Genomic DNA, 68,876 nt, shown 5'->3' with positions numbered 1-68,876 from the left:
TTCAGAGCAGAAAGTTAGGGAAAAAAATCTTCAAACTAGTTTGCAAAATAAAAAAAAATAAATAAGAAGACAAATGCGAAAAAAAAATCTGCAAAATTCTGTAAAATCTTGATTTTTTTTATAAATTTTACCGACAGGAAGCAACTTTCTGTATTTTTTAGTACATCCTCCAGGCACATTTTTAATTTTAATTTATACATTTAGAGTGACTGTATCCCCTATACTGGAAGTTGTGATTATCTTATCTTTTCAGGACTTTTGTATTCTGATCACTTGAAAATTATAAAATTATAGAGCCTGTTTTCTACTTGTTTCCTGCGTACAAACCAAGCAGGTACACTGGGTAAAACATTGAAACTATGGTATGGTTGTCAAGACAGGAAGTTTTATTTGCCTTTTAAGATCAAGGTGAACAGATGCAGGCAATATCAGGTTCATTTTTTTCACAGCATTTTATTGCAATGATGAATGCAAGAATGGGTGAACAAGTAGAAACACGTCAATAATGATAAAACAACATATCAAGTCATTATGTATTATTTTGCTTTTAAAAGGGCAGTTTCAATTCTTTGTTCTCAAAAAACAGCCTAAAAAAACAACAGCAACACATTTTTTAACATTCAACAATACACTACGTAGCATGCCATCAATCCAACAAATCCCAACACAAAAAACACACAAAAGGGTTGAACTTTGAAAGTTTCTCGATAGCAAATACTGAATAAATCTGCATGAATAATCGTTTGTGTGTAGCAAATGCTGAATGACAATTATCTGAAGAATTTTTCCACCACAAAAAAGAGCATGATTTAAACAAATCTTAAGGGACTTATGTAGCAAATTTCAAAGAAATTGGACAAGCCCTTTCAGAGAATACAGATTTTTTGACCATGAATGGCATAAATTGCCCTAAAAAGACAAATATTGAAATTTCACCACATCTATACAAATCGAATCAATTTCGACATGTTGCTACCAGAGAAATATATGTTTTGATCAAAAAAGGGCAAAAATTGCTCTAAAAACACAAATATGCAAATTTCACTATATTTTGCAAACAGCTTCTCAGCTTGTCAAAATCAATTGTAAATCATGAGATATGCATGATGTTTGGTGGGGTGAATGTAGGCATTTCACCACACAGTAGAAAGGGAAGCCAGGAAACCAAAATAGTCAATTTTCAAAACTATAGGAAGCTACTGAGGAGCAAGAAGACCATGTTTCAGAGGAAGATGTGTAATCTGAAAAAAATGCTCCCTAAGTGCCACCAAATAAAACCATTTTAATCTCTATTTTTCAAAAGCTCCAACGGCAGGAGGGGGGCACCCCCCTTCTGACCTCCCCCCGCAATTATACTCCCAAAGTGCCACCAAATAACACCGTTTTCATCTCTGTTTTTCAAAAGCTCAAACGGTAGGAGGGGGACACCCCCCTCCTGACCCCCCCCCCCCACGCAAAAACACTCCCAAAGTGCCACCAAATAGCACCATTTTAATCTCTACTTTCAAACGCTCCAACAGCAGGAGGGGGGACACCCCCCTCCTGACCTCTCCCCTCCCCGGTGACCGCTTGCGCGGCCGCTTGTGGTGCTTTGCACCACATCTTTGCCCTCTTATCTTCAGACAGCGATGAACTAAAAAAAAATTATAAATCTGAAAATTTACTCTGAAAAAAAAAATTTGCACAGCTAATCTCAATTGGGAAAAAAATTTGTTAGAAATTTACAAGAGTAAAAAAAAAATTTTTCACAATTTCATTGTGACCACCCCTCCTAAGGTCTAATGGTCCATCCCTTACTGTTGTGCAAACTCAGCAGTGTTACTAAGGGATGGACCATTAGACCTTGGGAGGGGGGTGGTCACAATGAAATTGTGAAAATTTTTTTTTAACTATTGTAAATTTCTGAAATTTTTTTTTCCAATTGAGATTAGCTGTGCAATTTTTTTTTTCAGAGTAAATTTTCAGATTTATAATTTTTTTTTCGTTCGTCGCTGTCTGAAGATACAGAGGGCAAACATGTGGTGCCAAGGACCACAAGCGGCCACGCAAGCGGTCACTGGGAAGAGGTCAGGAGAGGGGTCACCCTGCTGCTGTTGGAGCTTTTGAAAAATAGAGATTAAAATGGTGTTATTTGGTGGCACTTGGGGAGTATTTTTGCAGGGGGTGGTCAGGAGGGGGGTGTCCCCCTCCTGCTGTTGGAGCTTTTGAAAAATAGAGATAAAAATGGTGTTATTTGGTGGCACTTTGGGAGCATTTTTTTCGGATTACACATCTTCCTCTGAAACATGGTCTTCTTGCTCCTCAGTAGCTTCGTATAGTTTTGAAAATTGACTATTTTGGTTTCCTGGCTTCCCTTTCTACTGCGTGGTGAAATGCCTACATTCACCCCACCAAACATCATGCATATCTCATGATTTACAATTGATTTTGACAAGCTGAGAAGCTAAAATAAGCTAAATAATATAGTTAAATTTGCATATTTGTGTTTTTAGAGCAATTGTTGCCCTTTTTTGATCAAAACATCTATTTCTCTGTAGCAGCATGTCCAAATTGATTGGATGTGTATAGATGTGTTGAAATTTCAATATTTGTCTTTTGGGCAATTTATGCCATTCATGGTCAAAAAATTGTATTCTCTGAAAGGGCTTGTCCAATTTCTTTGAAATTTGCTACACAAAAACGATTAACCATGCAGATTTATTCAGTATTTGCTATCGAGAAACTTTCAAAGTTCAACCCTTTATGTGTTTTTGTGTTGGGATTTGTTGGATAGATGGCATTCTACGTAGTGTATTGTTGAATGTTAAAACATGTGTTGCTGTTGTTATTTGAGGCTGTTTTTGAGAAAAAAGAATTGAAAATGCCTTTTAAAAGCAAAATAATACATAATGACTTGATATGTTGTTTTATCATTATTGACGTGTTTCTACTTGTTAACCCATTCTTGCATTCATCATTGTAATAAAATGCTGTGAAAAAAATGAAACTGATGTGGCCTGCATCTGTTTACCTTGATCTTAAAAGGCAAATACAACTTTCTGTCTTGACAACCATACCATAGTTTCAATGTTTTACCTAGTGTACCTGCTTGGTTTGTACGCAGGAAACAAATAGAAAACAGGCTCTATAATATTTCATAATTTTCAAGTGATCAGAATACAAAAGTCCTGAAAAGATAAGATAATCACAACTTCCAGTATAAGGGATACAGTCACTCTAAATGTATAAATTAAAATTAAAAATGTGCCTGGAGGATGTATTAAAACTACAGAAAGTTGCTTACTGTCGGTAAAATCTAAAAAAATTCAAGATTTTAAATACTTTTGCAGATTTTTTTTTTTACGCCTTTGTCTTCTTATTTATTTTTTTTTATTTTGCAAACTAGTTTGAAGATTTTTTTTTTCCTAACTTTCTGCTCTGAAAATTTTTTTTTTCTATTTTTGACCCACCCCTCCAAAGATCTAATGGTCCGTCCCTTATTTGCGTATGTTGGCAATTTGTATTTCTATATATAACTGTATTGCACATATCAATTGCGAACACACGAACATAAAAACTGCAAAATTTGCATAACAATGAGCTCAATTTAGAAACTTGAACGAACCACCCAGAAGTGAACAAAAGAGCTAGACAGCCTTTCCCTTTCACTGGGCCCCATGAATATCTTAAAGAGCCCCGAGATTTAAATGAACCACCGATACGTGCAAATTTTGACGACTCGAGCTTTTAAAGCCACATGCGGATCAGCAAAATTTGCTGAACTAGTCGGGTTTAGAGGCGACAGTGAAAATTAATAAACTATTCTGATAACGACACATCGTGAGCAGAGCTTGTTATAATTTTTCGAAAAACTGGGCGTAAATCGGCTCAAGACCATCACTTTGCGTTGGGCTGGGGTTGTGCGACTTGGGCCTCTGTCGTGCGGCTTGCGCGATGCCCCAAGGCTACAATTATTGCAAGCTAAGCTCAGTGATGCGATGCCATGCGTGAAGCTTGAGGCATGGAGGCACAAAAAGGGTACCCCATGTGATTGCTTCTTGTTGACGCTGCCTTGCCTTTCCAGTCTTTAAATGGTTCTCCCCTAACAGCCACCATCAAGATGTACTCCGACTCGGTACGTTTGTGCAGGCGTTCTCGGGCAGTATTGTTGATCATATTGCCGTCTACTTACAATATAAACCAATCAAGTCTCTATGGCACAAATACTGTACGGTACCTGAATCCGCTTGGCGTCGGACATTGTGAAGGACTGCTGCAATAAATAAGCCATCGCCGTAAGGACAAAGGTCAGCAAGAACGGCAGCCATAACCATTTACGTATATGACATGTATGCTCAGCCATCGAGCTCTCGCCTCCAGTAATGTGTCGCCGCACCAGAAATCAGGAGCACTTCTATGATATAATTTCATAGCACTCTTTTTCGCTCAATCATTCACTCCCGGTCGTTGAACATGACCGTGACTATTAAGATGCGTCCAGTAGGCTCTTCGCAGTGTACGCGGGCACCGTACAATGATGCAACGTGTTGTGTTCTGCCCACCCCTTTGCAATTGCCGTGACCTTTGCATTTTGTATACAGATGAGTTCAAAACAGGCCAGGACAAACGAACGGCGTGCGCTCCCGAGCACATGCTCACAAGTCATATGGAAGATATTCCTGGCCAGTGTAATGTAATACAGAAGATTAGCGTTTTCAGACATGCGAGATTATTAATGGGAAAAGCGTCATCTTATTGGGGGGGGGGGGGGGGGGGGTCGGAACAGCGCCTGTGCGCCGTGCTTTCTTTTTCGCAAACAAAATAAACTTTTCATGCATGATATCTAGATGCATCACGCCAACACAGCTTCAACATTTAATTTTTCGGTGTACATTATGACAAACATGTTTTAAAGCGCCAACTTATCTAGGATACAATGTTTACATTGGTCGTATGGCAACCCCCACTACCTTCAACGATTAAACAAATGGGACGATGTATTGCTGGAACAGTAATGTTCATATTAGAATACAGAATGCTCAACGTATTCCAACATTTAACAAAAGATTACTAGTAATCATAATCCCAGCTGGTTTATTCCCACAAACGGAAACAAATAAAACAAATTTGAATCAAATACTAGTCTAAAACAAATTTCACATCAAATAAAATTGAACCATGTCACTTATAGAATTTAATAAGCTAAGCTTACCACCTGGTGCAAATCCCATAGACTTACCATCTATGGACCTTAAGCAAATTACACGGTTATAAAATCACCTAGAGAAAGGGTACATTTGACGATAAATTGTTGATTGAGTCAACTATATGACTCAGCTGCTGGTTATTTGGTATTCGCATTATTGTGTGTATCCATCGTTCACTTTGAAGTCAAAAGTTACGACAGTTAAGAAGGGCTCAGTCGAGGCTGCGCTAAAATGCCGTATGGGACCCGTACGTTGGCGATTGATGAAAGTAAACATGTTTGCCATGTAATGTAAATCGTAAAATTTAAATGTTGCAGCCATGTTGACGTGACATAGTGCATGAAATTACGGTCCTTGTGGATGGTGATGAAAAAGACAGAGGATATATGTGTACATGGAGGATGCGTCTCATCGTAAGACCTGTTTCTGATACATTTATTTAAATATATTATTTGAAGTTTCAATAACGACAGTCGCATAATAAATATTTTGAGAACCAATAAGCTTTGTGACACAGTCTTACTGATAAATGGGTCCATACTACGCAATATTGTAAGCAGTTGAATGTTATTCTATATTAAAATAGTTATTGGATATATAAAGAGACTGCGATGCAATCTAAAAAATGCTCATATTGCAACATATGTGCTGTAACTGCTTGACAATTTGTTTTTAGAATGATTTTTTTTTGTTGTAGGCTATTTGTCAGCAACAGTTTCTAAGTGTGCTTCCCACAGTGTGTTGAAATACCCAGTACTCAGTGTGCTGGCATTGTAAGCTTATATCTGACAGTGTATATATTGTATTGGTGTTGATAATCAAATTTAGGTCAAATTTTGAATTATAGTTTTCGACAATAACAATGAACATGAAACACTGACAAGTTGCGTTTATGAACAAAATACTGGGTATTTCAAAACTGGTATAGATAGTAGCCCAAGGCTGTAGTTGATACATGGAAGAAAAATACTGGAACAACTGTAAAAAGTTAGAGTTAAGCTTATTGTACAGGTAGCTTTTACACAAAAAAACCCCAAAATGAAATTTAAATACGAACACTTCCACCAGCAATGGCGGCTTGGGATCAAATTTTTATCATTTTCTTAGGGGTCATCAAAATGTTTTGACAGAGTAAGGGTCCTATTATTTTGATGAAGGTGCAAGAAGACTTTACCGGCTAACCAGCTGATAATAACTATACACTCCCTCAGAATTACATATAATTCTCAACATAACAAGACGTATACACCCTCCGAACACTTTTTAGCCTAATCTCTAAGAAAATAGAGTCGAAGTTATTTTCGGATCCGAATGGAAATAGTATTCTTTGGTTCAATGGCACTCTGGACTTTATCATTATTCATCGGCAAATTTTTCATTTCAAGTACGGTTAAAACCTTTAATTTTGCCTGCAGTTTTTTTACGACTCTGAGGCCATGATCTAGTCTAGACCCGATTGACTATTTCAATATTTCTACTGTTGCAATGCATGCATGATCATTTTCATAACTATTTTGGTATCCATTTTGTGTGAATTCTAAGGATTAGTAAATGAAATTACCCGTTTTTTGGTTCATTCTTTAGAAGTAAAACGTTATTTTGTTTCTTTTTCTTCTGCAAACCACACAATCTTTATACACTAGGACGGACAAATATATATATATATATATATATATATATATATATATATATATATATATATATATATATATATCTATAAAGTGCATACATATACACATGCATGCATACATACGTACATACATACATATGTATAATATAAGAAGTACACACATTGTCACATGGCCAAATATATATATATATATATATATATATATATATATATATATATATATATATACACATACATATATATAATATATATATATATATATATATATATATATATATATATATATATATATATATAATATATATATATATTTACACACACACATATAATAAAATTTGTATGAGTTATTAAGTTTCCTTCTGCCAAACATGGAACGGCCTGTCACCGCATTCTTTAATATTAAATTTCTGGTAGCGAATTACACCTTAGGTAGCATGCGCCTCGAGGACAGATATATAGGGCTTACAATTTTTTTTCAATACCGTTCTGATCGACCGCAAGCTCTTGATGTACGAAAATGTTCACACACTTAGTTTTTCGAAAGTCGAAATGTATATGTTTGTACATGGAGTTAACACAGGGATGGCGGCCATATTGAATTTCAAGTACGGGTAAATGTTACGTAATTTGTTTCTCTAGTACCAAACTTTGCACAGTGACTCCCAATTTTTATCTTGATTTGATAAGAGAGTGGTGACAGTCTCATTTAGGAAATTTTGAGCAAAAATTTGTCTCTCACGTTAGAGTTGCATACTACCATTATATGTCACTTGAGTCTACTTCACGGAAGTGGTACTACTAGTAGAGTACGCTTTCCCATTCTGGACAACTGTATAATACCATCACTAAGCATTGCCTCAATAGAAGCCTTATTGTCATTTTCCATTTGTTTCTCGGACCTGATAAGTATTTATTTACCGGAAATATTGCTGACAATTGGACCTGTTATTTAGGTATGCGATATACGGGGCGATCTTAGTCTGATTGAAAATAGCCTCGACTTTGCAAATCAACTTATAATATAACTATTGTGTTACATTACAAAAGTAATAGTATTGTGTTATAATTCTTTTAATCAATAAATTCTATATATTAAAACCCAAGTTGGTATGAAAGTGGCCCTCAGAAAATGATTGTGAAAATTTAAATAAACCCAAATGATATTTATAAACTTGATGCCAATGACATAATGTTTTACGGCATGTCGTATCTAGATGAAATGAGACAATTATTGGTTGATGTTTTCGAAAGAAAAACAAGGAGAACACAGCTTAAAGATGGGATACTAATTAAAAATGGGAGATGTGATACTATTATTGAAATGCCGTGGAAGAAAAATTAGGGTGTCTGTAAATCCTCCATAGCAACCGACTATACTCGAAGTAAGTGGTGGCGATGTAAGAATTATCGTCACTCTCATCGGCTTGTCGACGATGTAAAAGTGCTACCTGGATGTGTTGTGAGTGGCTAGGGTATGATATCAGGGGAACCATAATAAATGTAGCGACACATTTCCCCACTGTAGTGTTCAGCCTTTTATGTTTACCCGCGTGAACTCAAAATCCTTATGACCGTTTTTAAAATCCCCGAAACCAGACATGAATGGTGAAGTGTTCCGATATCCAGTCGTATTTCTCAAGGAATAACTTCCGCCATGCTGTCCATGGTGGCCGAACCATGCTATCAGGTTCTATGTGTAACAGATCCAAGTGTTTTACTGCCACCTTGTGCTGACCACGTATGGACGTACAGCCCCAACAGTTAACACTGTAATACGTTTTGTAGCTTTCGTAGTATAGTTTGAGAAATGTCGACGAATTGTTCGCCAGTATGATACCATTATTCAAGATGGTCTCGCGGGTCGACCAACAACGTAGTCATAGTAACGGAGTGGTTCCAATGGCGCTAAAACGAAAATGTCATTGTCAAAATAAATCCCGACATGCTCTATCAAAACTTGTAATCTCGCTACATCGGCTGCGTGTTCTGGCCATTCTGGATTGAGTGTTCTGCCGAACACTACCGTAGGTGGCCTCCTCGGTACAACTTGCAATGTCTGTATGAGTTCTACTGCTTCATCCCACCATTCCCCAGTTGGTTCGCAGTCTGTATGGAAAAATATTTTGTCAGCTTTCATGATTCTGTGAACACTCAACATGCTGACAAGGTTTTCAAATTTGAACGGGTGGCAAGAAAACCAGATAAAATGTGCGATATTTGGCACTACAAGGTGATCGTGCGGCTTCAAGAATCCAAATTGACTTCCTTGTTTTGTAGATGCTCCGATCACTGTATGTATCTCAAAATTTAAGGGTTCTCTGGAGATGTTCACTTTTCCGCCGAGGTCCTTGTCAACATACCTTTGTTCGAAGATTGCGGACTTTTCCATGTGTTTATGCAACACCAAGTCGATTTTTCTGGTCTCTGAACGAGACACACTCAACGGGACTGTCGCCTCTACTACTGATGTGTTTACTATTCTTCCAAATTTTTCAGATTGACGGTGTAATTGATTTTACACTGTTGTTCCTCTCTTCAACGTCGGCGTGAAAGACATTCATCCCGGCAGATTTGAACTATTATGTAAAGAGAAAGCACATGGTAGTAACTACATATAATTAAGTTTTAATCTTCCATCGAAATGTAAAGTTTAAAAAGCTTGGATTTAGGTTGCATATCATTAATTTTAGTCATTGAATTGAAAAAGTCCAGTAGTGTTTAACCTAGCATCTTAAATATCCCTTTTCAGCGCTGTTAGGTATTATTGTATGTGACTGAAGTCGTACGGCGGAACGGCCAATCCGTCGTACAAACCAAATATAATGATTGGGTGACAAAATATTAATTAGGTTCGTCGAGATCTTCTTCTATGCCTCATTTAATGCTGCCATAAAATATCATTTTGCATATTCTCGAATTTGACACTGGTACGACAATTTCGTTTCGTGTCAAGGTGCGATAAAGATCAAGCTTGAAAGTACAGTCCCTTTATATAGCGGCATGGTACCCTCTAATGCATCTTTTACTTGATAGTTGTTGAGCGAGACCCTCGCGACAATTATCATCATTTAAATATGGGGAACTATATTACGCTTTTGAAAGGTTAATTCTCAGAGGTCTTCATTCAGTTTTTGCAATGAATGTAGTAGACTCTCTAACAGCCTCTTGCTGGCTACGCGCTAGTTGGCTACGCATTGGTGGCCTGGCTCAGTACGAGCGAGCTCACTGCGCTAGGATACACCAGCCACGTCGTGTAGCTACGGAGGGGGCTGTGAGCATGTTTATGAATGTACTGGGACCCAAGAGAAGACGAAGTACGAAAAAAGCCACGTACATTATACTCTACAGAATGTTTCCTACATTCGACATTTTTTTAAATCTGATACTTGGTCTATGATTCAAAAAGATTGTTACCATTGTCATATTGCAAAATGACGACGTCATTTACATCCTTTTTATATTTTTATTTATTACGTTTTTAGCAAACTCGAGCACACATCTTTTGGAGACGCATGCATGCATGAGGAAAAACTGAAAGAATGAATGAAAGAACGAATGAATGAAAGTACAAATTGTGAGACAAAAACTTGTATTTTGTTAGTGATGGAGTTACACAAATTATGGTCACTCTGATCGGCTGGTCGATGAGCTTAAAGTGCTACTTAGATGTCTTTTGTGTGGCTAGGGAAGGACATCATGGGAAACCATAATAAAAAAAACGACACATTTACCCCACTGTGGTGTTCAGTCTTTTAATGTTTTCCCTTTGGATTTAAAATCCTTTATAACCGCTTTTGTACTATTTCCGTAACCAGACGTGGATAGTAAAGTGTTCTGATCTCTAATCGTAGTTTTCAAGGAATAACTCTCGCCATTCTGTAAATGACGGTCGAATCATGCCGTCAGGTTCTATGTGCAACAGATCGAATATTTGGTGGCGAGTTTATGATGACTGCGCACCGATGTGCAACTCCAGCACCTGCTGCTGTACCTCTTTGTAACTTTCGTAATACAGTTTAAGAAATTTTGATGATTTCCTCGCAAGGATGACGTCATTGCTCAAAATGTCATTTGACTGCAGACCGACAACGTATTCATAGTAACGGAGTGGTTCCAAAGGCGCTACAACGAAAACGTCAGTGTCAAAATAAGCACCGCCATGCTCCATTAAAATTTGCAATCTCGCAACATCAGCTGCGTCACAGTCCCTCTATCGACCGGTGGATAGAGGTACTGTAGTTGCGTGTTCCGGTCATTCTGGATTTAACACTCCGTCGAAAAGTGCGGTATGTGGCGTCCTCGGTACAACTTGCAATGTCTGTATGAGTTTTACCTGCTTCATCCTACTATTCGGCGTTGGATTCACAGTCGGTATGGACAAATATTTTGTCAGCTTTCATGGTCCTGTGAACACTCAACATGCTGACGAGGTTTTCAAATTTAAAAGGGTAACACGCGAACCAGATAAAATGTGCGATATTTGGCACGACGAACTCTCCTTAGGTTTCAATAATCCGAACCGATTTCCTTGTTGCTCATATGCTATTGTTTCTTATCAAGAAACAATAAATATCACAGACGTTGGCGTCCCAGACAAATATTCTGTGTATTATTCAATCTATTATTATTCAATCTGCATGATACCATCCTGGCACCCTTGGGCATTTTATAATATTCAAGATGGCCACCAAGATGGCTGCCAAGACATGTACATGATAATATCTCAGCTCTATGAGATGCTGTAAAAGTGATTTTGATGTCATTTACCTATTAAACAGGGTATAGGAATTCATGTTTTCCATTACTCAACAAGTGCAACTCTTAATTTGCATAAAAATCAAAGATGGCTGCCAAAACGACCTCCAAAACAGGTAAAATGTCATATCTCAGCTCCATGAGAAGCTGTTGGAGCCATTGGTGTGTTCTTTGCCAGGTAAATGGGGTTAAGGAACTGATATCTTTTATTTGCTGACATGTACAATCCTTAATTTGCATAAAAATCCAAGATGGCCGCTCGAATGCCTGTTCACTGTGTAAGGCTGTGTTCACAAATAACAATTGGGGGAGGGGGGCTGGAGGAATCACGATTGAAATTGAAATTGAATTTTTTTTCAGATCCCCTCTCAATACCCTAAAAAATTTTCAAATGCCCCTCTACATGATCAAATTTTTCAAGTCCCCCAAAAATATCACAAGCCCACATATTTGTTAAGGATGTACGCACAGAAAAAATAAACATCTATTGCGCCGTTCCGCTCGCAGGTGTTCAACACTACCTGTTATTAGCAGTTTGTAAAGTCATATTCCTAAGGCAAGTTCTTAAATTGATTCATTATTAAACGCATCGGTGAACTTTTTGGATGTATCGGTCAAAGTCAACTCAGTTAATCCAACTGTGGCCGAGTCAATCGCTCCTGCCGAAGAGCATATAAAATGACGATCATGAGAGAGTAGGCAAATTGTGAATTCTGGCTAATTGCCATATTGTAAAAAACTGAGCACAGTGACCTACCAAAAATTTGTTTCAAAAGTACAAGATATATATGAATTAGATGCTACTCAAAATTAACAATACTGGAAGGTTAAAATATTCCATCAGATAAATGTTTTAATCTCTGAAATTTTGGGTGTAATAATGGCAAATTTAGTCACATATTTTTTCATTTAGTCTTTACTGTTCAAAGTTTCCTTTTGTATTATTTTATGACAAGAATGTGACAATGTAGAAAATCAATCATGGGGTCACCATTTCTGCTTTCTGGCCTGATCTTGTGTACAAATATGTTTCACTGTCATGAGCGTCATTTGACCAAATTCTTTCTTCAACCACCATGTACATCAGGGTCAGAGCCATCTCTGTCACTGCACAGGTATGCAGTGACAGTGACACTGCAGTAGCAGGTTGGTACGTGAAAGTGACTCTGCCCGCAGAGAGTAGCTGTATTATTTGATAATTTTGGCAATATTTTTGTTCACTTTATACAACTGTGTTCTTGTTCTACTCCCTACAGCATGTTGATATGTCAAGTATTCAACTTGCTATCACAGCCTGTGTTTGTGTACCATGCATTTGTATCGCTGACAACGGACTGTCAGTCTGGACTCTAATTAAATTATCACCTAATACATATTCATATATATACAGGCTTTGTCGACAAACTGAATAGTGTGTTTGAACATATTGTAGGGAGACAGCAAGAACCTGAAGTTGATACATTGCATAAAAATATTGCAAAAATCATCAGTAGTTGCAACTTCTGCCTGTTACTAGGCTCAAGTTTGGTTTTTTACAACAAATCACACATGTTTAGATTTTTTCGAGATAAAGTCGTGAAAAGTGACAAAATGGTTCTAGATTTTGTAAAATTATTACTAACATTACAACAATTGGCTTACATAAAATGGTATTCATTTTTCAATGAATTACCTAAAAAAACGAATTGGAAAATGTAAAACATAAAAGGGAACCAAAACATTATCAAGTCCCTCCTACAGGTAGAGCAAAATTTTCAAGTCCCCCTCTACTACCCCCAAAATTTTCGAATCCTCCCTGAATATCTCCAGCTCCCACTAACCGTTTATTGTGAACGCAGCCTAAGGAGTCATATCACAATACACTATGCCACTGATTTTGGTGTCTTTCGGCAGGTTTTACGGGTCAAAGGATTGGTATATTTTGTTATATTTGCTGTAAAATCAATCATGAAAACCTGACAATCTAAGACGGCTGCTAAACCAACAAATATCAACTAGGTATATCTTAGCTGAAATTGCCGTTGGGTTCACAGTCGGTATGGAAAAATATTTTGTCAGCTTTCATGATCCTATGAACACTCAACATGCTGACGAGGTTTTCAAATTTGAATGGGTGGCAAGAAAACCAGATAAAATGTGCGATATAAATTTGACACGACTAAATCATCCTTAGGTTTCAAGAATTCGTACCAATGTCCTTTTTGCTCATATGCCCCTTTCATTGTTTGTTTCTCAGACATCCGTCCTGGAGATGAGTTATTTGTCTTGTCTGTCGGAGCGATGTTCACTGTCCTCTCCTCTTTGCTTCAATATTTCTTGCTTTTCCACACATGCGTTCAACCTGACGTCAGTTTGTAAAGAGTAAAAAAATATGTTGCTTTCGCCTTGGCTGAATTTCGGTGTCTTCCACAAGGATAGAACATCAATTAAACGCCTTTTTGTAACACTTTTTGAACGCGTCTAGACGTTCAGAAATTTAGCACTACGTGTTCAACCAATGTTCAATTTTTGAACACACGTGTGTAGATTTTGAACACTCCGTGTTCATCAGACACTATTATTTACTCGCTTACCTTGGGCATCCGAAAGTCACGACGGTCCACCATCCCGTAGTTCAGGAACGTTTAACAGGACCAACACAAGAACCAACGAGATACCCCACAGCCATGCTCGAACTCCCCGTCCTACCAACATATCTATAGTATATCAATTTGAGGCAATATCATCTGTGTAATGTTAGTCATATGAATTTAGATAACCTAACCTCTTCTGACCACTGGCAACTTAGTGGCCGGCACGCATGCGCGGCTGTGCGTCAATCACCAGAAATAGATCTAATTACTGTGTAATAACGTGAATAAGAATGCCTTTGTCTGTGGGTTTTCCGGCTCCAATGTTCCGACCACTTGATATCACAGAGTGACATGCACATGGCAATCAGCTTGCAGATGTTGCTTAAGGTGGAGCTGCACGTTGCCAAGACAGTTTTTTTTTCCAAAGGGATATTTCCCATTTAAGATGACAAGGAACCCCCTCATTCTATATATTTTCCCAAAGCAGAGAATCTAAAGTTTTGTATGGTACAAATAATTTACTCAGAGGATGAAGGAGGTGTATATTTAGGGTAAAAAATCTCAATTTTGGTATTAATGATAAAAATTAATTTAAGAAACAACTTTGGACTATTTTCTGTATCCTCATTCTAAAATGGCATAGGTTTAAAAATTGACATTCAAAAAAATGATTAACCAGATATGAACTGAAAATGCTCACGTGTTTCATTATATATTGCAGTTATGTGTAAATTTTAACCTTTGCCACATGTTTGCAACTTCATTGAAAGTGTTATGATCAACATAATAAACAATATTCAAATTAGGAATTATCTGAAGTAAAAATGCTTAATGACTTTCAAGAATGTTGTATCATAGTATCTTTAATATATATAGCAAATTTTGTCAATTTTAATCTGGCAATTCCGATATATCCCTAATTAGGAAGGTTCATTATATATGCAAATTAGGAATTTGCTTAAGTGAAAATGCTTAATGACTTTCAATAATGTTGTATCATGGTATCTTTAATGTACATAGCAAGTTTCATCAACTTTGATCAAGTCAATTCGGATATATATCCCTAATTAGGAAAATTCATTAAATATGCAAATTAGGAATTGGCTGAAGTAAAAATGCCTTTTGACTTTCAAAATGTTATATCAGAGTATCTTTAATGTACATAGCAAGTTTCATCAACTTTCTTCAAGTCAATTCAAATATATATCCAAAAGTATATTAAATATGCAAATTAGGAATTGACCGAAGTAAAATTGCTTAATGCCTTTCAAGAATGTTGTCTCATAGTATCTAGAATATACATACCAAGTTTTGTCAATTTTGATCAAGTCAATTCAGATATATATCTCTAATTAGGAAAGTTCATTACATATGCAAATTAGCAACTATCATTTTATGTCACACATTAATGCCTTTCATGGCTGATATATCTTGATGTGATCAATATTTGTAGCAAATCTCATTAAATTGTGTGCGGTGGTTCTCAATGTATATCCGTTTTTCCTAAAATCACTAATTATGCAAATGAGCAAAAGTAAGACAATAGACAAATTTTCAAAATATTCAACAAATAAGGTGCAATTGACTGGTTACGAAATAACAACGATATATGATTATATGGTTTTATATATTTTGTATGTATAATAGGCTTTTGTTTTGGGAAGAAAATTGTGCCCCTCTTAGAAAGGAACAAGCAGGATTCCGAAAAGGTTACTGTACCGCAGATAATATTTTCATCCTCCACACCCTTATCCAGAAATACTTGAGTAAAAGTAGGGGTAGACTGTACTGTGCATTCGTCGACTTTGAGAAGGCATTCGATCGAATTAATAGAGCGGCTCTTTTCTACAAAATGGGTAAAGCGGGTCTTCGGGGTAAACTGTTTAGAATGCTTTCCTCTATCTATGGTAGTGTGAAAACATGTGTGCTTGGTAAAGAAGGGTTGACTGAGTTTTTTCACTGCCCCCATGGAGTCAGATAAGGTTGTATTCTTTCCCCGATCTTTTCGCTTTTTTATTAATGATCTCCACGATGAATTTGTTACTGATAATCGGATAAGTGGCTGCTGTATGGGTTTGATTGAAATTTTCTACCTTCTCTTTGCAGACGATTTAGTTTTGATTGCGGAAACATCGATAAAACTTAGAGACTTTTAAACCAATTGGGTAATTATTGTGATAAATACAAATTGACAGTGAATTTAGATAAGACAAATATAATAGTTTTTAGAAAAGGGGGTAGATTAAGACATTATGAAAAGTGGATTTACAAAGGGAAGTCTGTCAAAGTCGTTCCATATTTCAAATAGTTGGGTATAGTACTTTCAAGCAGAGGTGTGTGGACCAAGACACAGTCAGTATTAGCAGACCAAGCTTCCAAAGCCTTATTTTTTCTAATAGCTCGTTTAAAATCCCTGGGTGAAGTTCCTATTAAAATATGTCTTAAGATATTGACTCCAAAATACTACCCATCCTTAGCTATGGAAATGAAATTTTGGGCTATGTTGAAACTCCTGCCATTGAAAGAGTTCATATTAAATTTTGTAAATCTATTTTAAAGTTAAATACCCATGCGAATAATGTCGCAACCAGGGGTGAGCTTGTGAGGTGCACCATGCGTACAATGAGACTTCATAGAATTATCAAATATTGGCTAAGAATTTTTAAAATGGGAGATAATAGATACCTTTATCATGCTTATCTTGAACAACATAGTATGGCGGAGAGGGGGATTGAATGCTTGGCAAAAGCAGTGACAAGTATATTGTTTTACTACGGTTTTGCAGAAGCATGGTACCATCAAGGTGTTGGTAATGTGGCTAAGTTCTTATCTGAGTTTAAACAACGCTGCAAAGATATTGAAGAACAAGAGTGGCACTCATCCATTACTTGTACAAGGAGATTTGCTACATACAAATTGTACAAATCTTCTCTGTGATTAGAACCCTACCTTTTGACCCCAATGAAACCTATATTTAAACATACACTTACTTACTTCCGTATATCATGTCATACTTAAGGTAGTATGCACCTCGAAAGTGAAAGACTTAAACTTTTGCTCTAACTTTCCTCAAGGAATCTTTCAATCATTCTCTTTCAAAATCAAGAATAAAAATAGGGGGTCACCATGCAAATTTTGGTACCAGAGAAACAAATTACCCAAGATTTACCGATATTAGAAATTCAAAATGGCCGCCATCCCTGTGTTAACTCTATGGAGAAAAATAAAAAAATTCGAATTTAGAAAAACTAAGACGATGAAAAGTTTTCTTTCACCAAGAGCTTTAAAATGAACCCCCACATGTGGTATATCAGAAGAGAATTGTAAAAGTTTGAGAGTCCGAATGTCTGTCACCGACAAGGAAGACACAAGAAACTTGTACGAGAGAATAGACTGTGTGTTTGCAATGATGGTGCATTCGATGCATCGCTTGCCGTGTCCCCAGTTCTATTTACACGGTGTCTCGCCTTCAGTTAAGATTTTCTAGAATTCATGAACTTACTAGTTTTCGTTTGTTTGTGGTTTGTTTTTGTTTGGATCAGGCATTGTTCCATGTTGTTCATGGCAGTTAATTATTTGTACCGTCCCGATACTGTCGCGATTGCAGTGACTGTTCTCCGGGGCGCGTCTGTCTTTGCGGTTGTTCAGTTTCGGTCGCAGTTTCTTCAACGATGTTGTTATCCCAATTCTTCTTCAGTTTCCGCTGTCGATAGTTCCGATAGCGCTTGTAGATTCGACGGCTGCCGTTTTCCTTGATGAGTCACAGTATTTTGAATTTACATTATTGTTCAGAGTTCTTATCAACTATTGCTTTCATAATAGCTGTGTTCATCATTGATACGTTGTTTGGTTTGGAGGGTCCGGATAACAAATAGTCAAGTTTTGACGCGACTGCGGTTGGGCCATCAGCTCTGACAACGTGGTGTTCTACTATGGGCCAGTAATAATCCGCTTCAATCAACAGGTCGAGTTGGAGGGAATCGATTGTACATGTGGCGCAAGTGGCAATTGTTGTAGATATCGGTTTTGTTAACGTAGTTTCGGACTGGAGAGCTGATGTTCGGTACGATGAGAGATCGCATGGTGACTTCTCCCGACTTCGTCTTCAGTTTGATGTCAACTGCCTTAATCGCGCGTAGCTCACTTTCTTCCTTTCCGAATGTGCCCATGTTGAGGTGTTCAGTTATGCATTCTTCATCTTGGATTTTTAAGCTGCGGGCTGTATCTTCTGTTTTGACTGTCTGTGGAGCCCCTTCGTCTAGTAGAATGTTTACGAATGTTGATCGCATCTTTGAACCCAAGGTTCCCCTTGCAGTATTCAGCAATGCACGACCAGGCGTAGGTGTTAACTTCACGTGTGTTTCGCTCTTCTCTGATTCGCTTTCGGGGTTGTTTGTTTCTTTTTGGAGCAGCTATCTTCGCCGGCTTCTTACACTTTTCTGTACTTGGATTTCTGTATATCTTCGAGTGTTGGGTCATCGTCAACGGTTGTCTTGAAAGTGTCGTATATAGGATAATCACTGGAAGTGTTGATAAATAAACTATATGTATGTGGTATAATCACTTGAGGTGTTGATAAATAAACAAAATGTATATGTCAATCCAGTAAGACTTTATCTTTTCGTTTCCTGACAACAAGCTTGATGCCAATGACATGATGGTTTACGGCATTTCGTATCTAGATGAAATGAGACAAATATTTGTTGATGTTTACGAATGAAAACACAAGGAAAAACACCGCTTAAAGATGGGATACTAATTAAAAATGGGTATGAGAAATTATTATGGAAATACCATTGGAAGAAAATTAGGGTATCTGTAAATCGTCCCATAGCAACTGACCATACTTGAAGTAAGTGGTGGCGATGTAAGAATCATCGTCACTCTCATCGGCTTGTCTACAATCTAAAAATGCTACCTGGATGTGTTGTGAGTGGCTAGGGTATGATATCAGGGGAACCATAATAAATGTAGCGACACATTTCCCCCACTGTAGTGTTCAGTCCTTTTATGTTTTCCCGTGTGAAATCGAAATCCTTAGGAGCGTTGTTGTAAAATCTCCGAAACCAAACATGAATGGTGAAGTGTTCCGATAGCCAGTCGTATTTCTCAATGAATAACTTCCGCCATGCTTCACATGGTGGCCGAACCATGCTATCAGGTTCTATGTGTAACAGGTTCAAGTGTTTTACCGCCACCTTGTGCTGACCACGTACGGACGTACAACCCCAACAGTCATTGCTATACGACTTGTAGCTTTCGTAGTATAGTTTGAGAAACTTCGATGAATTGTTCGCCACTATGATACCATTGTTCAAGATGGTCCCGCCTTGTCGACCAACAACGTAGTCATAGTAACGAAGTGGTTCCAATGGCGCTAAAACGAAAACGTCTGTGTCAAAATAAATCCCGCCATGCTCTATCAAAACTTGTAATCTCGCAACATCGGCTGCGTGTTCCGGCCATTTTGGGTTTAGCTTTCTGCCGAACACTATCGTAGGTGGCCTCCTCGGTACAACTTGCAATGTCTGTATGAGTTCTACAGCTTCATCCCACCATTCCCCAGTGGGTTCGCAGTCTGTATGGAAAAATATTTTGTAAGCTTTCATGATTCTGTGAACACTCAACATGCTGACAAGGTTTTCAAATTTGAACGGGTGACAAGAAAACCAGATAAAATGTGCGATATTTGGCACTACAAGGTGATCGTGCGGCTTCAAGAATCCAAATTGACTTCCTAGTTTTGTAGATGCTCCAATCACAGTATGTGTCTCAAAATTTAAGGGTTCTCTGGAGGAGATGTTCACTTTTCCGCCGAGGTCCTTGTCAACATACCTTTGTTCGAAAATTGCGGACTTTTCCATGTGTTCGTGCGACACGAAGTCAATTTTTCTGGTCTCTGAAGGAGACACACTGACAGTCGTCTTTACTACTGATGTGTTATCTATTTCTTCCAAATTTTTCAGATTTAACGGTGCGGTTGATTTTTCACTGTTATTCCCATCTTCAGCGTTGGCGTGAAAGACATTCATCCCGGCAGATTTGAACTAATATATAAAGAGAAAGAATATGATAGTTACAGCATATAATTAAGTTTTAATCTTTCATCGAAATGTAAAGTTTGAAATTGTCTAGTATTGTTTAGCCTAGCATCTTAAATATTCCTTTACAGCGCTGTTAGGTAATATTGTATGTGACTGAAGTCGTACGGCGGAACGGCCAATCCGTCGTAAAAACAAATATAATTGATTTGGTGACAAAATAGTAATTAGGTTGTCGAGATCTTCTTCTATGCCTCATTTAATACTGCTATATGAAATATTATTTCGCACATTTTTAGATTTGAAACTGGTACGACAATTATATTTCGTGGCTAGGTGCGATAAAGAGCAAACTTGAAACTACAGTCTCTTAATAGCTGAATGGTAGCCTCTAATGCATCCTTTACTACAGACACAGAGAAACATGGACAGAGTCGCAACGGGTATTGTTTAAGGCGTGAAGCGGTTACGTAACCCATCCATGTTCGCCTCGCCTCAGGTTGCTTTCGCCTCTCTTTTCCGAAGAAAACTTTCGGATTTTCGCCACTTTTTAAGCGAAAGTATTTTCGGCAAAGTTTGTGTTGTTGTTGTCGTGTGATATTGAGCGGAATTGACGTGCTGGCGAAAACGGGAGTGTTTTGAGCTTCAGGAAAGTGAGTTTTACCGTTTTAAAAATTCCTCTCATATTTTTATGAATATATAATGAGTGTGTTTGAACCAAATTTGAAAGTCTTTTATCGATACTGTCTGGTTTTACTCAATGATTTACGGTCAGTCATACCGTCTTTTACACGTGCGTCAGGGAAGGACATGTTTATGAAACTGCTGGCGTGTTATGTTTTGATTGGCGTGAAGCAGTGTTTCTGCCCTGAGAGCTCACAAAGTAACTATGGTTGCTACGCAACTGGCAGTACGATGCCATCTCGTATTTTTCGCATAATCTCGAGCAATTATCAACCACAAACAAAGCCTCCAAAAAGTTTAACACCTTTGAAGCTCTCTTCCGAGACGACCATGGAACAAAAGGCATGCAGCGTTTCCAGTCTGTCTGTCTGTGCTGGAGAGTTGTTGAGCGAGACCCTCGCGACAATTATCATCATTTAAATATGGGAAACTATATTACGCTTTTGAAAGGTAAATTCTTAGAGGTCATCATTCAGGTTTTGCAATGAACGTAGTAGACTCTCTTACAGCCTCTTTCTGGCTACGCAGTAGTGGCCTGGCTCAGTACGAGCTAGCTCACTGAGCTAGGATACCCCAGACACGTCGTGTAGCCACGGAGGGGGTTGTGAACGAGTTTATGAATGTAATAACTGGGACATCAGAGAAGACGAAGTACGAAAAAAGCCACGTACACTACTCTACAGAATCTTTTCTGCATTCGATTTTTTTACATCTGATACTTGGTCTATGATTCCAAAAGATTGTTACCATTGTCCATTGTTACCATTGTCACGTCATTTACATCTTTTTATTATTGTTTTTATTTACAACGTTTTTTTTAGCAAACTCGACCACACATCTTTTCGAGATGTTTGTATGCATGAGGAAAAACCGAAAGAATGAATGAATGAACGAAAGTACAAATTTTGAGAGAAATACGTGTAGATGTATTCTGTTAGTGAATGGAGTTACACAAATTATGGTCACTCAATCGCGGATCATCAGCTGCGTCACAGTCCCTCTATCGACTGGTGGATAGAGGTACTATGGCTGCGTGTTCCGAAAACTGCCGTAGGTGGCGTCCTCGGTACAACTTACAATGTCTGTATGAGTTCTACAGCTTCATCTCACCATTCCCCCACTTGGTCCGCAGTGTTTGAAACTCATGCAAAATCGCTACTGGCCAAGCGGGCCAGTAACTTATAAAATTCACTGGCCCGAAAGGAAATCAACTGGTCCTGGGCATAATACGGAATTTTTACTTGAAGGGAAATACAGGGGCCCTGCTGTAGGTGGCTCAATATTCAAATACCTGTACATCTTTCTCGCTACTGATATTCACCCGCGAGGCGAGGTTCATCAAAACAATGCTGCCATTTTGACTAAACGAAATCTCGAACCTACCCCAACGTGACCCCAACGCGTAACAAATGGAAGATGTTGAGTAGCGCAAGTCGCGAGAAATGCGTAGCTGTAAAGGCTTTCGCTAAGTAATTTCACCGTTCGATCTTTTGAGATTTTACTGCCAATTTTTTGCTAAATTTTGTGGTTTGATTACTTGAGAACTGAACAGAATAGGGTAAGAGTATTAAAAATTGCTGACCCCTTCTTTATTTGGAGCAGGACACTCGGGTCTGCTTCTTCACAACTTACTGGCCCGGCATGAAAACAGCTGGTCTGGGGCTAGCGGGTTAGCGTGAATTTCGAACGCTGCTTGGTCCGCAGTCAGAATGGAAAAATATTTTGTCAGCTTTCATGATCCTGTCAACACTCAAAATGCTGACGAGGTTTTCAAATTTAAAATGGTGACACGCGAACAAGATAAAATGTGCGATATTTGGCACGACGAACTGATCCTTAGCTTTCAAGAATCCGAACCGATTTCCTTGTTTCTCAGATGCTCCTTTCATTGTTTGTTTCTCAAAAGATATCCATCCTGGAGATGAGTTATTTGTCTTGTCTATGGGAGCGATGTTATTGTCCGCTCCTCTTTGCTTCAATATTTCGTGCTTTTCCGCACATGCATTCAACCTGACGTCAGTTTGTAAAGAGTGAACAAAAGATATGGCTTTCGCCTTGGCTGAATTTTCGATGTCTTCCACATACTGCATATTTGATTTAACAAGGGTCTTCCTCCATTCGACATCTATGTTAAAGCGATTCATGGGAAAAACAAAGCACATACCTTTTAACGTCATACAAGTTTTAATCCTCTCTCAACGCTTAACGCTCAACGCTCTCAATGACAGGAGATATACAACTATTGTTTAGGGAAGGTAGGTTAATCTGTTTCGCGGACAATATTCGTCATGGGGTCATACTTTACGATGAGGCTTTCCATTAATCTGCACAACCTTGACCAGGAGTACGTCCTAATCACCGTCCTAATCATACAACTTTAGCGATGAATGACCGTATAGCTCTGATGTTTAGTTCTTATAATAAAATGTTGACCATTTCATATGAAACTAACATTTCAGTTATTATGGCCGGGGATAGGCCGGCAAAGGCACATCAGTCAAAATAAGAGAACCCCTACCCATTGCACCAAAAAATTGATGACCCCTTTTAAGATGACAAAAATTCATGACACTCCCCTACATTGCTTGAGTAAAGCTGCACACACAAGCACCTCTGGAGGGGGGGGGGGCGATAGAATCCAAAAAGAAGATTCTCACAGTTTTTCAAATGACCCCCCTTACAAACTCACAAGGTGTTAATGTTCAAACTTACCCTTCTGACTTGCTATAATTTTGAAATTACAGGTGGATCGCAATATTTTTGCGCAAGCGTGGGTGTACAAAATTTTGACATTTGGATTTATTTGATAATCAGCCGTTGATAATATTGATTCACTATACATGGTAGTCTAGGAGAAAACTTTGTAATACTTTTTCAATTCAAGACTATATCTATGCATTTATAAATATATGATAATTGACATAAATGTACTTAATTTGAATAGGGTTGTAACAACTGGTATGTTGACAAAAATTTTGACTTCAGAATTTCACCAAAAATGTTCACATCTATACATGGGAGTCTATGATAAAATTGTGAACAAGTTTTCTCCAATGAAAAACTTGCTATTCTTGTGCATATACAGAAGTTGAATAATTAACATAATTGTACATGATTAGAATATGATGATTAAAGGTGCATATTATTTGTACTAGAAATCTGAATTGGAATTTCACTGAAAATGTTCATCCACTATACATGGGAGTCTATGAAGTAACTATGAATAATTTTTTTCAATACAAAAATAGGTAAACCTGTGTATCTATGTACTCTCGATTATTAATATTAATGTAATTGATTATTCTAGCGTGATACAAATGGATTGTGTGCAAGAAATTGGATTTCACCTAAATGTTGATGGTGTACATGTTAGTCTATGAGGAAACTTAATTTTTTTAAATATTTTTAAAAAATATTTTTTTCCAATACAAAACTATCTAAATCGGCGTATTTAGACGTTTGATGATTCATTTTAAAGTACTTTGTTAGACTAGGATGGTTAAAAGTTGATATGTGTGAAGGAAATTGGATTTTGGAATTTCACCGAAATGTTGATGCACTGTACATGGGAGTCTATGGGCTTACATTGCTTACATTGGAGTCTATGAGAAAAATAATCGCAATCATACCAATCCATAATCCAATGACAGTAGGTCAGAATTCGCAAGACAATAGTTGTAAACATAGACACAAGACAGCACAGAACAGACAGTAAATAGACGGTACACAAACAAAGTCATATTCATGAAAGAAAGATATATGGACCTCTGGCCAGAAGACCAAGAAGTGATGTCAGGTGTTTCGAAAATAGTAAGCGCATCCTGCCCCACATGTGGCACCCGCCATATATCAATCTATAAGTCAGATAGGTAGTGGTCACTAACTAAGGCCCAATGTCACCGATGCCATCAGTGATCATTTGTCGAAGAGAGATATTGTATTTATCTACCAGCTTGCGATACCTGCCAAAAAAGTGTTTGAATGTAGAGACAAGTCTTGCTCTGTAACAGTTTGTAAGAGAGATGGCCATGTCTCTCTACAAAATCACCATATGAACTGCATGCTCTAGCATATCGAATAAGCTGGGAAATGTATACCCCATAAGCTGGTGAGAGTGGAATATTACTTATGAGGTGTGGAAAATTGATTTACTAAAGTTGAAATCATCTCTCTTGTCATATAGCCTAGTAGAAAGGTGACCATTAGAGTCAAATTCAAGTAAAATGTCCAGATATGAAGCAGAAAAGGCTGTTTCTGTAGTTTCTTTAATCTCCAATTCTGGAGGATAAATCATATCGAGATATTTACTGAATTCAGAGTTATTCATAGAAATAACATCGTCTATGTATCTATATGTTAGATTGAAAGTTCGAGCTACAGAGACCTTTTTCTGTTTAATTAAGTTCTGGATAAATTCTGCCTCATATGAGAACAGAAATAAGTCTGCAAGCAAGGGAGCACAGTTAGTGCCCATAGGAATTCCTATACACTGTTGGAAAATGTGCCCTCCAAATTCTACAAATATGTTGTCGATGAGGAAATCAAGCATACTGATAATGTCTTTCTCGGTATAAAACACTTTAGCGTTAGTAGTATTTTAACAAAATATGTAGAATTATACCCTAATACCACATATTTGTAACGGCGTGAACCGTTTTTGTAGAAAAATGCTTGGTTGATGATGTTTTTCAAGCGTTCTTTTAATTTATTATGTGGTATTGTGGTATACAATGTGGAAAAATCGAAAGTTTTAATAGATGTTATATTTGAAACAGATCTTGATTTCAAATTTTCCAAGAGTTCCTTCGAATTTTTTAATATCCACATTTGATTTATACCACTCCGAGAAAAGACAACATCACAGTATGCTTGAAGTCCCCGTTCAACAGTACAAAGAACAGAAGTCAGTATCTTCGATAACTCTGTAGTTGAACATTTTGAAGATCCTGCGATAAACCTAGCTTTGTAAGGTGTTTTGTGGAGCTTTGGTATCCAGTATAAGCTAGGCAACTTATTATGGTCATCCTTTATTGTAACATTAAAATTATCCATGAATGACTTATGGTTTGCCAAAATTTCAGATTTGCTGAACATTGATTGTCTGTAAGTGGAGTTGGTGGAGGTCTTAGTAACACCAAGTTAGTCTATAAGACATTCAAAATAATATTTCTTACCGACAAATACAATGTTATTGGCAGCTTTATCAGCAGGAACGACAACATATTTGTCATGGATATCATTCAAACACTTAACAGCATCAGGATCTTTAAATACAGAATAGGGTCTTCTGCAAACATGTGAATGAATAATTTTTTTACAATACTAAACTAAATTAATTCGTGCTTTTATAAGGTGTGTAATAATTGATACAAATGTACTTGACTCAAATAGGGTATTTGAAAGTTCAGATGTTGACAACAATTATGATACTGGAATTTCACCTAATATTATAATTTCAATTTTTGATTGTACTATAGTCTACAGGTAACTGTTAAATAATTTCCCTGACAAATCTTTTTTTTTTCTCTTTTATTATAAACAAAAATCAAGTGATTGCAGAGTTACATTAATGTATTACGGTAGAAGGTCACATAAAGAATTTACAAAAGGTTGTGAATTCTCTCGTAAATTTTCATTACATCAGATCTAGTACTCATTGTCTTTTCTATATTGTAACGTACAGTAAATTCTTTTTTAAGTAAAATTCCAATTGGAATATTTGTTTCTGATATCCAGTATTTATGTATGCACCATTTTCCTAATAAAATTAGAAGTTGCATAACCGTATTACAATGTCTGGGGATGACCATGTTTTCAATGGGGTCACCAAAAATTTTCATTGATCGTGTGATTTTCACCCTTTCTCCAATAAATCTACAATTACATTTTCAATTTTTTCCCAACATCTTTCAGCAATGTTACAATATAAAAATCTATGTTCTAAGGAGTCAACTTGATGACAAAGAGGACAATACATAGTGTCTTTCAATTTCCAAAAATATAAATATTTGTTGCATGGCACTACACGTAGAAGAAGCTTCCATTGAAATTCTCACAGTTTTGTCTCGTTGGTTACACTGTAAACTTGTTTCCAGATGCTGCTATGACTGTTACTGTTTCTGGCTGTGTCATTTAAATTGTTACACCATTTTTGAAGACTCCTTGAGGTTCTACATAAGTGTTGCTGAATAAGATTCCAATAAAGTGTCTTGCCTTTCAAATTATGAAGAGTAATTTTTGACTTGCCAGTGAGTACAGCATAGTCATATTCAATCGTCTGTATTGCATAAAAGCATCTATATCTCTCTGACCACCCAAGCTGTACATAATTAACTGTCTTATTCTTACAATTAATTTTGTACCATGCATCTATAACATTAACATAAAACTCTGGTAGCAGTGACTTGATGTGATCTGGAACAGCTCTCCACAAAGTAAATTGTTGTAAACAAATCTGTTGTCTGATCTAATTGAAAAAGTGACCAGGGCAGAATGGTCCAGATCTCCCTTTGCTTTCAACGAGCCTCTTTACCCACATTGCAGAAATCGCCCTGCATTTGAAGCTTGACATTTACATGTTTGAGACCACCAGAATGGTAATCTTTTTCAAGAACTCTATTTGATATTTTCTTTTTACGTTTACAAAATTATCTATAAGAGTCTGAACTGTACAGCAAATATCATCTGGAATACCAATTACTGCAGATAAATAAGCTATTTTTGACAGTGCTAAGACTTAGTGATCAGAACTCTTCCATAAAATGCAAGTTGGCGTCGACCCAGGACTGTAACACTTTTTCAAGAGAAGTAATTTTATCGTTCCAATTAAGACATTTACAACACTCAGAATCATACCCAAGAAAATACCTAAAGTTTTCACAGGCTCTTGGGTCCAGTTAATATCACCAACATTTTTACCATTTGTTCTTAAATTACCCAGCCACACTGCTTTTGTCTTATTTTTGTTGACTTTTAGCCCACTACACTTATGAAATTGTTTCATAACAAATAGCACATTTAAAACAGATGCTTGATCTTGTACAAAAATAGTTGTGTCGTCTGCAAAAGTGAAATCTTTGCTTCATACACTCTGCTGTATATTTCGGTAACTTGAAACCCTTTATGTCATTATCATGTCTTATTTTACAGGCAAGCATCTCAATCGCTAGTACAAATAGCAAAGCTGAAAGAGAGCAGCCTTGCCTAACACCTCTATGTATACTAGCTAGAACACCAGCCTTTATAGAGAATACAACTTTGAATGTCAGTATACAAAGTTCTTACCCACTGACGAAACGAAAGACCGAACTGAAATTTTTGTAACGCTTCATCGATATAAGACCAATTAACGCTGTCAAAAGCTTTTTCGTAGTCCACGAAAATGGTGGCACCACTTACATTACGTTTCTTTGAAAAATGAAAAATGTCGGAAATCAAACGAATGTTCTCACCAATATAACGTCCTTTTATATAACCTGTTTGGTCTCTATGGATTATTGACGGAAGGACATGTTTCAATCGATTAGACAGAGCTTTAGTGGCAATCTTGTAATCAGTGTTAAGGAGTGAAATTGGACGCCAGTTATTAAGATCTCCCTCTGCACCATTTTTGAACAGAAGGGTGATGACTCCACGTCTCTGAGAAACAGACATGGAACCACTTCTGTACGCTTCATTTAAAGATGAAAGAACAAGATCTGAAATTTCTGGCCAAAAGTGTTGATAGAACTCGGCAGTGAGTCCATCAGATCCAGGGGACTTATTATGAACCATGCTACTAAGCGCTGCGAAACATTCCCTTTCTAATAATTCTCCTTCGCACTCGTCTCTCTGTTCATTTGTCAAATGAGGCACAGGTGTATCACCTAAAAACTCATTCAAATCAATCTCTCTATCCCTTGATTCATACAAATTATAATAAAATTGCTTTTGCCCTTCAAGAATATGCTCTGTATCAGTGATGTGCTCCCCGTGTGGGGTGTAAAGTACCTTCATCTCTTTTTTAATCGCTCTCGACTTCTCTAATCCCAAAAAATACTTTGTACTTATTTCACCCTTTTCAACCCATGCAGCTTTGGAGCGTATTTGTGCTCCTTCAGCTTGCAACATATACAGCTCTTCTAGTTGTTTCTTAGTTGTACCATAACATTCAATATTGGTATCTGAAGGCTCATGAATCATGTTCTTTTCTGCTATCAACAACTGTTATTCTAGTTGCGGGATGACCTGACTGTTATTTTTACTCACATTATAAGTATAATTAATGGTGTATTCTCTGATATCTTTTTTAGTAAGATCCCACCTGGCTTTAGCACTGATACTGTTATACTTATCTCTACAAAGTGTAATGACATTTCGAATGCCATCGACATATTTCTGCCTTTTCAAAAGTTGCTTATTGAATTTCCATGGTCCTGGACCTCTCTCTTTTACCTCAAGAAGAATTTCAAGATACACTGACATATGGTCTGTTTTCAAGGCAGGCCGTATATCGGCTTTTCGTATACACTTAACCAGATTCTTTGAAAGAAAAATATAATCTAATCTACTGTGGATTGGATTTGGTTGCAGCCTCCTCCAGGTAAACTGGCGAGCTGAGGGATTACAAAGTCTCCAGACATCAACTAAGTTGAAGTGATTTAACACTCTCTGTAGTGAACGAGAGGATTTGTCACGACGAGCAGAACGAGGCATTCTATCAACGTTCTCATTGAGAGCACAATTAAAATCGCCAGCAAGTATAATATTGTCGTACATACAATTCTCTTCAATAACATTCAACAAGCTTAAAAAGAAATCGTTCCTATGAACGCAATCATTTGGTGCATAAATACTGCATACTGAGAAACCAGTATCATTATGCATGCCGTTTACAATCACGATCCTACCATCGGGATCACTGAAAACACTATTAATACGAAAGCTGAAGTTACGAGAAATTAAAATGGCGACTCCCTTGCTATTGCTGGTACCTTCAGCAAAAACAATTTCTCCGCCCCATTCTTTTTCCCATAGAGAAATTTTATCATTTTCTCCATAAACCTCTTGTAAAATTCCAATAGACGCTTTCTGACATTTTATCCAATGAAAAATATTTCTGCGTTTTACCTGATTATTCAGGCCACGCACGTTCAGAGTGACAATACTCAGTTTCATAGTCACTTTTTCTTCTGTTTCCTCTTTCTCTTCCTGTTTTTCCTTTCGTTGTCATTTACGTGCTTGTCTTTCGGAAGAATTGGTGGTGACTCTGGCGCGAGGTCTGACATTTCTTCTCTTGTAGTGTCGCAGTCGACAAAGCTGTCGTCGTCGCTTACACTCACTTTGGTTGACGATTCACATTTCGCGGTTTCTTCTTCCTTGTCCGATGTTTGTAGCACAGGGGATGAACCGCGCCCGGCTTGAAACTCGGTAAAATACGACGTAATTTGTCGCTGAGTAGCAGATGTAGCCGACGATGACACTCCTGCAGGTGGTTTGCTTTGGTCACTCAGAGGAATGCTCAGATTTCTCTCCCCTTCACGCTTTCCAGTAGTTTTTGACAAAGGCTCAGATTTTGGCCCTTCACCCTGTTGGTTGTTTACAGCTTCTATGCGTGACTTTGGTGCATTTTTGTGACTTGATGACACATCTGTTGACTGAGAGTTGCGGGAATTCGTGGACTGGGTTGCATCGAGTGCCGTTCCCAATGAATGATTATCACCTATTGGGTCTTTGCCAGTTTGAATGGAATATTTGGCAGATGTGCAGTCTCTTGCAAAGTGTCCAGTCTCGTTACATAATCTGCATCTAACTTGATTTTGACATTGCCTCCGAAAATGGCCTTCTTGTAAACAATTGCTGCACCACGTCTTTTGAATTGAGTTATCATTTTTGGATGCTGTAAACAGTCTCGCTTGGAACATGCCTACTTTAATAAACTTCGGCAGCTCCTCCTTTGTCTTCTCTATATACATAACGCGGTCTCCGTTACAAATATCTGTTAGCTTCCCATTAATTCGCCACCGTTGTCTGATCAATCTCGTCTTTGGTTGAACGCCAATGCTTGATAGTGCAGCTCTGATGACGCTGTCATCTAGTGACAGAGGCAGGTCTTTCACTGTAATTTTAATCCAGTCTTCGTGAAGTTCCCTTCTAAATGGGTTTCTGTCCCAGAGTTCAATTGCTTTGCCACGCAAAGATAGACCATGTTGAAGAAGGATTAGTTTGTCCTCATTGTCTTTTGGGTATATTCTCCAGAGTCCTTTTATACGCTGTAAGCCTTTGATGTTTTCTATCGGCACTACCTCAGCCATCGCTGCCAAAATTTTCTCACCTTTCAGCCATGATTTTGATTCAGGATTCACGACGTCTGATTGCTTTAAGAACAGAACAGTCTTATCTTCATTGCTGTCAACAGGTTTATCGACAAAAGAATCACTTTGCTGCACAACCTGTGCGTAGCTCAACGTTGCACTTGTGGCCATGATGGATGTTCTCTTCCTTGTCCAAACCAGTTATTGACAATAACCGCGGGCTAAGGGAGATACGAGGAACTTCAAACAATGTCACTAAATCTTGATAAAGCTACTGCTGTGATGATAACAGTCAGAACCTTTCAAAAGGCACAAAAACAGGCAAAAATACGCACAGCGATCTAACACCGTTTCCGTAGATGACGAGTGTAGAGCGCCCTCTCCCTGAAAGTTAAAACATTGTCTGGGGATGACAAATCTTGCTATATCATTCTCTAATACGTAAGTAATAGGAATTGTTCATTGCCCTCATAGAGCTCGATTTACGATGAGACAAGTCTCAGAGTTGCCGAGTCAACATGTTCATGTGACAGATACTTATAAATTTTTCAGATTTACAGTTAAATGATTTCAGAGAATGAAGTCATGCAGCAAATCATTTTTATCTCCCAGAATATTTCTGAATGCTGAAACTGCTTTTTGACAGGGCGGATACTAAGTAACCCCCTCTGAGATGTTTGAAAAAATACATGACCCCCTTTGCAGTTTTCAAATTTAAGGTGACCCTACGGCGCGCCAAATGTTTCAAAAATATTTATCGATTCAGTGCAAAAATAAACTGTCTTTCTCTATTGAAATAAAAATTCGGTGTCATTAGGAAGGAAATAAATAAGAAAAGTATAATTAAAAATCGAAAGACAGAAATGTCATTTAATACTTCATTTTAACTTGAGAATATTCTTTAAAGCGTAATTAGGAAATAAACAATTTTAACGATTTGAAAAGTCATACATCCATACTTATCGACATACATACACGTATAATAGTTCGCGGAAAAGGTGCAATGAGTGCTGATTTTACAAAACAAAAAAGTAAAATATGTTATACAGTGGTACGTATACAAAAATCACAAGAAAATCACTAAAAACCACTACTACCACTCGGAAAAAAATTTACAAAAAATTAAAATGTGAACCACATACAGAAAATCATTATAAAAGAATCAGACAAAAAAAGCCATGCATACATAAAATTATTTATTTACTTCAGAAAATTAAAAAGCAGTACGTCTCATAAAAAACGTATTATAGATAATCAAAAATATAATTTGAACCACCAGCCGCTTTGACAGTAAAGAGAGAAAATCAGAGAAAACATTCGGCAGTGATGGCTCTAGACAAAAGTGGACATCATCTACCAAAAAAAATAAAATAAAATAAAATAAAAAAAAATAAAAAATGCCATGAACACAGCAAATACAAAAAAAGCGTGGGCCTGTGGAAAGATAAAACAAATGAGCACTCGCCACAGCAAAAAAAAAAGAAAGAAAGAAAAAAAAGAAAAAATGAGCACTCGCCACAGAAATTTAAAAAAAACAAAACGCGCGAAATTACAATTAATTTATTCAAAAAACTCATGGTTCACGTTTCCTTCGATCGATGAATCCCCAACAGCGGGGAATCCGATCACCACATACTACAATGTTTGACGAAATATTAATTGAGCATTTCAGTGATAACTTTGACATCTTGAAACCTAGCTCTGTTTGGTTGGGCCCTGCCAAGCAGAGCTACTTGAAACCATACTTGATGAAGTGAAGTGGGCAATATCACCTAAAGAACGTCCAGGTTAACAGTGAATAGTTCCAGAGAGTAAAGTTAACTGAGCCAATTTCAGGCAGTCCACAGTTAAGATCACGAGCGAGACGTACAACCCATGACCCTTCATAGCAACACTGCGAACATATGGATGCCTTAGGGAGCGTTCAGTTTTTACGGCCGGGGGGGGGGGCGGCAAAATCTTGTCGCCGGTGTTCAAAAAAATATAGACCCCCCTGCATTTTTCGTGAAAAAAAGATGACCCCCCCCTTTGTCAGACGAAAAAAATTGATGACCCCCCCCTTAAAAATAACTAAAACCCATATGTCAAATTTACCCGCATGGTTTGGATTTGAACTCCGGTAAGTGGCGCACTTTATTCGTGTAGCAGAGATGCCAGTGCACAAACTTCTCAGCCACATCCATTGAAACGTCTGTTAATTAGGACGACTGTAAGGCAATTTTTAACTTCATTTCCATAGACAACTCATGTCCATGGACATTGTATAAAGTGAACTTTATTGGAGTGGTTCGCCAAAGGCAGCCCTCCGGTTAAGAGGGTCATGGGCCATTACGTAAAGTCAACTTTATTCTAGTGGGCCACCAAAGGTGGCCCGCCGATAAAGAGGGTCGATCATGGCTATTGCATAAAGTAGACTTTACTGGACAGGGCCGCTGAAGGCGCACGGCCATTAAGATTGCCGTGGGGTATTACATATCGTCAATGTATTGGAGTGGCGGCCCGCCGGTAAAGAGGGTCGATCATGGCCATTGCATGAAGTAAACCTAATTGGAGTGGGCCGCCAAAGGCGTCTGCCCGTTAAGAGGGTCATGGGTAATACATTATGTATATTTATTGTAGTGGGCCGCCGAAGGCGGCCCGCCGGTAAAGAGGGTCGATCATGGCAATGGCATAAAGTGAACTTTATTGTTGGTATTATGTTTTTGAAAATGTGGTGACCCCCCCTTTCCTACCATGAAAAAGCGATGACCCCCCCCCTTTGCGGATTCCAAAATTTTGATGACCCCCCCCGGATTTTGCCGGCCCCCCCCCGGCCGTAAAAACTGAACGGTACCTTAGGCGCGGTATGACACGGAAGGGGGGGGGGCACTGCAGGCCTTCCACCGAGCCGCTCTGTCATCGCCGTTACATGATTTCTACACAGTTACGTGTGATTCGATACATCGCGTTCAAATACCATGATAATAAACCACCTCGTTGTTTGGTATAATTCCTCGTCTATCCTCAAAGATCACCAAAATCATGATAAAATGAATAGTTTTGAAGAAATCTGCCGCGTGTAGAGAGAATGTCCATCGTTTTCCATGGTCGCGACATGACGAGCGACGCAATGCAACCGCGATCCCTCAGGATCGGCACAAGCCGTTCGAGCATGGCGAGAGTGTCCGGCCTTCGCAACGCCAGACACTCTCACTATACTCGCAGGGCTCGACCGGCACATACAAGACATGTCGATCCTCATTGCTGAAAACTTTATATTCACACAGTCCAATATATGGAGCTACGATATTTCTGCAGTAGCTTATATACATAGCTCTGGGTGGCGGGGCTGTGAGTAGCCCTGCGTACAGGTCTGTGCGTTTTCGGCCTCCACCACAGTTACAGTAGTGGAGGCCGTATAACTCCGGGAACACACCGACATGTACGCAGGACTAGGCTGTGCGCTACCGGCGTTATACGGCCTGGCCGTATAACGCCGGTAACTCACAGCCCTGCCACCCGGGCGCGTTCGCGTTCTACATGCACCAGTGAAAACGTTGCCTCATATCTAAACAGAGTGTTTTAGCCTGAGTATTTTTGCCTTTGTCACACTCCATTTTAGAGGCTAAACCCACGGCTACGTGTGGTTCGATGCATAGCGGCCGCTGCGTGGTATGCAATTTTACTATGCATACCCACACGGCGGCCGCTATGTATCGAAGCACAAGTAAACGTGGGCTAGTGGCTAGCCATCGTTTTGTTGGGGTAGGACTCCAAGGTTTTTGGTCCTAGACTGTCTCACAGGTTATCGTAACGTTGCTTGGATAGTCGTTCCGAGGCGGGCGGCCTCAGGTCGCCGTCTTTTTTTCCAAGTAAACGGCGACCTGCGGCCGCCCGCCTCGGAACGACTATCCAAGCAATGTTACGATAACCTGTGCTCGAGTGTATATTGAGGCACGCCATGAGCGAGGGGACCGCTGGCAGCCGACTAACCACCACGAGTGTTTTGTCCACTTGTACCTGTTTAATATAGAATGGGACGTGTCGGTAACTTGGACGTCCATGAAATGATATTGAAGACTAGAAGCTGAGAGTTATCGCTGAAATACCCAAATTATCTTGTCCAACATCCGAGTGTGATGATCCAAAACCCTCTGGCATTAAATAATAATACTTTATTGCATAACAACACACTTCGGGAAGTGTGGTAGAGCAAAACAATCAAACATTACACACATGTTCAGGTAAGACTGCTGCTGGGGATGAATCTGTAGTGTAAGAAATATACCTTAAAAGAGGCTTCTTGTCCTCAAATTCATGATGTACAGGAATTTCTCTCTGTCACTCAAATATTCAAAGTTCTCAAAATGTGATTTCATACTAGTGAAAAGAGTATTTCTATTATGAACATATTTGTCACACTTAATAATATAATGAAACTCATCTTCTATAGAAGACTTACAAAAAGTACAAAATCTCTCATTTAACAGGATTCTTGGGACTGACCTTCTGCCAATCTCAATTTGTAAATTATGATCAGAAATACGAAACTTGGTAATCAATTTCCTGCAGTTAATATTTGTAATATCCATCAAGTATTCCTCAAAAGTAAATAAAGTTTTAAATTTTCTGTACGTTCTAAGTTTATTTTTGTCCTCACTCTGAGTCCTTACATCATTATGTAAATCATTAATCCATGAGACACGATAAGTTCTCTGTGAACTGTTTTAACAGTGAAATTAATGTTACAGATATTTGACCAGATAGATCTTCCACTATAATTATCCAGAATATACTGAATATACTCAAACACTGGGAGTGGTGCTTAGCAGTTGTATATGCAGCACGTAGTAGAATATCATCTGATAAAACCAATCTATGCCAATATTTTATCATATGTAGTATAACAGTGAACTGAATGGGGTATCTACCCAATTCACCAACAATACCAGCTCGTGGAGCTTGTTTAGAAACACCAAGTAAATACCTGTAAAAGGAAATACTTACATCATTCATAAAATTCTTCTTATCATTGATTTCGTTTCCCCAAATTTCACATCCATAAGTCATAATGGGTATGATCATACGATCAAAAAGGTCTAATGCAACTTTGACAGGAAAACCATTATTGTGAGACATTCCCTTGTAAAGGCTAAATAAGGCTTTTGTTGCTTTTAACTTGAGGTTGCGAAATTGCCCTTAAATTTACCATTGGGAGTTATAACAAAGCCAAGGTAACAATATTCATTCACCAACTCAAGTGGTATACCATTATAAAGTAAGGTAATATTTTTGAGAACCCTGTTAGTTTTATTAAAAATAATCACCTTAGTTTTCTTAGTACTAATTGTAAGCTTCCATTTTGAACAAAAATGATACAATTTATCAAGACAACTTTGTAATCCTGCTTGCGATTCAGACATTAATAGCAAGTCATCTGCATACAAGAGACAACTAATAGAAAGTGTACCAAGTTTGATAGGGCAGTCATTAACAGAGTCAAAAATCCCAGGAAGATCATTCAAATAAATATTAAATAAAGAAGGACTTAAATTGCAGCCCTGCTTAACCCCAATATTGGACATGAAGTTGTCAGTAAAACTGTTATTAGTTTTCACACAATAACTGACATTCTCATACATAGACTTAATAAGCATGTAAAAATTCCCATTGATACCATAGTTTTTAAGTTTCCAAAGCAAACCAGTCCTCCATACTCTATCAAAGGCCTTATGGAAATCAATAAAACAGCAGAACATACGTTTGTGACAGGGCTTACAATCTGTAACCTTATCTGAAGAATACAAATATTTGTCAACAGATTTTAAGACAAAAACATTATCTGCAGTCCTTCTCTTAGCTCTAAAGCCAGACTGGAAAGGTGTATTAATTCCCTTCTTATTCAAAAAGGTAACAAGTCTACAATTAAGGGCAAATGAATGCTATTTTTTATGAAAGGTATATTAATAAAATGCAATGATATGGACGAAAGAACTTTTTTCTTTATTATTCATACACGTTTCAGACTTTTTTTAGAAAGAAAATTTGACAGTTTATTTTTATTCTATGACGATAAATATTTTTGAAACATTTGGCGCGCCGTAGTGACCCCCTGGATTTTGCAATTGCCGGCCCGACAGCGGCCGAAATAACTGAACGCTCCCTTATTATGAATGCCACGGCCACAAGATTTTGATAAGGTTTAAATATTTAACAGAGAACACTATTGTGCCGAATTTCACTTTGGTTTGACTGACAGCTCTTTGGATATCGATGATGACGTAGGTACTTTCAGAAATTTTGGTATCGTATTAGGTCCAAGGCAAGAACATTCTATGTACGACATGCAGACAACAATTATTGATCATAAGCAAAGAATCACTTCGTTCTTATCAAGAAACAATAAATATCACGGAGCAGGCGTCCCAGACAAATATTCTGTGTATTAGTCAAACAATAACACACGTAATTTAATAAACCTGCTAGTAAGTGATTTGAGACAGCTTGAAGCACAGACCCCTATAAACACAATAAAAAATCCCGTTTTTTTATTGACTATTCATTGTATCTGTTGTACTGTGCTTTGAGAATCTGTACTTGAGAATTTTCCTAACGTTACGAAATACGGGTGTATTTAACTGTGATCTGCCGACTTCTAGCGTCGAAAACTTTGGCATCTGCCGCAGGAGATAAGGCATTGCGATGGGTGAAAATTGCACCAAGAGAACAAACAGGCACAAATTCAGCCGGATTCGCCATGTCCTTTTCCTCATCGATATAATGACCATGACCATGTTGAAAAAATCTGTGGTAGCTGTAATAAAGGCAGTAGTATATATTCTCCCTCAGTCGGTCGTGTCGCTCGATATGACGAGGAATAAGAACCCGGGATGGCTGAAAATGTCAGAATACGGACTGCTTCGTATCTATCTGTCTCTGCTCTGACATTTATCGAGTCGACTCGCGCATCATCTTTTGAGGTATGTAAACTGTAAACATTAACCATGGAGGCGTCAGACGATTACAAAATTAGGAAATGTAGTCAAAGAAATAATATTCCATCTGTTCTTTCCATTTCCCTCAGTGCTATAGAAGTGTATGCACACATTTTTTCCCCATCGTTTTAAAAAGAAAGTTATTATGCCAGTATGTAACAAGTGATGCTATTTCCGATAGTGTCATCCCTGACATATTTTTTGGTTTTTACAATCATATATTTTAAGCTTGCATGTCAGTGATAGATGAACAAATATTACCCGACGAAATCTATCATATTATCATATCTCTAGATCAGCCTTGTCAATAATGTTAGGACATGCTAGTTTACGTCATGTGTCCAGACGCTCCAGTAGTTTCATGTCATGACACGCAGCAGCGCAGATGATTCCCGATGTATTGCCATTAAAAGACACTGCGCAGACCTTTATCACTCTGTACCCTCCCACTCTGGCGTAATAATCCAACAATTCTATAAAATTAACATATGTACAAAGATACAGAGATTCGTATTATGCAGCAGCTGTGCAACAGTTCAAAATTAGCCTCAATGGAAAATGCTTATAATCTTTGTTGTTACCATGGAAAAGCGCCATGCATTTATTGATCTCTTTAATTTTCTATAATCACATTCTGAATACTGATGTACAGTAACTTCCAAGGTCCACTCCGATCGTCAGTGCCGTAGACATTCATCCACGATGCAAGGGTTGCCGGGTAAAATTGAAATAATAATTTCTGTGTAGGTTACGTAGAGCTGAGTGTTGCCAGGCATATCATTTTAATTCTGTCATGTTTTAATCTACTATCTTCTCCTAGTATTCTGTTGAAAGCACCGAAGAGTATGCGTAATGTTTGAGTGCGTCTTGCGCGTGAAAGGGGCCATATACGGACGGTCAACGACAACGTCGTGGTCACAGTATTGAAGAGAGAGATCGAACTCAAAGTTCAATGGTAGATTTGTCCTGCTGGACTAAACCGATACTTCCATAGACAATGTGTTTACATTTTGAACATTTCAAAATCGAATATACGCCATATTCAAGAGTTATCCTCCCCCATTCGCCAATCGTGATCAATTTATTTCAAAGTCTAACCAATAAAGGTGCTGCATTGCTTCATCTTTCTAGCGAAAAATTCATTTGTGACATATATATATATATATATATTATATAATATATATTATATATATATATATATATATATATATATATATATATATATATATATATATATATATATATAATAGATTCAGTGGCTAAAATGAATGAAAATGCAGTACATCCACCGGCAGGAATCTAAAGTTTGAGAAATTCAGATGCCATATGTGGTAATGTTGGTATATAAATACAGAACTGTATTAACCTGAATTTATCTAATCCCTTAAAAATAAGCAGGAACCGCTGCCAGCTGGAAATACATGTATACATACAGTCAAATGTTACCCTTTATTTAAAGCAAATATAGACAAATACAAGAGATGTATTTACCTTGTATAGATCAGATACATATCATAGATAAATATCTTGATGTTTGCAAATTGAAAGTCTATTTTGCAAAGTGTACTAATCATTATGAAATCTGCAGTTCATATGAAAAGCATCACAAATGCCTGACACTTTTCTGTTTTCTCTATGAGAATTAAATATAGGAAAGCAACGTAACATCCTCTTACATTTCACAATATCTTTGATACAGTGACATATATATACTTTAGAAAGAGAAACACGACAAGATATTTTTCGTTCTCACTGATGCAACCATTTTCTTTTTTGTCACAGGTTTACTGTGAAAAGGTGCTTTATTCCATGAGTAAAATAATACTTAACAAAAAGCATTTTTGTCATTATTAGCTGTGTTTTCATGGTTTCAATGTTAAAAGAAAAGGTCCTCTCAGACACTGCGCATATCAGATTTGGCTACAACTTATAAAAATTAGCTCTTTATTGCTTCTCAGAAGATGTAATTTGATATATATGGCAAGTCTAAACACCCATCAAAGTTTCTGATTTACTGCTTTTCTCTCTTTGACATCCATTTATGTACAACATTTCTGGACATCTGATTATGCATAGAAAGTGTGGAATACATTCCCAGCTCATTCAAAATATTGACATATTTATGCATAGAAAGTGTGGAATACATTCACAAGTCATTCTAAATATTCACATTTTTTTAATTTCTATCTTACAACTGACATAACTAATTTCATTAAAACACAGAATTTCTGCATGCATTATATATATATATATATATATATATATATATATATATATATATATATATATATATATATATCACATGTATATGTATATGTATCTCTGTGCCAAGTTCAGAGGTTGCCATAAAGCCATTATGGTGATAACCAGGAGGGCACATTGTATACATATTGTATATATATATATATATATATATTATATATATATATATATATATATAATATATATATATATATATATATAATACATTCAGATACATACATACATACATACATACATACATACACACACACACACACACACACACACATATATATATATATATATATATATATATATATATATATATATATATATATATATATATGTGTGTATAATTTATATTCCACCACTTGTTTTACCTTTGTCGCGCGCGTGGTGGGGAGGGGGTCACGCTGTTTTCTAAATTTGGAATAGGGGTTACCCTGTTTTTTAAAGTTGGAATGGGGGAACAGCCACTTTTTGACGTCAGAGAAAATAATCCCCGTTCCCGCTGCTGGCCGAAAAAACTGACCAGTCCCTAACATATGTACAATATGGCGATATAATCCCTGTTCAAATCATTTTTGAACAGGCTTAGGATGCAGCTTTATCGCCCGAGGTCTTGTGATTTTAAGTATAAGTTTTACTATAATCAATAATTTTGTTCCACCTGTGCGCAAATCAATTCGTAAAATAATGGTTGTTCGCTCACCTTTGGTATCCGAAAGTCACGAAGGTCCAACCTCCCGTAGTTAAGGAACAGAACCAAAACAAGAACCAACGAGATACGCCACAGCCATGCTCGAACTCTCTGTCCTATCAACATATCCATTGCATATCAATTTGAGGCAATATCATCTGTGTAATATCAGTCATGTGAAATTAAATAATCTAACCTCTCTCGCCAACTGACAACTTTGTGGCCGGCACGCATGCGCAGGTCTGCGTCAATCACCAGAATTAGATCTAATTTCTGTGTAATAACATGAATAAGAATACCTTTCCGTGTGGGTTTTACAACTCCAATGTTCCGACCATTTGATATCACAGAGTGACATGCACATGGCGATCATGTTGCAAATGTTGTTAAAGGTGGAGCTGCACGTTGCCAACGCAGATTTTTTTCCAAAGGAATATTTCTCATGTAAGATGACAAAGAAACCTCATTCTATATATTTTCAAAAAGGAGAGAATCTAAAGTTTAGTATGGTACAAATAATTTACTCAGAGGATGAAGGATGTGTTTGGGGTAAAACAGTAAAACAATCTGAATTATGGTATTAATGATAAAAATTAATGTAAGAAAAAACTTGGCACAATTTTCTGAAATTTCATGTTTACTACAGAGAAGAGTATATATAGAAAAAAACGACTGTTTTATTATTTATTATCCATCCTCATCCTAAAATGGCATGGGTTGAAAGACTGACAATCAAAAAAGTGATTAACCAGATATGAACTGAAAATGCTCATGTGCTTCATTATATATTGCAGTTATGTGTAAATTTGAATCTTTGCCACATGTTTGAAACTTAATTTAAAGTGTTATGATCAACATAATGAACAATATTCAAATAAAGAATTGACTGAAGTAAAAATGCTTAATGACTTTAAAGAATGTGGTATCATAGTATCTTCAATATATGTAGCCCTTTTTGTCAACTTTGGCCAAGTTAATTCCGATATACATCCATAATTCGGAAAGTTCATTAAATATACAAAGTAGGAATTGCCTAAAGTTAAAATGCTTAATGACTTTCAAGAATGTTGTATCATAGTGTCTTCAATATACATACCAAGTTTTGTCCATTTTGATAAAGTCAATTCAGATATATAGTCCTAATTAGGAAAGTTCATTAAATATGCAAATTAGCAACTCTCTTTCATGTCACCCATAAATGCCTTTCACGGCTGATATATCTTGGTGTGATCAATATTTGTAGCAAGTCTCATGAAATTGTGTGCGGTGGTACTGTGTGAGGTGGTTCTCTATGTATATCCGTTTTTCCTAAAATCACTAATTATGCTAATGAGCAAAAAGTAAGCAAGCCACTCCCACAAAAAACTAATCAGTTCTTGCCATTTGAAAAGTGAATCTATGTACTAGATTTGATTTTGATCTGATGAGCCGTTTTTGAGATACTGGGCGCACAGACAGACAGACAGACAGACAGACAGACAGACAGACTGACAGACAGACATCACTGCTACATTAGCTAAGGTGTGTGAACACATGAGCTAAAAACATGATCAGCAAAATCAATATACCTCTTATTCAAAATTTAAGGACTAAGTTGCTAAACAAAATATTCTGTTTTTATATAGCATTTAAAGAACATAGTATGAAAATTTCAGAAAATTGACACAGACAATGTGGAGTTAAATTCTTTGGAAATCCTAAAATTAAGGCTAAAGAGAAGCCAGGAAATCGGGTGATTCGCATACCTTTGCAACAATTTAATTAACACTTCTTTGTAACGCAACTTACAAAAGCTTGACAAGCTAAACGATGAATCTAACCAATAATTTAATCGTGGGTTGACAAAATAATTAAAATTGAATGAATATTTGCAAAAAGCGTGATTTTTGTGCAAAATACGCTGTGTCGGGTGCAGCGCCCAGTAGTTGGTAGTCTATGGTTAGGGATAATCATTGGTCGTCGCAGTAGACGGCTGGTTAGTTGTCCAAAGAGACCTTCAAACATTGGGATAATATTTAACTTCTTAGGCAGCTTAATCGTGCGAGTTAATAGCTAAGGGTTCGATGTGAATGTACTTACAAGGTCTTAACAGAAAACTGAGTGAGAAAACAATCTGGTTTAATAATATTCTGCATCTGCCATTTTGTCTCGGATACTTGGTTGAAAATCTAACAGAATTGTAAAGATATCCAATCCGATATAGCTAAGTTTTCAAAATATTCAAGAAATAAGGTGCAATTGACTGCTTACGAAAGAACAGCGACATATAATTGTATGGTTTTATTTATGAACTGTTCAATAACAAACTCTAGCACGTTTGTGTTCGTGACATACATACACAAAAGCGTACGTACGTATGTGTGTATGCATGTTGGTAGGACAAGGTAGGTAGGTAGGTGGCGGAGGAGTTATGTGTTTCATAATATACATATACATAAACATACGTAACTACATACATACATACATACATACATACATACATACATACATACATACATACATACATATAATGTAAGAAGTACACACATGTCACATGGTCATATATATATATATATATATATATATATAATATATATATATATATATATATATATAATATATCTGTTGTAATATTGAAAAAAGTAACTTAACTTCAATAACTTAGGGAGCTTTCAGTAATTACAGGGAGAGTTGGGCCTGGGGGAATTTCGCGCACACCACTATTCATGGTGTCTATGATGAAATTATCAATAGTTTTTTCCAATACAAAAATAGGTAAATCTTTACATTTGTGTACTCTTGATTATTGATATTAATTTTCTTGATTAGACTAGAGTGGTTACAAGTCAATGGTTGTGCAAGAAATTTGATTTTGGAATTTCACTGAAATGTCGATTCACTATGCATTGCGGTCTATGATGAAACTATGAATGATTTTTTTGTTAGTACAAAATTAGATTAATCTGTGCATATATGTATGCTTGATTATTGATATTAATTTTCTTGATTAGACTAGAGTGGTTACAAGTCTATGGTTGTGTAACAAATTTGATTTTGGAATTTAACTGAAATGTCGATTCACTATGCATTGTGGTCTATGATGAAACTATGATTTTTTTGAGCGGTCTATAATGTGCATGTATTTTGTGGTATTTGCTATTCAGGAAATATCACATGGACAATCAAAGTTTTGGCCATAAAATCAGCTTCTGTCAAAAGTGACCCTCCCCCCAAGATAGGTTCATAAAAAGTGACCCTCCCCCTTGAATTGTTTTCTAAAAAGTGACCCTGCCCCCAATTCCTCCGGCCAGCCCCTTATAATACTGAAGGCTCCCTTATTTATATTTGTAAAGTTTGTCAAACCTTCTGATTACTGTTATTTAATCAGTCTGAAGATCCTTTTTATCAGCTTCTATAGTTTTTGATATTTTTATTTTGGTGTTATGCGTACTAATTAGACTTGTACACCAACAAGTAAAACTTTCCATTTCAAAATCTGATGGATTCCTTGAGGGCGCCCCTCACGCAGTACAGCTGTATACAGCTGTAGCATGGAAGTATAATACTTCCATGGCCGTAGCAATCGATCTTGCCAGTAAAACTGTCTCCCACCCTCAATCACATTAATATTTGCTCAACTAATCTAGAGACACACACACAGAATGTCTTTCAAATATGAATCACGAAGAAAGATACTTAGAAAATTAATTGCATGAGGCAGTAAGAATAAGTAGTTAGTATCGCTGCTCAAGTGCAATCACTGGACGCCATATTTGCTCTGGCCCATTCCAAATTCTGGTACAGGTGTCAAAGTCCTCACTGTGTTAGGCCTTTTTTAAATGACATTTTAAATTCAACCCTAGATTATCAAAGCTTACAGTATTTGTACGTGCCTCTATCTCCACCTACAAACTAATGTTTATCACTAACAAAATTAAGCATCTCCCTACTGATTAAATACAACTTTCCTTTACTGATATACCTTCAACAAAGTGGTACAACTCAAAACAAGGCTTGAATCTCATCAGAATATAAGTACATCAGCCAATCGGAAAACTGGACATAAGCCAGTGAAAAACGTCAAGCCAATTACAACATATTTCAAAATAGCCATGCATTCAGTTCAATTTTTAACGTACTATTTCAATTGTTAGCACAGATATATATATATATATATATATATATATATATATATATATATATATACTTTTTAATTATAATATATATATACTTCTTAATTATAATATATATACTTCTTAATTATAATATATATATATATATATATATATATATATATATATATATATATATATATATATATTCTTAATTATAAATACTTATTAAGTTTCCTTCCCCAAACATGGAACGGCCTGTTACCGCATTCTTTAATAGTAAATTTGTGGTAGCGAATTACACCTAAGGTAGCATGCGCCTCGGGGACAGATTTTTTTCCGTACCAGTCTGATCGACCGCAATGGGGCTAATTTTAAAGCTCCTGGTGTAAGAAAATGTTCACGCCCTTAGTTTTTCGAAAATCGATAATTATATGTTTTTTTTACATAGAGTTAACACAGGGATGGCGGCCATATTGAATTTCAAGTAACGGTAAATGTTACGAGATTGTTTCTCTAGTACCAAACTTGGCACAGTGATTCCCAATTTTTATTCTTGATTTGATAAGAGAGTGGTTGACAGTTTCGTATAGGAAATTTTAAGCAAAAGTTTGTCTTTCACATTCGAGATGCATACTTCTATAATATGTCACTTGAGGCAATCTTGACGGAAGTAGTAGAGTACGCTTACCCATTCTGGACAACTGGTAGCATCACTAAGCAGTGCCTCAAAAGAAGCCTTATTGTCGTTTTCCATTTGTTTCTTGGACATGATAAAGTATTTCTTTACCGAAATGGTACTGATAATTGGACCTGTTTAGATGTCATATTTAGGTATGCGATATACAGGCCGATCTTAGTCTGTTTGAAAATAGCCTCGACTTACTTTGCAAATCAACTTGTGTTACATTAACAACTTAGTAGTATTTTGTTATACTTGTTTTAACCAAAAAATTCATATATATTAAAATCCAAGTTGGTATGAAAGTGGCCCTCAGAAAGTTATTGTGAAACTTTAAAACCTAAATGATATTTACAAGCTTGATGCCAATGACATGATATTTACGGCATGTCGTATCAAGATGAAATGAGACAAATATTTGTTGATGTTTTCGAATGAAAACACAAGGAAAAACACCGCTTAAAGATGGGATACTAATTGAAAATGGGAGATGTGAAATTATTATTGATATACCTTTGGAAAAAAATTAGGGTGTCTGTAAATCCTCCCATAGCAACCGACTATACTCGAAGTAAGTGGTGGCGATGTAAGAATTATCGTCACTCTGATCGGCTTGTCGACGATGTAAAAGTGCTACCTGGATGTGTTGTGAGTGGCTAAGGGAATGAGATCAGGGGAACCATAATAAATGTAGCGACACATTTCGCCCACTGTAGTGTTCAGGCCTTTTATGTTTTCTCGTGTGAACTCAAAACCCTTAGAACCGTTATTGTAAAATTCCCGAAACCAGACATGAATGGTGAAGTGTTCCGATATCCAGTCGTATTTCTCAAGGAATAACTTCCGCCATGCTGTATACGGTGGCCGAACCATGCTATCAGGTTCTATGTGTAACAGATCCAAGTGTTTTACTGCCACCTTGTGGTGACCTTGTACGGACGTACAGCCCCAACAGTTACTGTTATACGATTTGTAGCTTTCGTAGTATAGTTTGAGAAATTTAGATGAATTGTTCGCCAGTATAATACCATTGTTCAAGATGTTCTCGTCGGGTCGACCAACAACGTAGTCATAGTAACGGAGTGGTTCCAATGGAGCTAAAACGAAAATGTCAGTGTCAAAATAAATCCCGCCATGCTCTATCAAAATTTGTAGTCTCGCTACATCGGCTGCGTGTTCCGGCCATTTTGGGTTTAGCTTTCTGCCGAACACTACCGTAGGTGGCGGCCTCCGTACAACTTGCAATGTCTGTACGAGTTCTACTGCTTCATCCCACCATTCACCAGTGGGTTCGCAGTCTGTATGGAAAAATATTTTGTCAGCTTTCATGATCCTGTGAACACTCAACATGCTGACAAGGTTTTCAAATTTGAACGGGTGGCAAGAAAACCAGATAAAATGTGCGATATTTGGCACTACAAGGTGATCGTGCGGCTCCAAGAATCCAAACTGACTTCCTTGTTTTGTAGATGCTCCAATCACTGTATGTGTCTCAAAATTTAATTGTTCTCCGTAGGAGACGTTCACTTTTCCGCCGAGGTCGATATCCTTGTCAACATACCTTTGTTCGAAGATTGCGGACTTTTCCATGTGTTTATGCAACACCAAGTCGATTTTTCTGGTCTCTGAACGAGACAAACTCAACGGGACTGTCGCCTCTACTACTGATGTGTTCACTATTTCTTCCAAATGTTTCAGATTTGACGGTGTAATTGATTTTACACTGTTGTTCCTCTCTTCAACGTCGATGTGAAAGACATTCATCCCGGCAGATTTGAACTATTATGTAAAGAGAAAGCATATGATAGTTACTGCATATAATTAAGTTTTAATCTTCCATCCACATGTCAAGTTTGAAAAACTTGGATTTAAGCTTGCATATCATTGATTTTAGTAAATTGAAATTGTCCACTATTGTTATTAGACTAGTATTTTATTTATCCCTTTCCAGCGCTTTTAAGTGATATTGTATGTGCCTGAGGTCGTACGGCGGAAGGGCCAATGCGTCGTGGAGATTTTCTCCTATGATACTGCGATGGATTATTTTGCATATTTTCGGATTTGACGCTGGCACGACAATTTCGTGTCTAGGTACGAAGAAGAGCAAAACTTTAAACTACACTCCCTTGCAGAGACAGTGGTGCTTTCTCAGTGCATCCTTTGCTGGGAGAGTTGTTGCCCTGTGCGACAATTATCATTATGCAAATGTGGGGAATTATATATTACTCTTTTGAAAGGTAAATTATGAGAGGCCGTTATGCAAGTTTTGCAATCAGTGTAGACAGTGTCAGAGCCTCTGTCTCGCTACGCACTAGTTTGGGGTGGCCTGGCTCAGTACGAGGTAGCTCACTGAGCTAGGATACACCAGCCATATCGTGTAGCCAGCGTGAGCGAGTTTCTGAATGTAATAATTGGGACCTGGGAGAAGACAAAGTGCGAAAACAGCCGCATTCTCTACAGAATTTTCTGCTTGCGACTATTCTTTTACTGATACTTGGTCTATGATTTCTATGATAAACAAATATTGAAGCTGCCATTGCCTTATTGAAAAACAACGTCATTTACATCCTCTATATATTGTTTTTATTTATTACGTTCTTTTTAGCAAACTCCAGCACACATCCTTTGGAGATGCATGCATGAGGAAAAACTGAAAGAATGAATGATAAGTTCAAATTTTGAGACAAATACGTGTTTGTGGTTGATAATTGCACGAGATTATGCGAAAAATACGACGAGATGGCATCATGCTGACAGTCACGTAGCAACCATAGTTACTTTGTGAGCTCTCAGGGTAGAAACCTGCTGCACGCCAATCAAAACATAACACGGCAGCAGTTTCATAAACATGTCCTTCCTTGACGAACGTGTAAAAGACGGTATGACTGACCGTAAACCATTGAGTAAAACCAGACAGTATCGATAAAAGACTTTCAAATTTGGTTCAAACACACTCATTACATATTCATAAAAATATGAGAGGAATTTTTAAAACGGTAAAACTCACTTTCCTGAAGCTCAAAACGCTCCTGTTTTTGCAAGCACGCCAATTCCGCTCAGCACCACACAACAACAACAACACAAACTTTGCCGAACATACTTTCGCTTAACAATTGGCGAATATCCGAAAATTACCGAAGGATGCATGGTCGGCACTCTTCGGAAAAGAGAGGCAAGAGCAACCTAAGGCGAGGCGAATATGGATGGGTTACGTAACCGCTTCGCACCTTGACACCTTGACGAATACCCGTTGCTAGTCTGTTTCATATTTGTCTGTGTCTATGAGGAAACTATAGATACTTTTTTTCCAATACAAACCTCGGTAAATCTGTGTATTTATGTATGCTTGATTATTGATATCAATGTAATTGATCAGACTAGGGTGGTTACAAATGGATGTGTGTGCAAGAAATTGGATTTTGGAATTTCACCGAAATGTTGATTCGCTATACATGGTAGTCTAAGAGGAAACTATGAATATTTTTTTTCCAATACAAAACTCAGTAAATCTGTGTATTTAAGTATGCTTGATTAATGTTTTTGATTTGACTAGGATGGTTATATTTAGGGATATGTAGTGGGCAAGAAATCGAATTTTGGAAAATCGCCAAAGTGTTGAATTCACTATCTACGGTAGTCTATGAGGAAACTATGATATATATTTTTTTCAATACCAAACTCGGTAAATCTGTGTATTTATGTATTCTTGATTATTGATGTTAATGTATTTGATTGGACTAAAGTGGTTACAAGTGGATATGTATGTGTACAAGAAATGGATTTTAGTTAGTTGGGCCTTAGTAGTGACCACTACCTATCTGACTTACAGATTGATATATGGCGGGTGCCACATGTGGGGCAGGATGCGCTTACTATTTTCGAAACACCTGACATCACTTCTTGGTCTTTTGGCCAGAGGTCCATATATCTTTCTTTCATAAATTTGACTTTGTTTGTACCGTCTATTTACTGTCTGTTCTGTGCTGTTTTGTGTCTATGTTTACAACTATTGTCTTACAAATTTTGACCTAGTGTTATTGGATTATGGATTGGTATGATTGCGATTATTTTGGAATTCTCCGAAATTAATGAATTCACTATATGGTAGTCTATGAGGTAACTATGAATAATTTTTTACCAGTACAAAACTGGGTAAATCTTTGTATTTATGTATGCTTGATTGTTGATGTTAATGCATTTGATTGGACTTGGGTGGTTCCAAATGGATGTGTGTGCAAGAAATTGGATTTTGGAATTTCACCGAAATGTTGATCCAGTATACATGGTGATCTATGAGGAACTGAATAATTTTTTTCCAATACAAACCTCAGTAAATCTGTGTATTTATGTATGCTTGGTTATTAATATTAATGTACTTGATTAAACTAGGGTGGTTACAAATGGATATGTGTGCAAAAATTTTTGATATTCACTGAAATGTTGATTCACTATACATGGTAGTCAATGAGAGAACTATGATAAAATTAATTTACAAATATAATATATGACACTAACAAAATCTGTGCATTTTTAGACATTGAGTAATTTATATATACTTTGCCATCTTTCCCATATGTTTTTATCTCTTGTCCTTCATAAGTTTTAGCCGTTCAAGGTGTTTCATGTAGGATACCACTGTATTTTCTTTGCTTTTGCAGCGTGCCCATAATGTGTATGTATTTAAAATAATCAATGTATTTCGTCGGCGATTTCCTATTCAAGAAATATTGAATGCATATTCAAAGGTTTGGCCGTAATTTCATCATTCAGCTAAAAGTGAACCCCCCCCCCCCCCCCGAGATGGGTTATAAAAAGTGACCATCCGCCTTGGACAGTTTTATATAAAGTGACCCCCTAATGCCCCAAGCCCATCCCAGGAATTACTGAAGGCCCCCTTACGATGACTGCGCACCGATGTGATGCTGATGTAACTGTCGTAACACAGTTTAAGAAATTGTGATGACGCCATTGCTCAACATGTCATTTGACTGTAGACCAACAATGTATTCATAGTAACGGAATGGATCCAAAGGCGTTAAAACGAAAACGTCAGTGTCAAAATAAATACCGCCATGTTCCAATAAAAGTTGCAATCTCGCAACATCAGCTGAGTGTTCCGGCCGTTCTGGATTTAATATTTTGTCGTAAACTGTCATCGAGGCGCATGGTAATGTTTTATCTCTTGTCTGTAAATTGTTTTGGACGCTTTTAGACAAATTCATATTTGTCTATTCCTACTTGCTTTAATATGAAAAATGAACATTGCTACAGCGTAAGGGAAAACTACTTCACTTAGCTGTATGAAATGCACCCGCAAATTAGGATTCCACAAGTACAAAAGCTTCCATTAGGTTCAAACTACAGTATATGTTCGGCCATGCATGGTGAGAATTCTGCACCATGGCAAGCCAAACGTTGAAATATTCTGATAACCTATTTTCTTTTTTGTAAAAAACATATCTTTTTGTAAAAACCTATTCTCTTTTTGTAACAACCGTAAAATTGAGAAAAACAAACAGGGCTTGCGAAGAAAGAACGTAAACTCAAGTTTGAGAAGGTAAACATGTGTTTGAGAAGAAATACGTAACTTTAACCAATGCAAACATGAGCTTGAGTAAATTCAAACAAAGTTAGGTTTACAAACATGAATTGAAATTATAAATTATACAAAAATAATAGGTTTTAACAGAAAAATTAAAGAAAGTTAGTTTTTACTAAAGATAATGTGTTTTACAAAATGAAAATAGATTTTTAGAAAGAGAAAATGTTTATTTTAATAAAAACAAGGCAGTATTGCTGAAGGCAATGAGTACTTGGGCCGTGATAGAGTAATTTTGAGGACAATATATACTACTATTCAAATATGGTCTTGATTTCCTCCTGTCAATGAGGCATTTGATTAACTGTTATTAAACGAAGCAATGGCATGACAACGGCAAAATATGTCTAGCAACTTTTGTGGAGTTTGAGGCAGGGGTTCTTTATTTATAGCGGGAATTGCTTAAACTCCTTAAATATTCAAATTACAGCAAATTTCTTTTGTTCTCGATGGTAGATGTCTAATATTTAGATGGGCATTTTAGATTTCTACCCTATAGTTATCCCTATATACCAAAATCGGACATCCAGCTCTATTGGCTTGCTCAGATTAGATATGCGCATAATTAATGAGGTACAATATGTGGTGTCATAAGGTGTCCCATCATACCATTTATGAAGGGGTAGGACTTGTGGTTACTGAGTTGTGGACAAATATATATATTTGAGGTCAAAGGTCATCGAGGTCACGTGACATTTTGTCAAAATAATTGTATTGCTAAGTTATTCCTATATACCAAAAATCAGACCTCATGCTCTATTGGCGCGCTCAAAATTATATATGCGCATAATTAATGAGGTACAATATGTGGTGTCATAGATGTCTTATCATACCAAATATGAAGGATGTAGCACTTGTGTTTACTGAGTTGTGGACAAATATATATATTTTGAGGTCAAAGGTCATTGAGGTCACGTCACATTTTGTCATAATAATTGTATTGCTAAGTTATTCCTATATACCAAAAATCAGACCTCTAGTTCTATTGGCTCGCTCAAAATAAGATATGCACATAATTAATGAGGTACAATATATGGTGTCATAAGGTGTCCTTTCATACCAAATATGAAGGGTGTAGCACTTGTGGTTACTGAGTTGTGGACAAATATGTATATTTGAGGTCAAAGGTCATTGAGGTCACGTGAAGTTTTGTCAAACAAATTATATTGTTAACTTATCCCTATATACTAGTACCAGAAATCAGACCTCTTGCTCTATTGGCTCGCTCATAATTAGATATGCACATAATTAATGGGGTACAATATGTGGCGTCATAAGGTGTCCCATCATACCAAATATGAAGGTTTAGCACTTGTGGTTACTGAGTTATGGACAATAATGTATATTTCAGGTCAAAGGTCACCAAGGTCACATGATATTTTGTCAAAATGTCTGAGATATCTGCGTGAACCGATGGACTCACTGATGGACTCACGGACGGATATGAGCCAATCTATAAGCCCCCTGGACTTTATCCGTGGGGACAAAAAAACTGTGTCACTGCATCCTTTAGGCAATATGAATACAATGAGAAACTAAATTTTTATTTTTCTTGGCATCATACATGCGAGTCTATGGAGAACTGCCTTATACATGGGAGTCTATGGAGGTGTAAACTAAAAAGTCCTCTAACACGGCCAAATTTTATAGCATTGTGAAACAAATCGACGTGCATCTGTATGGGGTTGGGTACTAGGCGTGAACGGACGGACGGACGCACGGACATGACCAAACCTATAAGTCCCCTCGGACTTCGTCCGTGGTGATTAAAAACAACGCAACAGTTATTACAGCTACACCGGCGGTAGGTTCATATCCAGAGCCCCGTACGGTCTGCCGCCGTCGCTTGAAAACAATCTCATGCACCCGGCCATATGGGCAGCTGGCCGGATGCATGACTTCCCGGAGAAGGCGAGCTGTCACGTTCAAGCTCAGGATTATTTCACGATCAAATTTCAATAAATTTACCTTACCTAGATGAAATTTTGTCTATAGGCTAAAATTTCGCCGAAGTTTGACAAAATTACATCGATTTTTCAGGTTCATATGCGACATTTTTGAGTTTTGAGTGCAGACAGAAATAAGTTTTGAGGCAACATGGCTGCGACCCCATGTTGACCCCTAGCCCTGCGTACGATGCTATGTGCTACAGCTAACACACAGCATCGTACGCAGGGCCAGCGAGAGAGTTGCCGACATCGACGGTTATTTACGAGAAGTGAATAAAAGACTGTCATTTTTGGAAGCGATCGAGTAGCTGAGGTAGGCTGGGATACGACTTGGGCCCAGAACGCTGAATTTCGGCAGTAATTTGGCTTTTTACGTCAAGTTTCAAAATGGATTGAAGTCACCGACCCAACGTACGGGTCTTTGCAGGGCTGTGGTGAGCGGGGCGGTTAGCTGTAGCGGAACACACAGCATCGTACGCAGGGCTAGTTGACCCCCAAGTGAAAATGTCTTCGCGATCAAATCTTCCTATATTTTTTTCAGAATTTTCAACAAAATCATTGCTTCTTACATCTTTTGTAAAATATAAAATACTAAAATAAAACTGCGATGTGCCATGTCTCCAGATTTCTAAAATATCGTTCGTTGACCGTTCGACGCAAACTTGTGACGCAGTTGAAATTCAATACTGACCGCCAAATAATCTTAATGAGACGAGATCAGTCCAGACATCCTCCAAATTATCCAACCATTCGCATTGGAGTTCAGCTCGCTTAGAGTATCATAACATTTTTCGGCCTTCTTTTAGATCGACCCTAATATCTCCCATTTAGGAAATAAATACACAAGCTACCTCGACAAAACTTCGTGCACCATCCAAGACCAAACGCACTACAAATCTGTCTTGACGTCATCATCTCCTTACATGGTAATCGGCATACCGTATTTTTTAGCAAAGGGGACACAGAATACGTCGGAGTATTCAGTTTCAAAACGTATTACATTGGTGATGTTGTCAAAAAAAAGTCATGTTACTGCAGTGGTATAAATTACAAAACACAAAAGTTCAAATCAGTTTATTTTGGACTGGCTTTACCAACATTTCATATTGTTTCTTATGCCAGATTTGACCACGTGCTTACTGGCGACCCCTTTTCATGCAAATTTTGTGTCAAATGATGTGTTCCCCTGGAAAAACAAACGTACGATTTCTAAATGAAGGAGGCGAAATTTGCCCTCAAGACTCGAAACCACCCCTTGGGGTGTACCTAGCTATTTTTAACGAGCTTCTCGAATCTGCAGCTCTATTTCGAAATGATGGTCGGTTTTCTCAGCTCAAGGATAAGTGTTCTCCATCGCTGTGGGCATTACTATTCTCAACCGGGGGTACAGTTTCCAGTCGTAATGTTTTTCATTGTGTCCGGGATATAAAACCTTTCCTTTTCAAACTTTCTCTTTGATTAACACTAATCCACATCTTGTCAGTGATTAAACATGTTTCAAGTTAAATGTTAAATTCTGGTCTCGAGCCCTCCTGTTCGACCAAACCGAAATTACCCCTCCCACTTTGGCTCGTCCAGTGGGTGTAGCAAGGGTCGTGCCATCGCCTAGGAAACGGAGGGTGCATTAATTGTTGCTTTCGATGCAATTTGATTTTGATTATATTCAGAAGATTTTGTGGCAAAAACTCAGATAGAGAAGCATTTATATTCACATCTCACTTATTCAAGACTGGCTGAGAGCAGCACTTCCATTCAGTTAACATCATTACGCCATTTATTATGCCAAGAAAGATGAAGCCAATACATTTTGCCCTCCCTGGTCTCAGCCAGAAATGGTTATACCTTACAGTTTTTTCCCACGGAATGAAAACAAATGTACTGGGCTGAGGCCAAGTACAATAAAATAAAATAAGTTTTTCAAGAACATTGCATTTTTTGGTATTTTTTTTTTCTATGAATGTTTGAACTTCTCTGGCTGCAAGCATACTTAAGGTTGTGCACATTTAATCAGTATTTCAGAATTTTTCAAAAGTTCAAACAACACAAATTACTTTCCATATCAAACAAACAATTATAAAAAAAGCTGAAAATAGGGTGACTTCACCCCTATAAATATCAATTTTATTACTACACATGGTCACTGAAAAAACGTTTCGAGGTGATACCATAAGGATCTATTTTTTATTCTTCAATTAAAATGAGATGGTGCGCTAACAGTTTGATTACCAAAAGGATTTCACGAGTACTGATTTTCGCGAACAGTGTTTGATTTTGCCCTGGATTTATGTATCTACGATAAGGTCAGAGTCATTGTCAGAGAATTACAGTAGCGAAAACCGTCAAATAAGTCCTGTACACATGCCACAAGCAGATAATAGCACATATGAAATGTTTACAGGGCTTGCACAGTGCCTCTTTGCAATAACAGTATGCTACATAGTTTATGTCAATATGTTTAATGTATATATCAGCTCATTATCTACATGTCATGTCATACACTTTGAACCATATTGAGTTAATATTTGCCAGAATTTGGAGGGCCTCTCCCAAGCCCATTGTATCTAAGTTCTGGACGAAGACAACACAGAAGCCCTATTCACGGTGTCGTTTTCAGTCGCTGTGCTTAAACTTAAGGAGACCAAAAGCCTTATCTGTTACCCAAGTTTAAACGCGGAATATTTTACCACGCGCAGTCGGCATATTTGTCTAAATTACTGACTCTACAACGGGCATTGAAGCTCACAGCATGCAGACCTCAGCCGGAAAGGTACTGAAATTTTACAAACAGGTACAACGGTTTCCCGGGCTTATCAAATTTCGGCTACGATCCTACTTATAACTGTCTGTACATTGTCGCTAAACAGTATGATCGAATAGCGATAGATTGCTTTACTTGCTATGCGTACACCTGTTCAGTTCACTGTGTCTCAAATAGAAGCCATGCGTAACATATGTACAAAATGGCGATATGGTCTCTGGTCAAATCATTTTTGGCCCCGATTTTTTCTCTATCTAACCACATGCTGAGGATCTTGCTTTGTCTTGTAACTTTAATTATGAGTTTTACTCCAATGATAAATGTTGTTCGGCCTTTGCACAACTTGAAACACTTCTCATAATAGTGGTTGCTAGCTCACCTTTGGCACCCGAAAGTCACGACGGTCCAACATCCTGTATGTCAGGAACAGCACCAAAACAAGAACCAACGAGATACCGCACAGCCATGCTCGAGCTCTCGGTCCTACCAACATATTTATAGAATATCAATTTGAGGCAATATCATCTGTGTCATATCAGTCATGAGATTTTAAATAATCTAACTTCTTCTGCCCACAGACAACTTGATGGCCGGCACGCATGCGCGGGTCGGTGTCAATCACCAGAATTATTAGCCCTCATTTCCGTGTAATAAGAATGCCTTTCCATGTGTGTTCTCGAACTCCAATATTCCGGCCCCTTGATATCATAAAGTGACACACACTTAGCGACAACGTTGCAGATGTTGCTTAAGTTGATAATCTATGGTTAAGGATTCTTATTTGTCATCACAGTAGATGGCTTGATAGTTGTCGAAAGAGACCTTTAGGGAGATGTAAAACACTGGGATAATATTTAACTTCCTAGACGTAGACAGGTTAATTGTGCGAGTCAATAGTTCAGGGTTCGCTATGAATGTATTAAAGGGTTGTAAGGGCCGTGGATAATATTAAAACACGCGCACAGCAAAGGTAACTTCCGCGTTTTGATTGGGGGAGGGGGTTGGCTGTATTTCGATTACCGTGCGCAGAAATCGCACTACATGTTTTGATATCAACATCTCGCTCCACGTTTTACTGTATCGCAAAACATCGCTCTATACTGTTTGGCGTGTACAAGGACAGTGCGCACCTGCGGTACACCATTCTATTGTCATACATGTGGTTCAGTGCACGATGTAAAATAACGTAACAGCCATTTTTGGATACATTGCGTTAGGAAGCCTTCAGTAATTGCAGCGGGGTGGGGGAATTCTGTGCGTCCCTGTACTGTAAAATGTGACCCTCCCCTATCGTTGTATCTAAAATGTGACCCTCCTTAACCGGCATTCTAAAACTTGACCCTCCCCCAAATGACTGCAGTATTCTCCGTAGGAATAACTCAGACACAAACAAGGGGGATGGCTGGCCTTTTGGCAGGGAGGGTTGCAATTTGTCGCATTTTTGAAGGGTCATGCATTTGCGGGAGGGTCCCTATATTTTGCGCAACTATAAGGAGGCAAGATGTGGCTGATATAGTGCTTCACTTGAAAAAATCAAATTATAATACATGTGAGTATATCCGGTAAACTATTGATCATTCCACCCCCTACACAATAAGTTGTGTCTGTACATTAATATATATGTTTGAATATATATGTAAATGTACTTTGCTTGAAGTGGGATGTAAAACGTGCATGTGTGTCCAAGAAATTAGAATTTGGGATTTCATTGAAAATGTTGATTTACCATACATGGTAGTCTATGAGGAACGTATGACTAATTTTTTCCAGTACTAAACCAGGTAATCTGTGTATTTATGTAAGCCTGATGTTTGATATTTATGTATTTTATTGGACTAGGGTGGTTACAATTGGATATGTGTGCAAGAAATTGGGTTTTGGAATTTCACCGAAATGTTGAAATCACTATACATGGTGGTCTATGAGGAAACTATGAATAATTTTATTTCCAATACAAAACTCAATAAATCTGTATATTTATGTAAGATTGATTATTGATATTATTGTACTTGTAAGACTAGGGTGGTTACACATAGATGTGTGTGCAAGAAATTTGATTTTGGAATTTCACCGAAATTTTGATTCACTATACATGGTAGTCTATGAGAGAACTATGATCAAATTTTTACAAATATAGGCCTAATAGATAACACCAGCAAAATATGTGCATTTATAGACATTTGATAATGTATATAGACCTTGCCATCTTTCCCATATGTTTTTGTCTCTTGTCTTTCATTAAGTTTTAACTATTCAAGGTGTTTAATGTAGAATACCACTGCATTTACTTTGCTTTTGAAGCGTGTCGATAATGTGTATGTATTTAAAAGAATCAATGTATTTCGTATTTCCTGTTCAGGAAATATCGAATGGACATTCACAGTTTTGGCCGTTAAATCATCTTCTGCTAAAAGTGACCCTCCCCCAAGATAGGTTAATGAAAAACGTGCCCCCCGGACACTTTTTTAAAAATTGACTCTCCCCCGATTCCCCCGGTTCACCCCAGTAATCACTGAAGGCTCCCTTATGATGACTGCGCTCCGATCCCGTGGGATTTTTTCCATTACTTGCCCATACATTTACGTGCCGCCCAGTGGGGTAGGTATTTCAGCCACTTGGTCTAAAATGGGATTATCAATTCCACTGTAAACTAAGGTCTAAAATGGGTTCGATTCTTGAGTTCCACACAAGAATGAATTCCAACTGTCAGTTCCCGTCTTGCCAGCAGGGTTTTGAGCTGCACTCAATAAGCATCTATATTTCTTTGTGTGTCAGGGGAACCATTGAAGAGACCCCCTGGCTTAAGCCAAAGTAAATATAGACTTGATTTTAAAATATCGTCACTGGTTGGTCAGAAGTCCATACATAGAAGACTTTTGCCCAATAGAAAATATCCAAACAAAGTGGCTCTACTACTCCTAGTATTTATCATGACAGTTCGACATTGGCCAAATGAACTTGTAGTGTTTTACGGACGAACACCACTCAGACTGTAACTGCAGATAACATTTTCAGAAACTGGACCAAAATTTGGTGAGGGTGAAAGATACTTTCTTTCACTCAAATTTTTCTGCATGAGCTTTCAAATGAGCCCTCAGAAATTGTAGACCAAAATAGTGTTATGAGTCCAAATAAATGTCCTCGAGGCGCATGCCAATATTTTATCTCTAAGTCTGTAAATTGTTTTAGACTCTTTTAGACGAAAAGGATTTTTCCTATCTCTACTTGCTTTAAGCTAACAAATGAAAATTGCTGCAATGTAAGGGAAAACTACTTCTCTTAGCTGCATGAAAGGCACCTGTTGGATTTCATTAGGCATATGCTAACTGTCGGTAAATGTTACGTAATTTGTTTCTCGAGTATCAAACTTTGCTCGGTGACTCTGACTTTATTCTTGATTTTGTAAGAGAATGGTCGATAGTTTCTCATAGTTAATTCTTTTAAATCTGTCAAAAATTTTCCTTTTATATCTTCTGTTTTGACTTAGGTTGTAAATGTCTTTGCAGTATTGTTTTAATTTTGTAATTACTTTTCTGTGAAGTGTAAATTTCATTCAGCGTCCTTAATCACATTTATTGTAAATATTGACACTTTATAAATAATAATAATAATAATAATAATAATAATAATAATAATAATACAAGGCAGTATTGCTGAAGGCAATGAGTACTTGGGCCATGATAGAGTAATTTTGAGGACAATATATACTACTATTCAAATATGGTCTTGAATTTCCTCCTGTCAATTAGGCATTTGATTAACTGGTTATTAAACGAAGCAATGGCATGACAACGGCAAAATATGTCTAGCAACTTTTGTGGAGTTTGAGGCAGGGGTTCTTTATTTATAGTGAAAATTGCTTAAACTCCTTAAATATTCAAATTACAGCAAATTTCTTTTGTTCTCGATGGTAGATGTCTAATATTTAGATGGGCATATTTTAGATTTCTACCCTATAGTTATCCCTATATACCAAAAATCGGACATCCAGCTCTATTGGCTTGCTCAGAATTAGATATGCGCATAATTAATGAGGTACAATATGTGGTGTCATAAGGTGTGCCATCATACCAAATATGAAGGGTGTAGCACTTGTGGTTACTGAGTTGTGGACAAATATATCTATTTGAGGTCAAAGGTCATTGAGGTCACGTGACATTTTGTCAAAATAATTGTATTGCTAAGTTATTCCTATATACCAAAAATCAGACCTCTAGCTCTATTGGCTCGCTCGCTTGAAAACAATCTCATAAACCTGGCCATATGGGCAACTGTGTATGGGCAGCTGGATACTTGACTTCCCGGAGAAGGCGAGCTGTCACGTTCAAGCTCAGGATTATTTGTCGATCAAATTTCAGTAAATTTACCTTACCTAGATGAAATTTTGTCTATAGGCTGAAATTTCGCCGAATTTTGACGAAATTGCATCGATTTTTCAGGTTCATATCCGACATTTTTGAGTGCAGACAGAAATAAGCTTTGAGGCAACATGGCTGCGACCCCATGTTGACCCCGGTATCTGCTAAAGTGCGGGTTGCGGGCTGCGGGTTTTTAGAATTATGGCTAGATTTCTAATATATGTAATATGGCATATAGTATATAAGAAATAAAACCTTTAGAAGGTGTCTATTATCAATAATCATGATCAGGTCTATCGTACAGTATCCCTTTTCCTGCGAAGTCCATATTTCACCATCAGGTCAAGATGGTTAAAATTAATGAAACACTACTATATGGTGTATTTTAACGTAATACTGTATATTTGAAGGCTGTTGAAAACATCAATGCTGTAAACTTGATTTTTTGGACTAAAGATGCTATAACAGACCAAACCAAATGGGTGAAAATACGTTATGTTTCTGAAAAAAATCAAAATCTGCTAAACTAAAAGCGGCGATTCCGAGGACCAATTTATTTATTCCGAGCTGCCTGGCCATTACAAATAATTAGGGATCTGAATCACTTTTCTTTCTTGCCATGGATGTGAGTGAGAAATATACGTAATACCAGACTGACAAAAAAAAATCGCGCCTCGAAATGTCGCCACTTATCGCGGAATGAAAATTGTTACATTTCTAGTATCAGGCCATAGGAAGTAAATTCTTTGTATGCATCCATTCACAATTCGGTTCCAGGGCAACTCATACAGAAAATTAAACAATGCCTAGTTAAATGCAATGCATAAGGAAAGATTTGACTTAAAAAGCGTAGAAGTGATGTGTATTGTAAATGCCGTGTATTTTTCATGAAATCTTTAAAAGAAAAGACGTACAACAAAGGACTTAGTTTACTTTGCCGTTTCGGTTCAAGCGAGGTCGCGACCTCAGAGAACGACATTCTGCTAACATTTTACGCGAGAATTTCAGTGGGAAAAACACGCCGGTGCGTTGCCTTATTTTCAGGAATCGATCTAATAGGAATATTTTTGGATGAGTTTGTGTTCTGCAGCTCTCAATAATTTATCTCCTAATATCATGAACGTATGACTTGCACCTGCAGTATGATAGTCGCTCCATGCCGGTATGCCCCCTTCAAGCATTTGATCCAGCGTGACTTTGAAAAGTTTCCTAGGACTATAATCGTGTTCACCACAATAAAATTATTTGAAACGGCGTTGAAAACGATTTTGAAATTGTGCTTTTATCGGCGGTTGAACTAATCTGAAGTGTGAGAAGGGCGAAAATGATATCAAAAAACACACATTTTTTCATGCCCGCAACCCGCAGCCCGCAACCCGCAACCCGCAAAATAGCGCATCCGGTTGACCCCTAGCCCTGCGTACGATGCTATGTGCTACAGCTAACACACAGCATCGTACGCAGGGCTAGCGAGAGAGTTGCCGACATCGACGGTTATTTACGAGAAGTGAATAAAAGACTGTCATTTTTGGAAGCGATCGAGTAGCTGAGGTAGGCTGGGATACGACTTGGGCCCAAGAACGCTGAATTTCGGCAGTAATTTGGCTTTTTACGTGAAGTCCCAAAATGGATTTGAAGTCACCGACCTTTGCAGGGCTGTGGTGAGCGGGGCGATTAGCTGTAGCGGAACACACAGCATCGTACGCAGGGCTAGTTGACCCCAAGTGAAAATGTGTTCGCGATCAAATCTTCCTATATTTTTTTCAGAATTTTCGACAAAATCATTGCTTCTTAAATCTTTTGTAAAATAAAAATACTAAAATAAAAATGCGATGTGCCATGTCTCCAGATTTCTAAAACATCGTTCGTTGACCGTTCGACGGAATACTCATTTTGCAAACTTGTGACGCAGTTGAAATTCAATACTGACCGCCAAATAATCTTAATGAGACGAGATCATTCTAGACCCCGGTTCTAGACATCCTCCAAATTATCCAACCATTCGCGTTAGAGTTCAGCTCGCTTAGAGTATCATAACATTCTTCGGCCTTCGTTTAGATCGACCCTAATCTCTCCCATTTAGGAAATAAATACACAAGCTACCTCGACAAAACTTCGTGCACCATCCAGGACCAAACGCACTACAAATCTGTCTTGACGTCATCATCTCCTTACATGGTAATCGGCATACCGTATTTTTAGCAAAGGAGACACAGAATACGTCGGAGTATTCAGTTTCAAAACGTATTACATTGTGTGATGTTGTCAAAAAAAGTCATGTTACTGCAGTGGTATAAATTACAAAACACAAAGTTCAAATCAGTTTATTTTGGACTGGCTTTACCCAACATTTCATATTGTTTCTTATGCCAGATTTGACCACGTACTTACTGGCGACCCCTTTACATGCAAATTTTGTGTCAAATGGTGTGTTCTCCTGGAAAAACAAACGTACGATTTCTATATGAAGGAGGCGAAATTTGCCCTCAAAACTCGAAACCACCCCTTTTGGGGTGTACCTAGCTATTTTGAACGAGCTTCTCGAATCTGCAGCTCTATTTCGAAATGATGGTCTGGTTTTCTCAGCTCAAGGATAAGTGTTCTCCATCGCTGTGGGCATTACTATTCTCAACTGGGGGTACAGTTTCCAGTCGTATGTTTTTCATTGTGTCCGGGATATAAAACCTTTCCTTTTCAAACTTTCGCTGTGATTAACACTAGTCCACATCTTGTCAGTGATTAAACATGTTTCAAGTTTAAATGTTAAATTCTGGTCTCGAGCCCTCCTGTTCGACCAAACTGAAATTACCCCTCCCACTTTGGCTCGTCCAGTGGGTGTAGCAAGGGTCGTGCCATCGCTTAGGAAACGGAGGGTGCATTAATTGTTGCATTTCGATGCACATTTTGATTATATTCAGAAGATTTTGTGGCAAAAACTCAGATAGAGAAGCATTTATATTCACATCTCACTTATTCATGACTGGCTGAGAGCAGCACTTCCATTAAGTTAGCATCATTACGCCATTTATTATGCCAAGAAAGATGAAGCCAAGACATTTTGCCCTCCCTGGTCTCAGCCAGAAATGGTTATACCTTACAGAGTTTTTTCCCACGGAATGAAAACAAATGTACTTGGGCTGAGGCCCAAGTACAATAATAATAATAAAATAATAATAATAATAATGATGGTGATGATAATAATAATAATAATAATAATAATATAATAATAATAATATAATAATAATATAATTATTATTATTATATTATATATTAATTATTATATTATATTATTATTACAAGTTTAGGGGCTATAAGTATTATATAGAAATCTAATAACAGTTCATTGAAGCTATGTAGGATTCTGAAAAAGAATGTTGTATATTTTAATTTTGTCAATAGGGGTGACTTCCAATTGTTTTACGTGCAGCGCAGAATTATGCATTATACTGTACGGAGAGAGGGGGATATCATTAAGCCAAGGGGTAATTAAATGCTTGTCGGAAAAGTGACACTAAGCAGTTTACGCGATACCAGCAGGCCTAGACTTTTAAATTTTGTGCGAACTTTACGGATACACGTTCAATCGGTTCAATTTAATTTTGTTTTTAGTTTTCTTCCATCAAAAGTCACGACTATGAAAAAGATTTCCGATATAAATTAACAATCTCTCTCTCTCTCTCTCTCTCTCTCTCTCTCTCTCTCTCTCTCTGCAGTGCTATGCTGCGACCACCGAACGAATATTCCCCACCCCCACCCAACTCTAACATAACGTATCCTGTACTAATTCTTTCATAAACGTATCAATGTACCAATGTACAATGGATTCATTCTGTTGTATAATTTAAAACTTATTCAGACTTACTTCGTAAGCGTCATATTGGCATTGCAGAATAAACATTTTTCTGCATTTCGCATGTTTCGCCCTGGCAGTGTAATCTGGCAGAGACCCTGCGATTCGCGTTCTTCTCTGTCGGAACACGCGCGCGCCCTTCAGAGACGCGACGCGAATCCCAGAGCATGCGCTATTGGGAGTGCGTGGCGTGACATTAGAACGTCTCCGATCTCGCGCTATCGTGTCGTTGGAATGTTGACAGAAACTGGAATTACTGCAGAGAATACTTTTCAGGATATCACATGTGAGTGTCTAAGGTACCAAGAAGGACGTTTAGGAAATCCTTTCAGAAGTTCACGCCGCCTGTAGCCATTTTGTGGAGTATAAGCTTATAAGCTTACGTAACTCAGCACTGCAGCGTATACAGTATTTCTACTGACGGTAGTGTAATATATGCTATATATTCATGTAGTGACGTATTATTGTAGTGCGCATGTGCAGAATAAAGTATGACTCTCCTCATGCTTGAGACTAGTGAACAACGGCCTCCGTGTCTCTCTATACAATACATAGTACATATACTACAAGTGGCGACGAGGATAAAACGTCAGTGACCTTAGAGTGCAAAGTGCATTGTTCGCGCAACGTGTAAGTTGTTTCGAACAAAATCGAGGTCGGAGAACAGAGAAAAGCGGCAGATTCAATTCGGACTATCAAGCAGTTAGCGAGGAAGAGTGCCACGCCGTCGAGCGGAACTTGGGGCAGAGGATCGGAACAGTGGAAGCGATCCAGTAGCGAGAAGTAACTTCAAAGTAACTCGAAAAACTTTGAACAGTTGTTCTACGCAGTGCAGTCGGGGAAAATCTCAGCGAATCTGAAGATTTAAGACTGTGTCACCCGAAGTTCAAGTTTTCAAGTACATTCCTTTGTCTTAAGCGATAAAGTAAACAAGCGATAATGGCCAACGCCCGAATAACACGTGCTACGACTGAAGCTTTCGACAAGACGAAAAGTACTTTCAAGTCTTACTACAATAGGATGGAGAGGTTCTACCGTGTCAACGGCATCACGGAGGAAGAAAGCAAGAAAGATGCTCTTTTATATTGCATTGGTCAAACGGCTTTCTCCGAGTTGGAGGATATACTCCAGCCAGCAAAACCAGAAGACAAATCGCTAGCAGAGATTGTGGCGTGCTTGGAAAAGTACTACGATCCAGCGCGGATGGAACTTGCTGGAGCTTTCCATTTCCTGAGGCGAGACCAGAAGCCAGGAGAATCGGTGCAAGACTACATAACCGCGTTGAAGCAGAAGCTGCGGGACTGTAACTACAAGGAGTGCTGTCAAGGCAGAATTTTGCGGGACAAACTTGTAACGGGACTGTACAACTCGAAAATTCGTCAGCACTTCATGACTATGAAAGACATTTCAGAGTTGAGTTTCGTCGAAGCGTGCGAGATCGCGATATCGATGGAAGCGGGACTGCACCAGTCGAATCAAATGGCGAAGGACACTTCAAGTAAAGGGACGATCAGTAAAGTAGTAAGCAAACGTGACTCTTCTAAGACTATACAGTGTTATAGGTGTGGAAATACTCATTTGGCTAAAGATTGCCCACACAAAAATGTTGAGTGTCATAAGTGTTCTAAACGTGGTCATTTTGCGAATTTTGTAAGTCGAAACCAAAGGGCAAAGAAAACAAAAGTGGTAAAAAGCCGAAGTCTGGTAAGTCAAAATCAGTAAAGGCTGTCACTGAAGCAGATAGCGACAGTGATGATTCTAATTGTAATGTGTATCATGTTGAGTCCTCCATTAATATGAATGTAAGTGGAGAAAAATCTGGTTATTATGTAAAACTGGATGTTAATGGTAAATCAGTGTCCATGCAAGTAGACACGGCAGCTGACTACAGTATCATGTCAAAGTCAGAGTATGACAAGAATTTCCGAAAATTCTTTGAGACAGTCGGGAATTAAATTGAAAAGCTACACTGGCGATACAATTTCCGTTAGTGGAGAAATTTCGGTCGAAGTGAGCTATGAAAGTCAGCGTGTCAACTTGCCACTGATAATAGTAGATCACCCTGGTAAACCAACATTACTTGGGCGAAACTGGTTGCAAAAGTTGAAATTAAATTGGGGTAAGATTTTTACATGTGTAGCTGAAAAAGCTAACAAAGAAAGCGGTGATTGTATGACCGGTAATACGAAAGACAAACTTGATTCAGTCTTACGGAAGTACAGCAATGTGTTTTCTGATAGCTACGATGGTATGCGTGGGCACAAAGCTCACATCTGTGTGAAAGAAGGCGCCAAGCCTGTGTTTCATAAACCTCGTAGAGTTCCATACGCGCTCAGGGAAGCAGTGGAAACAGAGTTACAAAAGTTAGAGGAAAACGGTGTAATTGTCAAAGTAGACCGCTCTGAATGGGCGAGTCCTATTGTTGTCGTTCCCAAATCGAATAAATCTGTGAGAATATGCGGAGACTATAAAGTCAGTATTAATCCGTGTTGAGGATGAGCAATGTACTCTGCCAACTACTCAAGATTTGTATGTTCAATTGTCAGGGTCAAAGGTATTTTCACGATTAGATTTGACGCATGCGTATGCACAATTGTCAGTTGATGATGAAAGTCGGAAGTACTTAACCATCAATACTCACAAAGGCCTGTATGCCTATACTAAGTTACCTTATGGTGTGAAGTCAGCACCAAAGATTTTCCAAAGTAAGATGGATTGTATCTTACAGGGTATTCAGAAATGTGTATGTAAACAAGATGATATTCTCATTGGAGGTAATAATGTTCATGAGAATCTTGATATTTTAGAGGAAGTCCTCAGAAGATTAAGTGATAACAATCTTCATGTTAATTTGTCGAAATGTGAATTTGTCAAAGCAAGTACTGTATATCTGGGTTTAGAATACAGTGGTGAAGGATTGAGACCTGTAGAATCGTCATTGCAAGCAATTAAGCAGGCTCCAATCCCAAAGAATGTCGCACAGTTGCGATCATTTCTAGGTATGGTACAGTATTACCATCAGTTTTTGCCGAATTTAGCCACAATTTACAGCCACTCCATGATTTGTTAAAGAAAGGAGTTGACTGGAAGTGGTCTGAAAAATGTCAAAAAGCGTATGAAAAATGTAAAGCAAAGTTAAGTAGTGAAACTTTACTTGTACACTATGATCCAAATAAGAAGCTAAAGTTAGATTGTGATGCTTCAAGTTATGGTGTGGGAGCTGTTCTCTCACATGTGTTTGAAATGGTGACGAAAGACCAATAGCGTATGCCTCTAGAACTCTAAGCCCGAGTGAATGTAACTATGCTCAAATTGAGAGGGAAGCACTTTCACTGATATTTGGAGTTAAGAAATTCCATGATTTCCTGTATGGGAGAAATTCACTTGGTTACGGACCATAAGCCATTGCTAGCAATCTTAGGTCCGAAATCAGGTATTCCTACCATAGCAGCTGCAAGAATGCAAAGATGGGCACTGACTCTGCAGGCATATGACTATGATATAGAGTATCGTAACACACGAGCACACGCAATTGTGATGCGTTGTCAAGACTACCAAGTCCAAGCACACAAGGTGCTGAGGACAGTGTATTTGCTGTTAGTGTAATAGATGAGAGTTTCCCAGTTGTAGCTGATGATATTGCTAAGGAAACCAAAGTTAATCCACTTCTTAGTAAAGTGTATGATCTTGTATTGAATGGTTGGCCCAGTTATTTCAAAGATATGTCTGAGGCACTTAAGCCATTTTATCGTAGAAGAGATCAATTGTCAACGGAACAAGGTTGTATTTTATGGGGTACTCGAGTGGTGATTCCAAGGAAGTTTCGTGAAAGGTTGTTAGACGAGCTTCATTGGGAACATCCTGGAGTATGTGCCATGAAAGCACTTGCCCGTAGTCATGTATGGTGGCCAAATATTGATGCGGATATTGAGAGTAAAGTGAAAGCATGTTCAGTTTGTCAAAGAGTAAGACAAATGCCAGCTAAATTACCTTTACATCCGTGGGTATGGCCAATGAAAGCTTTTCAAAGAGTTCACATTGATTTTTGTGAAGATAAGAAATACTATTTCTTAGTTCTTGTTGATTGTCATTCTAAATGGGTAGATGTAAAACCTATGAAGAGTATCACAGCTGATCGCACTATTGATGAGCTGAGATTAATCTTTGCAGAACATGGTCTACCTGAGCAGTTAGTTTCGGACAATGGTCCACAATTCACATCTGATGAATTTGGATTGTTTATGAAAAAGAATGGCATTCAGCATGTTAAAGTAGCTCCATATCACCCTGCATCTAATGGCGCTGCTGAGAGAGCAGTGAGGCTGGTAAAAGAAGCCTTCACTAAACAAGTCTTAGCAGGAGATGCGTCTTTATCTCTGAAATGTAGAATTGGTAGATTTCTGTTTAGATACAGAACTACACCTCACAGTACAACAGGTGTAAGTCCAGCTGAGTTAATGTGCAAACGTCAGTTTCGTACTAGATTGCAATTGGTAAAACCCAGTCTTGCAAA

The 68,876-nt window shown here is 37.7% G+C and overlaps 2 protein-coding genes across 2 annotated transcripts in view; both read right to left on the bottom strand.

Moving 5' to 3' along the window:
• Positions 1–4,553, bottom strand: part of LOC139115672 (uncharacterized) — a 9,452-nt gene extending 4,899 nt beyond the window's left edge. Inside the window, exon 1 of the mRNA XM_070677967.1 lies at positions 4,217–4,553. Coding sequence (XP_070534068.1) covers positions 4,217–4,342 — 126 coding nt within the window. The 5' untranslated portion in view covers positions 4,343–4,553. The remainder of the gene's footprint in view (positions 1–4,216) is intronic.
• Positions 4,554–45,398: 40,845 nt separating this feature from the next.
• On the bottom strand, positions 45,399–59,732 carry LOC139115671 (uncharacterized). The gene is made up of 2 exons (XM_070677966.1): positions 56,535–59,732; positions 45,399–47,628 (listed from the first exon to the last, which is right to left on the bottom strand). Exons 1-2 carry the CDS (start codon positions 56,646–56,648, stop codon positions 46,483–46,485), a joined length of 1,260 nt encoding a protein of 419 aa, XP_070534067.1. The 5' UTR covers positions 56,649–59,732; the 3' UTR covers positions 45,399–46,482.
• Positions 59,733–68,876: the final 9,144 nt, after the last annotated feature.

The sequence above is a fragment of the Ptychodera flava genome, chromosome 17 (assembly GCF_041260155.1).
Source record: "Ptychodera flava strain L36383 chromosome 17, AS_Pfla_20210202, whole genome shotgun sequence".
Taxonomy (NCBI): domain Eukaryota; kingdom Metazoa; phylum Hemichordata; class Enteropneusta; family Ptychoderidae; genus Ptychodera; species Ptychodera flava.
Note: the sequence above shows the minus strand (reverse complement) of the source record. Positions and strands in the feature narration are given on the sequence as shown.

What these genes read in the sequence shown, in the direction of transcription:
- LOC139115671 (XM_070677966.1), bottom strand. Translation starts at nt 56,648, where the DNA reads ATGTTGGTAGGACCGAGAGCTCGAGCATGGCTGTGCGGTATCTCGTTG. An exon ending in GTGACTTTCGGGTGCCAAAG is followed by an intron (nt 47,629 to 56,534) that starts GTGAGCTAGCAA and finishes TTTACATAATAG; the next exon opens with TTCAAATCTGCCGGGATGAA.